Source organism: Rhinolophus sinicus, chromosome 2 (genome assembly GCF_057876585.1).
Source record: "Rhinolophus sinicus isolate RSI-liver-muscle chromosome 2, RSI-T2T, whole genome shotgun sequence".
Taxonomy (NCBI): domain Eukaryota; kingdom Metazoa; phylum Chordata; class Mammalia; order Chiroptera; family Rhinolophidae; genus Rhinolophus; species Rhinolophus sinicus.
Window position 1 is genome coordinate 24,164,710 of NC_142502.1, and position 72,089 is coordinate 24,236,798.

Sequence of the window (72,089 nt, forward strand, 5' to 3'; positions counted from 1 at the left end):
TTGTCAGTCCAATTTATAGGGCTCTACCTGGAGAATCTAAGATGGGTAGAAGTAAAATATTTTTTTTCCTCCCCAACAAAGCTCAGACCCATTTAAATTGATTACAACAGTAAGAAGAGAAGAAGAAAACATGCCTTTTTTTCTACTGACTGTGAAAGGAAGGCAGGGAATAAGAAATACCTATCCAGTGTCTTCCCTGTCAAGGCACCCACTTGCCATGAAGACAGGGCCTAGGCTGCTTAGAGCAGAGAAAGAAAAATGACAAGAACACAATGAACATAAGCTTTATTTAGAATGCCAGGCATGCGGAGATGCCAAAGGAGCCTTCTAACTTGGAGAAGCAGAGTACTGTTTTCGGAGCAGGAGGAGGTAGGCAGGAGTCAGCTAGCCTCATGGCTAGTGGGTCAAGGATGGTTCTCTAAAGAAGAAGGACTTGTTCTTGTGGATTTGCGGCTATTGGGTAATTTGGATTTTATCAAGAGGGATAGAGAAGAACAGTTAGGGGCTACAGTCATGTGCAATAGTAGATGGGAAGAATATCTGTGAAGGACAAAGGACAGCAAAGGCCACTGTGCATGATGTCTAACCCTTCAGAGTCTCTCACAGATCTGTCCTGGGCATTCACAAGTAGCAGATCTAACAGGCCCAGGCAGGTAATTCAACATTTTCAAAGAGTCTCCGATTATAGCCTTATAGCTGGGGGTGGGGGGGGGGTGGGGGGCTCAGGTAGGGTAGTGAATGGATAGCTTAAATTATCTTGGAAAGTTCGAGTTTCCCTTGGGCTGTTATCTGTTGTCTGGAGATCTAATAGCACCATTCACAGCTAAACTGACAGGCAACAAGGGCACTGCCCAGTCACCAGTGCTTACTTCCAGGCCCTGTGCTAGACTGGGGACTAATCTTAGTGGCTTTAACCATGGAGCTTCTGCGGGAAACTCCTGGGCACCCCAGTGACTAATACAGTATGAGCAGTGCTTTGCTGTCTATATCACTTTGCATAGCATGTAGAGAGTTCCACGTGAAGAGGTTTTACAGGTATTGCCCAGCTTTTGTTTTGACACTGTGGGTAAGGCAACAACGTTTAGCCATTCCTTTTATGGATGAAAAGACCAACCCATAGGTGGTTAAGTGGCTTACTCAATACCACTCAGCTGGTTAATGAGAAGACAGGAGACTGAGTTTCCATATTGTCATTCTCCAGTTACTTCTAGGACACCACGTAGTGGAAGAATTTGCAGGTAGGAACACCTCTGACTCTGTAAGACCTCTTCTCTTAAACTGTGTTATGGTACTTTTGTTGCCAAGGTTGTTGGATGACATACCCAAAGCAGGCTGGGAAAAGGCCAGTACTCTGCACCCACCAGCCGGTCTTTATGGGCCAGAGCCCGCAAAAGCTTTCTTTTACTCCTTTCCTTTTATCTTTGTCTCAGGAAAGTATAAACATCTAAGTTATCCCAGGACTGGCCACCAAAATACGTTTCTGGCTGGCCTCTGTGCTCTAATCTTGGTTCTTTCTATATTAGAGAGGAAATGCAATGGAGGAAAATCCGCAGTGTGTCCCAGATAGTACACAAATGTATTCATTAAATGATAAACTATTGTTTGCATGCTAGGGACATCATCATCATTATCATCATCGTCATCACTGGGTGCTGGAATGCCAAGAAAAATACAGATTCTCTGTCTTCAGGGAACTTCATGCAATGGGAAGAGACAGAGGGAGACAGGCTTACAGATAGTCTCTACATTCTGTGATTTCTGAGGGAGGAAACAGGCTCAAGGTGCAATGGGAGCAGAGAGGAAAAGATGCCTCAGCCTCCCTGCTGGTGTAATGAAAAGAAATTCCCTGAATACAGACCCCTCATGAGATGGAGACCACATGTGTATGCGTCTGTTGGGGGGCATTCTGAAGAATGTTCATTCTATGTACATAAATCCTACTTAATATTTTAGAATTATGCTTGGGGCTACAGAGTCACCTACAGTTTGATGGCCAGGATTGACCAGAGAATTGAGTAATCGAATAAGAAATTCGGCAACAATTTTGACATTATTGATGTCCCTGGGGCAGTATTCTGATCTGCTTTATAACCAAGATATTGCTCAAACACAGTTTACTGAGTGCCATCTACATGTCAGCTATTTTGGGCACTAGGGTAATTTCAGTGAACAAAAGAGAAAAATGGGGCTTATATTCTAGTTGTGTGTATTGAATATGCTTCTCAGATGACATCTGTTTCCCTTGAGCAGTGGTTCCCAAACTCTGCCCATTAGAAATACTGGGGGACCTTGTAAAAAATTCCAAAGCTTGGCCCAACCTAAACCAAATTAAGGTGATTCTCATGTGCAAGGGGGTAGAAAACTAGTGCCCTAGAAGTTCTGATGTACTTCCCTAGGGTGGCAGGTCATCCCTTCCCCACCTCCCACCAACATTCTGTAGGTCATTTATATCATTCACAGATGAGGAAACTCCAACTCAAAGGCTCAGAGTGACATGTCCAAGGTAAAGTGCACATTTAGAGAGTCACAGGGCCAGAACTTGAATCTGGGTTTTCTAATCTAAAGTCTAGCAGTTTCTACTATGTTGAAAAAGTGGAGAAAACAAGTGAATGTTGTTACTGCTTACAGCAGAGATCCTAGGGGCTCCCCAGGACATGAGACAATAATCTGCAAGCCTCCTTGTCACTGAAGACTTTACCACTTGGACCAGTATCTGGACCAGTCTTTATACTAAGAAATGTAAATATCCACAGGCCCATTCAACATAGAACCCATTCAACAGGCTCTCTTCTATGACCTCCTCCTTGCCAATACATTTCTCCTGCACTCCACTTCAGCCATCCACTCCTTTTGCTGCCACCTTTATTACTAGTTCAATCGAAAACATCTCCAAGGGGAAAATTGGATCCTTTCAGCAAGTAGACTAAGTTCCCTCAGCCCAACAGTTCTCAATCTCATCAGCTGTGGGCAGATCACCAATGCACCCACTCACTCTCTTCCCTTTTAGCATGTCCCTCTTTCATTTCCTTTGTTCCTGCCTTGAGACCCGTGGGCCATCAATTGCATCATTGTCAGGCAATTATTTGTAACCCCCAAGCTTACTTCTCCAAACACTCCCCTTTAAGCACCAGCCTTCACATCTGCTGTTACCAATGTCTGGTACTCTTCCACCCCATTTTGTCTGAGTCCTAATCATCCTTTAGGTCTCAGTTTAATTACTTAGATAGGACTTTGCTGACCCCTCAGTCTAACAGAGGGACCTCCTTGGTACACCATTCTTTTCCAATCCTTATCGTAAGTTGTATTTCTATACTTATCTGTGTCGTGCTCTGTTTCATGTCTGTTTTCTTACCAGGCGAGGGCAGAGGGCTCTCTGTTGTATCCCTAGCTTTTGACACCCCTTCTGGCACATAACAGGTACTTTATATGTACATGAATAAATGAATGAATTGATCAGTATCCCTAAAGTCATATAGGGTTATTTAGTGACAGAACCACAACTTACCCGTCTGATTACAGTTTGCTCTTTGAAATGACTTTCCACCATAATTGAGTTTTGCAGTTGAACTGCCAAGGTGCCCATTTCCATGGCCCTGTTACACAGGACTCCACCAAAGGCAGTGTTTGCCCAGAGAATCCTAAAGCCCCATCATTGAAGATCATATCTTCTACAGGATAGCGTCATGGGATAGTGAACCCTAGAGGTCATAGTGCATCAGGGACAAGGCTAAGAGTAGCATATTTTAAGCAACTATGCTAGCTGGTTCCACTGCTAGCCTTGAGATGACACCTCCAGTTTTTCCTAGACCAAGCCAAAGGGATCTTGTTTAATATGCAATTTCTCTAATTCAATTTTAAATGAATCTTCTTAAACAAAATTCTAAAACTTTCTTCACATAAAATATTTGTTTATAGAGAAGGACCTCTTAAATTCTGAATGTGCTCAATTTCACCTCTGGGATGGTTTCTCCAGTTTTCATACGTATAAGCTATTATGAGAACTTTTTTCCCACAGGAGATTATTTTTAGATCCCTCAGGAATCTCAAACTTTTGCTGCTTCTCTTAATATTTATTTAGGCTCTGACTAAGACTGAACTAGGGATTTAGAGAATAGAATAATTATCTACTACCTTCATTGGTTAATATAGTAAACACAAACAGGAGGATGACGATATTAATAGCTTTACAGAGAATAAGATATATGACCTGGAAATTTTGAGGCAGTTGACTGTCCAAGGTGAACTAAGGAAGAAAGTCACTGTTTATTCTCTGCTTGGTGTCTTCACCCGGGCCAGGGCATGACATGTGCTTCTGTTACTCATCAAGAGTCCAAATGGAACACTCAGTTGGGTGACCTTCTGTAACTACTGTTTTCACATATTCTAAGTAACCTTAGCTTCCAACCTCAAACTAATGTTGAGCTTGAACTTTACCCCGAGAGTTCTGATGAGGAAGAGCTCGAGCAGAAGTTGGGTGTCCGTAGTATTAAAAAATTCCACAGGTGTTCTGACATTCAGCCAGAGTTGGCTGCTTGCCACCTTCGTGGATATCTCTGAGGAGGAGCCTTTGGTGAGATAGGTGACCTGTGGTGTGTATTTCTTCAGTGTGAGAATCCTGTAGGCCCTGCGCTTTAGAGAGCCCTGTGTTTCGCAAACACACAAAAATAAGTTTATTGAAGAACACATGGGTGGGTGGCTCTGTGGCTTAGGACCTGTCACCTAGTGCTGGCCTAGTATACAGCCCATAACCCTTAAACACTCTTAACAACTAATGTCATTCAAGGCCCACAGAAGCTCTGCCGTGTTAGAGGTGGGCCTGCTGGGCAGCCCAGGAACACATCTTCTCTGAGGGTGTTCCCCATCTCACACATGTTCCTAGCTACCCTCAGCCCACCCTCGCCTTCTCTTTCTCCAAACTAGCTAGAGTATCTTTTGGCTGTGCCAAGAAGTTTTGGTGAAAAAGAATGATTCATTTGAAGTTCCTTCTTAGAAGGCCGATTTTCCTTTGATAATGAATCCGGAGAAACCAAGTGAGGGAAGCACTAGTCCCGTCTGGGCTGTGAGTCTTTATTGAACCGTGAATTCCCCTGGACTGGGGCCTATTGCTGAAATCTCTCATTCTTTACATAAATAAACAAATAAATAAAATCTTTTGGCTGCTACCTAATAAAAACTCATACAGGCAAATCAAGTTTAGCACATCTCCTGGAAACTCCCAGCTTTCAAACTTCAATAAGATAGTCATAGGGTATCCGACCCAATTAAGGTACACACATAAAATCCCCTGTGAGCCTAACAAATAACAAACAACAGGGTCTTTTGCTTTGCTCCAGACCCTTTGATTGAGGTTTAGTGGCTAAGACTGAGATTAGTGAAGAAAAATATTACTAATCTGAAAACTTTTTTTCTTGGGAGGAAAATGCCATGATTTATCCAAATGTCCTAAGCAATTATTTAAACAAAACAAAACAAAACAAAACGAGGCTGAAAGTGATCTTTTGGCAAAGGGATTTGCCACTCTTGGCTCCTGTGCTTATTTCAAAAAGAATGAGGGGGGGAAAGGTGGGCATCATATCCCTACTCTGGCCATATGGTTTTAGTTTTATTTGGATCAGTTTGGACAGAAACTTCCAAAAGCAGAGAATGATTACTCTCCCAGCTTTCAAATACGTAATGCCAAACCGGGATCTGTCACCACCCTATTTTGGTCCCAAGGCCAAAATCATTAAATGAAAAATCCCCAGTAGATATTATTTCTTTCTAGTGGCATACATTTTACGTTTAGACTTTGGAAACTCTTGTCTAATGTGACAGAGGTACAAATTAAGATCTTTGGAGCCCCTTCACTTTCCTTCAAAAGCATTTAGTGCAATGGTTCTGAACTGAGGGCATTTGACACATCAGGAAACATTTTTGCTCCGCACAGAATGGGGATGGGTGTGGGTGTGGGTGTGGGTGGAATGGGTACGTGGGTGGGGGTGGGGAGCAGGGTCTTTGTAGGTAGGAGAGAATAGAGGCTGCTAAAATCCTACAAGACTTAGGACAGCTCTCCAGAATAAAAAAATATCTAGTCCAAAATGACAATAGAACCGAGGTTGAGAAACTCTCACATAATGGGTGCCCTTAGCCAGCTATGGGAGTTATTGTGTCGTGGACATACTCACAAGGAAGGCAATGAATAATAACAGCTTTTATTTATTGAATATTCCCTGTGTTCCAGACACTTCATGCACATTAATTTTTTAAATTAATAGGCTGTCTTTTTAAGAGCAATTTTAGGTTTACAGAAAAATTGAGCAGAAACTACAGAAAGTTCTCATATGCTCCCTCACACACCCTCTAGTTTCTCCTTTCATTAACACTTTGCATTAATGTGGTATATTTGTTACAATTGATGAGCCAATATAGGTACATTATTAACTTAAGTCCATAGTATACATTGGGGTTCACTCTTTATGTTGTACATTCTATGGGTTTTGATAAGTGTGTAATGATGTGCATCCACCGTTATAGTATCATACAGGAAGAATAACTTCACCACCTCAAAAATCCTCTGTGTTCCACCTAATCACCTTTCTCTTCCGCCTCCCATACCTCTGATAACCACTGATCTTTTCACTGCCTCCACAGTTTTGCCTTTTTTAGAACATCATATAGTTGGAATCCTACTATGGGGAGCCTTTTCAGATTGGCTTCTTCCACTTAGTGATAGGAGGTTATGTTTCCTCCATGTTTTTTCATGGCTTGATAGTGTTTATTTTTAGAACTGAATAATACTCCATTGTCTGGATGTACCACAGTTGGTTTATCCATTCACCTACTGAAGGAAATATTGGTTGCTTCCAAGTTTTAGCAATTATAAATAAAGCTGCTACAAACACCTATGTGCAGATTTTGGTGTAGACATAAATTTTCAACTCTTAGGTAAATATCGAGGAGCATGATTGGTAGATTGTATGATAAGAGTATGTTTAGTTTTGTAAGAAACTGCAAAACTGTCTTCCAGAATGGCTGCATCATATTGCATTCCCACCAGCAATGAATGAGAGTTCCTGTTGCTCCACAGTCTTGTCAGCATTTGGTGTTGTCAGTGTTTGGGGTTTTAGCCCTATAACAGGTATATAGTGATATCTTATTGTTTTAATTTGCAATTTCCTGACGAGATATGATGTCGAACATCTTATCATATGCTTGTGTGCTATCAGTATGTCTTCTTTGGTGAGGTATTTGTTCAGATATTTTGCCCATTTTTAAATTGAATTGTTTGTTTTTTTACTATTGCGTTTTAAGTGTTCTTTGTTATTTTGGATACGTCTTTTTTTTTTTTTTTATCAGATATATGCTTTACTAACAGTTTGTCCCAGTATGTGGATTGATTTTTTTTTCATTCTTTTAACAGAATGTTTCACAGAGCAGAAGTTTTTAATATTAATGAAATCCAACTTAGCAATGCTTTTCTTTTCCCCCATGAATCATGCTGCTGGTATTGTATCTAAAAAGTCATTGCCAACCCCAAGCTAACCTGAATTTTCAACCTTATGTTCTAGGAATTTTATAGTTTTGTGTTTTATATTTAGGTCTATGATCCATTTGGAGTTGATTTTTGTGAAAAGTGTAAGATCAGTGTTTAGATTCATTTTATGAGTATTGCTTGTCTACCAGACTGTTCATGGACATTATTTTTAACCCTCATAACTATTTTTCAATATTAGTATTTTTCCCACTCTAAACTTAAGGAAATGGAGGCTCACAGTGTTAAATATCATGCCCAATAACATTATGTACTAAGTGACAGAAGAGATATTTGAATTTTGATGTGTCTTGGGTCTAACTCTCAAAACCATAATCTTTCCATAACACTGCTCCTTTTCAAATTGAAATAAAGATGCTTTTGGAAACATTTTGCAAAGTCTATCTTCCTCTCCAAAATCCATGTTCATTTAGGGGTAGAACTTACTTTGAAATTAAATAACTATCCACAGGAGAATAAAATACGGAGATCCACTATTGTTATAACAGAAATACAGGATCTGACTTTTGCAAGTAGGCTACTAACTCTGCAATTAAGTGAGTGAAGAGGATACCATAAAGACCAATGATGACACTAGAAAAAGTTGTGAATGAGGCACTGTTTTAATAATAAGCATACTTTAAATTATGTCACATAACAAGAGCCTTGAGACATGGAAACATCATCAAAGACATCGTCATCAAAGACACTAGCTCTTTCTGGCTTTGAGTTCCATAATTTTTAGTGGGATACCCTTTGGTCCCCCTACTTGTTGATTCATGATGGATACATGGCCTGGTCAGCCACCACATCTACACTCTAGAAAGAAAGAAGGGAGAGAGTATGGCACTTGCCACTTTATTCCTTTAATATTAGCAAAGGTGCAGAGGCCCTCATACAAACTTTCCTTTACAGCTCATTGGCTAGGGCTATGTTACTTGGCTATTCTTATATGTTCCAGCTTCTACAATGGAGGGCTGACAATGGAGAAGGGGCCTGGGAAAGGGTGTTGACTATATCCATTCAAAAGTTGTCTGTCTTAGGAACCTAATAAAGACATCATCTTATCTTAGCTCCGCCTCTTCCTGTATGTAAGACTTTCAGCATAGAATATTTAACCTCCCATCTCTAACTCTGGCTCTTCTGATCATTAAATACATTTTTCTCAGGACTATATATGTTATAGTCCTGAGAGCACTTAGGAGAGCACTGGAACTGTCCACAGGACTCAAATAAAAAAGCTAGATTGGTGAAATGGGCACTGATACTTTGTAGAAAGAAGCCCTGCCACTTTGCTTTCTCAAATCCTGGTATATTCATTTAGTCCAACAAATTCATAAGCACTGCATTGATGACACATCAAGAACAGAAAAGGGAAGATGGACCCAATTATGACATTAAATCTCAAATAAAGCTTTACATTTCTCTGTGGTCATCCTCAGTACCCAATAGAGTGCACACACAAGAAATTCACTTCACAATTGTCTGACCTGATAGATACGCTTTCTGTATTCTAACAGGCAGTTCATAGCTTTGTTTACGACATGCGTAACATCATATGAGTTCACTAAGAATACAAGTGACTTTACACTGAGCTGAGTGTCGTTACAGGTAAGGATTGGTCTTTGACTGAATCAGGTTAAATCCATTTCAAGGCCATAACTTGCGTGTATGAATAGAATGGTGAGCACATTAGTGGGGGAATGATACTGTCAAGTAGAAGAATTTTGAAAAATTGCAGAACACAACACAGTCCTTTTTTGCCAGAAGCCTATTTTCTAACTAGGGAGACTGCTCACTCACACTAAATAACGAGTTGAAGAGGGACACTGGGAATGTAAATGCTAAAAAGATACATTGCGAGGTGAGCATACAGTTGAGTTGGATTAATTAAATAAGCCTTTTAGCAAGAAGCACATCTTCAATTATACTGACAAACACAAGACTGCTTTTGGATATAGTTCAATTTGATTTCAAAGAGTTTGATTAAGAAAGAATTCAAAATGATAGAGGACAGGTAGGCTGACAGAAAAAGGAAGCAATTGTGCTTGCTGGACAAGTTCGTTAGGCTTCCCTCAGGGCCTGCCCATGAAGATTCTCTAAATAGGAAATGAATTAAAATGAAAAGAATGGCCACCAAAGAAGAAGAACTTAAGGGGCAGGAGAGAGACAATTTGGCTCCAGGATTCTGTTGTTTTCCCAAACATATTCTCTGCCTGTCCTCCTGCCAATGGACCTGTTTTGTAGCATAAAGGTGTTTCCCCAGCACAAATGAGCTGTGAAGATGCCAAAAAGGAGTACAGCTTTAGCGATCAATCCTCACTTTCATTCATTTCCTAAATCTGCTTATTTTTCTCTTTGACTTGACAGGAGGGGAGTTTTTTGATGAAGAGAGACAGTGATGAGAGACTGTGGCTGACTGAACAGACAGAGGGACTGGGCATATCAGCTTCAACCAGATGAAAGTCACATGGCCAGAGGGGGCATTTCAGATTATTTCCCTTCATTTCAATGCAATCAGCATTTGTCCAGTGTCTATGCAGAGGACCCACTCTAATCTGGAGGTTATGCTGGGCTCAGGAGGTTATGAGGTGAATACAGTATGCTTACACTGTGGGGTTCATGACGGCATCTATAATACACATGACTGAGCAATGCAACCACGAGAAACGATGAGAATACAGTGAGGGCCCAGGGCCCAGTTTCCAACTTCAAAGCCTTCCAGCCCTTGGAGGGTCATGGATGACTTCTTAGTGGGCCTTGTGTGCCCATAAAGGGTATTCTTGAAGAATAAAAACAACTGATCTTTTGTTTATTTATAGGAAAACAAAATAGGGATAGAAAAATTCCTTGTTGCTAAAAAGGATAAGATTGTTGGGGTGGATGGCGATTTTGAAGAAATTAGAGAGTTTGTGGATACATCGCTTAACTGATGAAAGCAACAAATAATCCTCAAATGACTTGTTCCTACCTGTTGTAAGAATAGCTACACCATGTTATACTTGAAGCCAGGGGTCTTAAAGGTGGGAGATGCCAAACAAGATGCAAGGGACCTCAAAAATCTATTAGGTAAGAAATACCCCCAGGGAAACATAGTATGGGCATTATTTTAAAAATAATAATATTCAAAAAATACATATAGATGTGCTGGGCTTTATGTTAATCTGTGGAAATTCCATAGGCTTGTGTTTCTATAAAAGGAACATACTTTGGAAATTGTGCTTGAAGGTGAGAAGGAGGAAAGGGGCATAGAAAGGGACCCTAGCGAAAAGAGGGATGAGGGTGTGGAAGTCCCTTTGGTTTGGCTTCTCCAAACCATGCTCAGCCCCCTTCTCCCGTTCTTCTTCCCAAATGGAAGTAGAACAGCCACAGAGTCTCTTTCCCACACTCCTTTGGAACTGAGAGTAGCCATTTGACCCATTTCTGGTGAAGAAGTCATTAAGTAAATTTGCAGAGGGACTTTTGGGAAAGATATTTCACTTTCTGCTTAAAAGGACAGAAAATTTCCCTTGCCCCGATTCCTGTCTGAGATGCTGAACTGACGACAGTATCTTATAACAATGAAACAAAACCAGAAGGACAAAGAGAACACCTTGAGTTTGGCTAAGCAGAAAGACACATGGCTGGGAGCATAATAGTTATCGAGCCATCTAATGAAGAACTCCGGAAGTGCTTACTCCAGACTTCCTGTAAACAATATCATGGAAAACATGGGCTTTTCTGTATATGCCATTACAAGCATTTTTAATTCATGTAGAAGCAAGATTTTCTCACCTTGAACCTGCCTTTAAACACACACTTTTTACCATTTGAATTAAGGTAGATGGAAGCTATATGAAAATTACATAAATATATGTTAATGTTGTATAAAAGGAGATTGATAATTAATGTGTCGAATTTGTGAATGCATAGACATTATTAAAGAAGAGAAGAATGAAGGAACATTGAATGGTGAGATAAATAGATCACTGAAGAAACGTACACCATCTCTAGCTTTGATGCTTAAGTAATTGGTAGTCTTGTTTGAGAGTTGGGGGTTGAAGTACCTTCTCTTTGAGACTCACTTGCACCTACGAGTTGGAGGATATGAGCAAATGAGAAGGCTGTATTCTTGGTCTCCTACATTTGGGCTTATTTTTCAGTCTGAGATAAGCCTCAGGCATTAGTGTTCCATGGGCTGCCTCTTCCCTCTCCTACCAGCGTTTCTCCGCTTTGACCTCCTTCTTTCCCATCACTTTTTACTTGACAAGTGTTTGCTGAGCATCCCTGCCTCGCCCTCACCGGGGGTCTCCTCTCTGCCACTGACGTGCTATTCCTCTGTGTCCTTTCCTGCTCTCCTGCCGGGTTTTACTCCTACTTTCTCTCATTCTCTCATTTGTACCCTTCCCATTTTGTTGTGTTCTCTCTCCTTTCCCTCCCACCTTGTCTCTATTTTTCCCTCATTCCCTCCTTTCTCTGAAGGGAAATGGAAAGTAATAAACTATAAAATTAAACCTGTTGAAGCTACTCATGATTTATTAAGCAGATGACGGAGCTGTAATTGATGTACCAAACATGATGAGGAAAGGATGAAATTCTTACACTATCTAATTTTCATAAACCAATGTGTTTTAACCTTCCTCTCCTTTGAAATCTTGTTTTACTACAAAAAGAGACTTTCACTCCTGCTTCCTGAGTATCCTCCCTCCTGCTCAGTTCCTTTCCCCTTTTCTAGCTTCATTTTTTGGAGAAGTCATTTGAATGATCTAGTACAGTGGAAGATAGAATCCAAATTAGAACACCAATGACTGACCTGACACCTCAGGAAAATTACACCTGAATCTCAGGATAGGGTTCAGATATGGGCATATTACAAACAAACAAACAAACAAACAAACCCAATTCTCTACGTGATTTTAATGTGTAGCCAGAGAAGAGTACCAACATTCTAGAACAGGCATTCTCAATACAGTACTGCCTATTAAAATCGTGTAAGTTAAAGTTGGCCTGGGGATACAAGGAAACCCCCCATTGATTTGAGAATGGTAAAACAAAGCAGAAAAAAATCTCCTCATGAAGGTATCAGAACTTCCCAAAAAGGTAAGAGGAGGCTGAGATGACAATGTGTAGGCGCTGCCCACGTTCAGGGGTATGCCCGAGGTTAAAATTATTTCCAAAAACCCCTGTGTAACCACAGACAGCACTGAGTTGTCATACTTATATTTAGAAACAAAGCAATTTGTACATCAAGGATTCCACCAGACACGATCAAATTAAAATTAAAAGCTTCTCTCTACCTTAGAAAGAAAAATTAAATTTTACACTCTAGTCATCCTGTTGAAAAGTGCCCTGAGAAAACCCTTTTTTTTTCCTTTTTTTTCTTTTTAACTCAGTGGTAGAAAGCATAACAATTTCTAGGGTGGGTAATTTTGCAAAAAGTTTTCCCAGGTAGTTTTAGTGAAACTTTTAGGAAGTTTTTTGTTCCATTTAATGATTCAAGCTTAGACTCCTGGGGCGTGTGTGTGTGTGTGTGTGTGTGTGTGTGTGTGTGTGAGACAGAGACAGAGAGAGAGACAGAGAGAGAAGATTACAGAATGGTGGAAGTTTGTATTAGAACAAAATCTCTGGAAGGCAATTTAGTAATACCATTTTTTTAAAAAACTTAGAATTTTGCATTCCACTAACAGAAATTTTTCCTGAGGAAATCATGGTGGAATGATAGAAAGTTGTAACTATTTAAAGTAGCAAAAAATTGAACACAGTCTGTATGCAACAAAATAATTAATTATAGTCCACATACATCTATAATTCCACAAACAATAGACTGTGCTGTGCATTTATCAAAAATAATGTTGCAGAAGAATTTTTTCAGTAATGTGAAAAAATGTTTGCATAAATTCTTTATGAAAAATATCAAGTTACGTAATTGCATGTATGATAATACCTCATTTGTATTAAAATAAGTGTTTATTATTAGGAAAAAGACTGAATGAGCATAAGATCAAAAAGTTTACCACAGTTATTCACTAGAAAGCAAAATTTTTTAAAATAGGGAATCAATAGCTGCATTTGGATACATAGTAAGTTATTAAATATATATTGTTGAATTGTATTAAATTGTGTGATAAAATTATTGGTGATTTTGATTTTCTTGTTATGCCTATTTTTTAAGTTTCCTGCAACTAATAGCTATTACTTAAAAATGAGAAAACTCACCAAAGTTTACATTATAGAAATTTACATATGTGGACAAAGAATTAACTAAATATACCAAAATCAAATTAATTTTTGTTTAAGTGGTAAAATAGCAGAATAATGGATACCTTTTTAGTCTTTAATGTATCTGTATACACTTGTACATGCACACACACACACATACCTTGAAAATCACACTGCTGATGATATAATTGCGTTCACAGAAAACCCAGAAGAATCTATAGATAATTTGTTAAAATACAAAATTTATACTTATAAGTCAATTTTATTTTTATATAAGAGCATACAAGTTAGAAATAAGTAACCAAATTAACAACAACAAAAAGACCATAGTCACACATACAATTAAGAAAACAAAAGGTACATAGACATACCTTTTCCAGAAGAGGAGTAAGAATGTTGTGGAAAATGTTGTAACATTTTAATTCTCGAACCCAGGTGTTCTGACTTCAGACAATGTGGCTCCCCTGAATTCATGGAAAAAAATAAGATCAAATTTCTCAATATTCTCTACCTTATCTCAAAATCAATTTCTGAGACATTAAATATTTAAATAAGGAAAACAAAACTTAAAAAAATGTTTAGATGAAAATATAGGATAACATTTTTATTATCTCTGGGAAGGAAAATTTTTTTAAGATAAGATTCTGCTTATAAAGGGAAAAAATTAAATTTGAGAACACAATCTACACATAAAAGTCAATTTTAAGTTAATGTTTAAAGTCAAAATTAAGACTTTCTGTTTGTGAAAATCCAGCCAAAGTTAGAGAAGGTATTTGCAACATACATGTCTAACGAAAACATAATAATAATACTATATAAAAGCAGCCTACAAATTAGTAAGAATATGGCAAACAGAACAACAGAAAAACAATGGGAAAATGAGCAAAATATATGAGAAGACTTGTCACAGAAAAGCAAATTCAAATGATCAACAGTATATGAAAAAATTTTTAAACTCTTTAGAAACCAGAGAAACTTATACTGAATTCAGAATGAGATACACTTTCATACCAGATTGGCAAAAATCAATAGCTTTTTTAACAACATCAAATGTTGGTGAGAATGTTGGACAATGCAACATCTAAAATACTACTATAAATCTAAGTGAAAAACTTCTTTCAAAAGATTAAAAACAATGATTGTCATCATCATGTAAGATTGAATAGTCGCATAGCTTTTGACCTGTCAATTTTACTTATGGATATATACCCAGGGTAAATCTCAGCATATGTATCCAGGAGACCTGGACAAAAATGTTCATTTCCTTTTGAACAGCAAAACCCAGAAACAACACAGATGCAGATAAACGAGGGAATGGATAAACAAATGTGGTATATTTGTACCACTAAATACTATGTTGTAGTAAAAATGAAGAACTACATTCTACCCTCATCAGCGTTGAATGACAAGAGTTAGTCACAGAAAAATAATTATGCCAAGTTCAACCCCAAGCAGAATAAAGCAACACATCATTCAGGGATAAATATCTATGTGATAAAGCTAGGAAGAAAACAAAAGAATCATAAACCCATAACAAAAAACACTATCCTTTTCTCAAGAAATCAACTATCTAACCGAGGAGATCCTGCACACCCATGTACTAAATCGCAGGTCTTTGGAATGATGAAGAAGAATGGGGTTGGGGGACGGTACATGGGACTTCAAAATCGTTGCTAAGCTCTAATTTCTTAAACCCAGTGGCAGGTATACGAGTACGCATTTAATTATTATTCTTTAGAACTTACACAGATGCTATTACTCTTTAGACCTGATACAGACCTTATAAATATGCTTTTTTACATTAAATATTTATTTAAAGTTTTTTGTTAAAGAATAAAAACATTGAAAATGAGAGAAAATGTTATTAAAACTACTTTGAGCAGTCTAAACATTTCTCTTAGATACTGTGGCATAGGCTTTAAGGATGGATAAGTCGCATTTTTAAACTTGGCTGTGTGACATTTCTGACCCTCGGTTTTCTCGTGTGTCAAATTGGGATAACAATTCGTTTATATTGTTAGGATTAAATGGGAGTTTGGGTTTTTGTTTTTGTTTTTTTTTAAAGCCCAGCTCATGTACTGCCGTAGAGTAAGTATGCAATATATGTGGTTTTCTTCTTATTAAAATATCGTACTAAAATAGTGAAGATTTCTTTAAAACTAAACATAATATGAATTACAGTCTTCTGAAATGAGATATACCGAGGTTATATTAAATTAGTGCTACATGACTTATGATACTGCTCCCAAATTTAAGGAATATGTTTTAATAAAATACTCAAAATAATTGCTGCACGTCATCTAAACTTTCTCACAGCTCATTTTATAGGAGACATTTACATGTCACTTGCATTTTGTCCATCACATTAGGCTTGATTACTATGGGTCTTCAGGCGGCAAGCACTGAAAATCAGTCATATTAATGTTCATTTCCCATCAAAAGAAGATAAAGGAGAAAACGGAGGTCAAGTTCAAAGACGAGACTGTTAGGCGACAGGTCTGAGCAGAGTTGGCTGAAGCGCTGCCTTAAATTACACAAGGATTTAGAGACAAGCAGGGACCTTTCTCCTCCGGAGGTTAAGGTTTTATGTGGGCACTCCATCTGGATGATATCATTTGATAAAATTTTACCAAAGAGAATTGGTTTAACAGCCCAAGAGAAGTGGACTTGGGGTAGCTATCATTGACAGAAGTCAAACCACTTTAAAAAATATATATATCATTGCTGAAACTTCTGAACCAAAAGAAGACAGAATTTCCTCCAATCACAAGGAACCAAGACAAATATCACATTTCCTGGCTGCCCACTCAACTTACCACACCCCTCCCCCAGCTCCCCTTTAGCAACAGAGAAAGAAATCACAGTAGTGAATTAATAATTCTGTGAGGCAGACTTTCCTGTGTGATTCAGCCAGGCAGCTGGAGGAGGGGTAGGCAGCAAGTTCTTTAACTCTGTGTGCTCTGGACTGGCTTTCAATATTAGACATCCGGAGTTTTTGAAAATTAACACTGGAACAAAAGTGACTATCATACTCCATGTCCTCTTCACCCGCCCTCAGTCAAAACTTTATTTCAGATTTCTTGGGGGCACTTAAAAAAAAATGGGAAACACCATCTAGAAATGTAGAAATCAAACCAATACTAAAAGCGTATTATAGCAATTAACCACCACCTATGATTGATTTTACTACAAACTGAAGGAAAAATGTGTTTTACCATAAGTGACACGCCTTCGACTCTGTACTCAGCCCCTTCCTCTCTCTTTCCAGCATATCTATTTAATCATGCATGACTGCAGCAAGGTGATGCAACAGTTTCAATGTAACTACCTTATCTAAGCCTGGAATGAGAAACCTGTGTGACTGAGGAGTTGTAGACAGCACGCCCCTTGGGCATAAGAATATCAGTGAGAGTTTTTCCACTGTGGTCTTGCAGGTGTATGTGTATCACCTGAACCCCCTGGGAAGTGCCCCCCAATAATCCACAGACCATATGGGAACTCCAGGGCACTGTGCTGACTTTCCTGCCATACACGTTTCTAAGATAAGGGTCTAGTAATAAATTCAATTTCCATTCCCCTTGTCTGCTTCCTGGATTTTCAAAACTGGAAAGATTTACCTAAGGCAACAAACACAGAGGAAATCCTGTTCACCTGTAGTGGGATGGAGGACTCTGAGATGTCCTATTGACTCAATTTTCAGTGCTTCACTGACATTCTAAGGATAACATCCATTGAAGATATGTTTCCAGTAGGTGGGCTTCCCATGAACAGGCGGTGTGAATTTTTCCAAACCATTAGAGCAAAATCAATACCTTACCTTAAAAACCTCACAGGACTCCCTAAACTGGGATGAGTGAATTATTGTACAGACAATGCAGCTGTATCAACAATTACATAAGATTGTTGTCTACCCAAGCAGAGATGGAGAGAATCCCCAAAACGTGACTCTCTGGGATCACTCGAAATTCACTATTATTGTTCTCCAGCACATGATAGAGAACATTCTAGAAAGTGCCCAAAGGCTGCCCACTCACAATGAAATAAGGAACCCGAGATATGACTTTGGGCTAAAAGTTGTTTAGACAACTGCTCTTCTCTGAGGAGGAGCGCTTGGACCTTGTTGCCCAGACCAGCAATGAGAGGACATCTCACTTGCTTCCTACCTCCTCTGGGAAACTTCCACCTTGGATTTTTGACATCACAAATCAATATGATCCTATCCATTAAATGCATTTCACAGAAGCTACATGTAAAATACTTGAATGCAGACTCTGTTTTTCAGTTACAAGTATGTTCCCACTGTGAAAAAAACACACAAGTGGCCTCAACATTTTTAACAATGCTAACATTTACCTGAAGAAGAAACTGAGATTTAACCTTCGTGCATTTGATTCTTTCCCGCAGCCTTCCCTGAAACTGGGGTAGATGGACAAAAATTCTTATGATTTAATACTGTATTTAAAAATAGGTATTCTACTGGACTTTGTTATTTATAACTTCAATGGGTTTATGAAGGATGTAAGCTGGTAGCAAGGTATTTTTATTTCGTTGAACATGATGATGGAGTCTGGGTTTAGGACTTTGGAAGAAAGAGCTGGAAGAGAGTGTAATTGTTTATTAAATTTATCAATCTTTGTTTTTCCTTTTGGATAGCATATTTGGTCTTGTTTAAGAAATTCTTTTCTATCCTCAAGTTAAAAAAATATTCAACCTTGTTTTCTTCTCAGAGATTCAAAGATTTGCTTCAGACACATGAAAACTTGCTCTATCTAGACTTGATTTTTGTGTGTCGTGTGAACTAAGACACCAGCTTTAATTTGGTCCATAATTATATCCAACTTCATTTATTAAAGGTTCCTTCCTTTCCATACTACTCAGCTATGTCACCCCCCATTATGTAAATAAATGTCCATGTGTGCATGTGTCGTCTGATGTGATACTCAACCTCACTGGTGATCAAGGAAATGCTGATCAATACTATTGAGACACACTTTCATACCCATTTAATTGGTCTCTCTATTCTATTCCACTGAAAATCTGTTTCTGTGCCAATATCAAACTATTACTTACTATCAATTGTTCTTCTAGGATAAATCCAGCTAGCTCATGGTATATTATCTTTCTATACACAGTTAGATAGGGTTTTCTAACAGTTTGTTTCACATTTGTGTGTCTGTATTGATGGCTGTATTGGGCCTCTAATTTTCCTTTCTCATTCTATTGTTGTCTAACTTTGGTAGCAATGTCATACTGAATTCATAGAATAGGGTCTGGAGTGTTTTTTCTCTATGAATTGTAGGGCTAATATAAGGGATAAGTGTTAAGAAAACTTTATTTTCTTTAAGATTACAAAAGGTATACGAGTTCTGACAATTAGGCTCACGAACTCATCCTAGGAAAAGTGCTACGTACCTCATTGTTGAATATCACTACAGTCACCTTCAAAGTACTCCCCTTGGGAAGTGATTCATCAACACCAGCACCTAGTCCACCCTTCAAAGAAATTTTGGAACTCTTTTTCTGGAATGGCCATCAGAGCTGTTGTCAAAATACCACCCTTGATGTCCTGAATGTCATGAAAATATCTTCCTTTCAATATTTCCTTTATCTTCGGATAAAGAAAGAAGTCACTGGGGGCCAGATCAGTGAGTAGGGAGGGTGTTCCAATACAGTGACTTGTTTACTGGCTAAAAACTTCCTCACAGACAGTGCCGTGTGAGCTGGTGCATTGTCGTGATGCAAGAGCCATGAATTGTTGGCGAAAAGTTCACGTTGTCTAACTTTTTCATGGAGCCTTGTCAGCAGTTCCAAATAATAAACTTGGTTCATTGTCCAGTTGGTACAAGTTCATAATGAATAATCCTTCTGATGTCAAAAAAGGTTAGCAACATCGTTCGAAGGTTAAGTTCGTTGCGAACTTAATTGTCCATCCTCGTATACATCCATTATCAGAAATTCTAAAAATAACCAAAATTGTAATTTATAGCATTACTGTCCAGGAACTACTATGTTGGTACTTCTAGAACTTTTTGTCACTTTCTGCAGGCTATGTTCAATTCACTCATCGATCTCTTTGTATATCTATAGATAAACACATACACAGAATTATGATGGTAGCAGCATGTATTATTTTATTTACTTCTTTCACTATTCATTGGCATTTCCCCCATGCCATTACTCTTCAAAAACAGGAATTTTAGTAGATAAATACTAAAGCTAATCATTAAAAGGAATCCATATTAACCTCCTTCTGGGTCCCAAAGCAATTTTTTTTGTTTTTCAGGTGAGTAGTTAATGTTTAAAAACTCAGTACAGTCATATAGTGGTGTATATTTTCACTTCCTGTTAAGCTTCAGGCACCTGTCACCTTCATTCTTAGCTTTATCCGAGTCCAGACCCAGCTATCCTGATCAAGCCTTGCTCTACGTGAGGTGCCCCAACCCTACTCATAGGTGTCAACTTGCATTTGTGTTGGAGCCAAGCCATTGTGCCTAGGGTGAGCTCCAATATCCTCAGCCCACTGAGATCCATCCTCTTTCTTCCTCCTGGCCTGCAGTGAGCTTGCTCAGCCCATGTCACTGGGCAGTTTATCCTGATAAATACCAAAATAGTCCATATGGGCCTGGATAAAGTTCAGGTCATGACCTTTACTCAGCTTTCCTGGGGCCTTGATAACATGTTGTCCTATTGCCGGATATTTCTTCATTTATTTTGTTAGTCAGTTAGTCAAGTCAACAAAAATATATTGATGGCCTGCTCTATGCCATGCTACTATGTGGTGAATGCTACTGCCTGGACTTTGATCTGCTGCTGAGATATCATTGCAAAACAGACAGGCTCCAGGCAACTCTGCCAAGTGTCTGATTCTGAAAATCACCTCTTCCTGGACAGTCCTGTTTTGCCCCAAATTGTACCTCTCAAGTAGGTCCAAACAGACTTTCCAGGTGAGGTTTCTTGGGTTATCTTACAATATTTATAGTTTACCAAAATGACTTAATCATTTTGGTTTTAAATCTTAAAATAATTCCGAGATAAGCAGGGAGGTTTGTTAAGTTTCTATGTCACTAAAGGGGAAATTGGCTTTAAAACGTCAAATGACTTACTTATATTTATATAGTTAATAATTGGCCTCTTTAGGACTTGAACACAAACCTTTTGTCTCTTATTTCAGTGTTCTTTCCACTTAATGGGGGCTGGAGATGACTAATCTTCATTTTGAATTGACTAATTCATCTCAGGAGGCAGCCAACTTTCCAGCATAAAAGATTAATGTATTAGGCGTCCCAAGACAACACATTAACCTTCAAATAATTACCCAAAAGGTATAAATATCAGCTACTGTTACAGTTAGCGGGATAAAAACCAGTGGATGTGAAGGACCTTTGAGAAACATTCCTTAAATGTCTCCTCGTCTGTTGTATATAGAGCCAGCACCCATGTGAGAATATGGTTCCTGCTAGGCACAGATCTATCAGGGGGAAAGCTCTGTATAGCATGTTGGCAGATTGAAACTGACTTGGCTACTTCAGAGGAGAGAAGCTATCCTACTTATACACAGTGATGGGCCACTTAATGTTTCAGTTAATGATGAACTGCATATGCGACAGTGGTCCCATACGATTATAATGGAGCTGAAAAATTCCTATCTCCTAGTGACGTAGCACAACACATTTCTCAGAGAGGGCTGACCCTGGGCAAGACATGAAATTCTTATCTTAATAAATATGTTAGACCTCAAACATTGTCTTAACATTTGCTTCCAGAGAAAGTCCAAACTATGTCAAACATTGGGTTAAGCATTTGGGACACACAAAAAGAGTTTCTCTACTTTAAGAAATTGACATTGGTGGTAAACAAATGAACCAATAATTACAAAATAGTGACAGAAAGTGCACAGAGCTTAATGGGAACACCTAAGAAAAGAAGCTAACTCAGACTGGAGAGTGTGAGACAGGAGTTGCTCGGATTAAAGGACTCTTGAGTTGAGTCCTGAAGGCTGCATAGGAGTTGGCTAGGGAATAATGGTGGTGTAGGTGGTGGGAATGGCAGAGGCAGGCTCTGGGCTGTGGGCTCATGACATACCTGGATTCTACGTGGGTCTGCATGTATGCAGAGAGCCACAGACCCCCATAACAAAGGGCCTTGTGGGCCATGCTAAGGAGCTTGGCTCAGCTGAAAGTCCATGGAGGGCCATTAAATCCCAATCCTATGGTTCAGTGAAATTCTGCAGAGTTCAGGGACCCCAAGCTTCATTCAAGTCCTTGTTCCTGAAATCCTCCAGGTCTAGGGTTTTCCATGGGTTCCCAGGGGAGAATATGATTAGATGGTCCTTTGAAAAGATCCCACTGGCTGCAATGTACAGGATGGTTTGCAGGGGTCATAATTAAGAACAAGAAGACCAGTGGTGGTCCAGGGGAGAAGCAATGTGGCTGATGAGCATGAGAGTCGAGAAGAGCTGATAGATTCCAAATGGATAGACTTTAATCATTCTTTTTTTTTTTTTTTTTTAATGAAAGAAAACTTTGTTCCAAATTCTGGCTCATTTTGTTTTATTTTATTTTGTATTAAATAATATTTTATAGTATAGTTCTCTATTTGCCTGATAGTTTCTAACAGATGCCTATGATATTATTTATAACATCTGTTAGCAAATTCTCTCACAATCAGGTATTTAATGTATTTTGGGGATGGAAGAGACATTAGTGTATTTACTCAGACATGGGATACCAAGTTGTCCTTTCCTCCAAAATACAAAATCCTACCTAGACAATAAGAGAAGCATAAAGTCAGTTTAAGTAATATGTTTCTAAATTCTGTGGTTAAATAATTGTGGTATATTTTCCACAGACCCACAAACTACTCTGCTGCCTCTAAGGGCTGTGTGTAGCCTATACTAAGCCAAATGGGGCTGATCCTTTGCCGATCCAGAAGCTTCTGTGTCAACAATTTCCTTTCCACTCTTCCAAACGACTTTTTTTTCCACAGTGAAAAAGACCATTCTTTTTAAATGTCAATTTATTAAATGCATTTTCTGTTCATTTGTTTGTTTACCAGCAGTCATTTTGCATACTTTCCTTTCCAGTCAGTTTATGGCTATTGGAAGGCTGGAGGTTTCAGGCTCAGATAAAATTTAAAAAAAAATGTCAGTTTCCTATTTTGAAAATATTCTCTATTTTGAATATGGTGTTTTAAATAAAAAATAACTCATACATGAGCTAATAAGCACAATACTTTGAAACTTGAGGAAAAGATAGCTAGGAATATGACAATTATTTTTAGTTCAAAGTGTCTTGCTTTAAAAACCACAAGCCTGATGATGTCTTTAAATCTTCTCGAAGGCTTACAACAACCACCAGGCTTCTAGCTAGTTATTTAAAAATTTTTCTAAACATAAGTTTAAGTCATTTTTAGTTTAAGTTTTCTAAAGATGATCATCCAAAGTGTGAAGGGTTAGTTCTTTCCTGTTTTCTGACTCAATATTCTATTGGAAAATCTAACTATAAAATTGGAATTCATAGAAAAATATTATATAATTATGAAACAAATTCAACATTTAACCAACATGTTAATTAGTTTCACCTTTATAAAACTGTTGGTGGGAGGGGATGTGGGACCTGGATGATTTCAAGAGTAAGGATTTGAGTGAAGTCAGATCCCTAAAAGCTGAGCAGAATTTCATTGACTGATAGGATGAGAAGATGTTACAATAAACAGATGAGTATTGTTTTAAAGGCAGGGTGTGGGGTGGGGGAAGACAGTGACAAAAGGACTGATTCCACTTCTTTCCTTAGTCATTTCAGGATTCCATGTTTCTTATATTAGGAAATTCATGCTTGTGCTTGCTATGATTCCTCATGTTGTAAAAAATGTTTTCTCGGTTTGATTCCTGTGTAGTCTGACAGCTGCATGTCATTTTTAATATAATAAAGTATTATAGTAATATTTGAAAATATCACATTAAATTTTACCCTAAGAAACCCTAAGGATTTCCCAAATTACTATCTTTTAGCTTAAGATTCTTAGGGAATTTGTAGCTTGGAAATAGGATTTTCCCCTGGGAGTTAAATAATAGACCAGCTCAGAAATGGACCAAGTTGCCAGAAGAGACAGTCTGTGGCCTAATTGAAAGGGTTGACATGATTAGAGGAAAAGTGGGCCAGTCAGAAGGAGGGGATGGTGACACAAAGACCAGGCAGAGTCTCAAAGGCAGACACAGTCCATCCAAGCACCACGTCCAGCAGACAGCACCCTGGAGGATTCCTGCTGTACACAGAATGAAGACTCCACCTTTTTTGGAGCCTGAGATTGGCCTATCCCAATATGCAGAAGAACGCATCCACCACAAGAATCAGTCACTAGCTCCCTGAGATCTGCTTCTGAGCTCAGCAGGCATCCTGATAATAGGGATTCCCATGGAGCGAGCCTCTGAGGAAGGTGGTACACTGAGCAGAGGGTGCAAGTGTTTGTACCTTTCGGGTAGTAAGTTGTTTTCACGTCAGTTATCGATACAGTAGCATATATTTTATCTCGCTCAATATATTGCCTGTGGAATATGGAGCTTTTACGCTACTTTTACACCAAGAAAAGACTCACAATGACAATAAATGTCACCTATTGAGGGTGCGGATGAGACACTAGTCACTTGCAGAAGGAACCACCTGAAAGAAGGTGCCTGCCTTCTTCAAATGCCCTAGGTGTATTTGTGTAATTGTGTTCCTTTTCCCTTTGTTGCTTCTGTGAAAAGCACAGAATACCTTTGTGATTTCTGTGAAATCTTTTGGTTACTAGTGATTCCAAACCCAGGCAGCATATTGGATTCATCTCAACTTAAAAAACAAAAATCAGTACCTGAGAGCGCCATCCCAGGCCAATTAAAGGTGGACTCGGATCATTGGCTGCGTTTAAAAGCCATCTAGGTGATTCTAATATGTCCCCAGGATTGAGAACCATTAACTTGGTTATTAATAGAAAAGAACATTTTCTGGTAAGAGGAGGGGGAGAAGTTCCCTAATATATTTTTAAATTCATTTAATGAGCATTTTACAGATGAGGAAACTGAGACTCAGGCATGAGGCAACTTACTCAAGTCTGAATAACAAGCTATGGGGCCAGGGTTTAAACCTATCATTTCTTTTACAAAATATCAAGTTCTTTTCATGATATCTGGGAGCATGCAGAACAGAAGGCAGGAATTCTGCCAGACTTGGGTGAAGGGAGAAAAGAGAGGGGAGTGGAAGGCAGAAGGGGCATCCAGAAGACTTGCTGAGAAAAGGCAAAGAGGGAGAGAAATTTCCAGAACGTTCTCCATCAGCTGTCTCCCAAGTGTGCACAGAGGACTCACTGGGGCATGGCAGGAAAATGATAGCATTTCTTTCATTTAGTTTTAATGTCTTAATTTTTTGCGTGTTTGCGAAGCACAGCCTACATTGATATGGTAATATATGTATATAATTTGTAAAGAAATAAACACACATATATTGGGAGTGCTCAAAAACTTTTTACTGGTAGGGACACACGGTCCAACAAGCACAGAGCCCACTGTTTAGAGAAGATCTTCTCAGCCAGGGCCTGGTGTGATGGAATCTACCCAGGCCTCTGACCGCCATCTTCACTGATACCCTGGCCAGACGCAGGGCATGGACATGGGTGTTCCTAAAACATTCTGCTGGTGTTACTGGTGTGGTGATGGGCAGCCTGGGTGAGAAGCATTGTTCTAAAGCAGAGGTTCTGAAAGTGTGGTCTGGAGACTTTTGGGGGTCCTTGAGACCGCCAGGGACTCCATGAGGTCAAACAACATGCTCATAACAACACTGAGGGCGTTATTTGCCTTTCTTGCTCTCAGTCTCTCATGAATATACAGTGGAGTTTTCCAGAAGCTCCATTAAATGGGGTGATGTCATCATTCTGGAAGCTAAGGAAACGTTTGCTTGTGTGTTCTGTGCTTTGAATTTTAGTTTTAATTTCTAAAATGATAAATAGATACAACACACGTAAACAAAAGCTTTCTGGGGTCCTTCATAATTTTTAAGAATGTGAAGGGGTCCTGAGACCAAAAAGGTGTCCAGTTCTAGAGAACACAGAAGAATATAGAAGAGAGTCTTGGAGGCCATGAGACAGATGTAAGACAGCGGCAGGAGATGAGAATGAAGATTTAAGTTGGTTTGAATTGTAAAGAGCATTGCATAACATGTTAGAAATTGAACTCCAAAGGCTTTTGACCTCATATCATCTTTAAAAATATTTTTGAGCATGCATTCACAACATATGTATTATTTAAAATTAATTAAAATATAATCATATTATATAAAACATTAGAAATCACAAAGTACAGGAATTTTAAAACACTGAGGTAAAGATGAATTAAGCAATATTTTAAAGTCATTATTTTTATTAATGGTAAAAATACGTTTTGCTTTCAATAAGAAATAATAAAATTAGTAAGCATGCTTCACTATATAAAAAAAATCATCTGTCACTTTGTGATAAAGCCATCTCAAAGTCTGATTCTCAGTTCACTTTGTGATCCTTGTGAAAGACTGTCAGAGCTGAAAGACACCTGCAGAAGACAGAAAAACAATGGAAGATGGATAGAAAAAAAATCGTTGTGCCTCCTTCTTCATGATTAATTACATTTCATTTCCAGCTATCAAATTATTCAAAGCTTTTGTTGAAACTCAGCTAGTAAATTCTAATCTTCTTTGATGTCCATTAGTTGGGAAGGTATAGATACTGTTGATATTTCCAATAAATGGGTTCAAAACCCCCTAAAACTCTTTATTTGGATAATGTTTAAACATTAGAACGTTTGGTTTCCAAGTTCAAGTGTGCAAATATGAGCATTTATAGGTGGCACAACTACATTGGTTTTGGCAATGGAATCACATAATAAGGGATAAGTCAAATGTAATTTGTGTCAATATGCAGGAAGTGACTGAATGAAGGTGTCGCTGCTATTCCCCTTGAGCTGAGCAACTCAGTTACTCCAGGACTGCTCAGGAGACTGTGACCCTCTGAGGCTGACAAAGGGAGAACACCAGCATAACTCATGTATCAAATATTAGCTAAATGAACTCAGAGGTTTCCTATTTTCTTTGTGCATCTCCTGGCTGCATGTACCCAGCTTGGGAAGCAGTAGGAAGCCATCAAGGAGTTTTAGTTAGAGGAGGAGAATCACCAGGTCTATGATTTACAGGCACAGGTAACTAATAAAGGTACAGCAAAAGAGTGGGCCAGAAAGAAGAGACTAGAGGCAAAAAGACAGGAGGCCAATCTAGAGCAGAAAGACAGAGGGGAAGAAATGGATATGAGAGACAGTTTTTGCAATACACTTTATTGAAAAGTTTGGGTGTGGGATGAGGGAGAAAAAAATCTAGAGGTAGCTAGGAAGATGATAATATCCTTTCCTGAGCATGGAAAGAAGAGGGCAGGGGTAATATGAGTTCAATTTTGGATGATACTGAGCTTCCACCCTGGTGTGGTAAGAAGGTGACATTCTGCAGCATTGGGAGTAAAGATTTAGACAAGTCGAAGCAAAGCCAGTGTTTTACTAAGTCTTATTTTTCAGTCCTCTTATGCCTACAGTGTTTCCCCCAGAAAAAGACCTAACCGGAAAATAAGCCCTAGCATGATTTTTTCAGGATGACATCCCTTGAACATAAGCCCTGACATGTCTTTTGGAGCAAAAATTCATATAAGACCCGGTCTTATTTTAGGGGAAACACAGTAGGTTCTTTGCCTTTTTGGAAAGTCATCAATTTCTTTGCGATTCTGAAGAAAGCCACTGATTAGCTCCACTTCTGAAAAACAATTTACATATCCCAATATAAAATTGTGTATATGATTTATAGGGTCCCCAAACCCCAGAAGTCCATCCAGGACTTCAGATTGGAGCCCTGCCCTAATTGGTTCCAATCCTGCACTAGTTCCCCGTCTAGGAGTCATTCTTCTGAGTCAGAGATAGTTTGCTAATTATAAATCACTTCCTATTTTAGAAATCCTGATGACTTATGGTCAAATGCTTATGTCCGTCATGCTGATTGAAGAATGGTAATGTTTAATGCTAGGTTAAAGATGGAAGGAAGAATGGAGAAAAAGAGGTCAATTTGCAGCTTTGTGAGTCCTCAGAGCAAGCATTCGTACAGCACATACAGGACAGGACGCAGTGGGACACCTGCAAATGATGCTTGCCTCATTGAACCAGAATCTAGTAAGAAGCATAGAAAAACAAGATAAATGACACCATAAAAAGGCTATCAGCCAAATCCAGAATGTGGGCTATTCTACAGAACAAATGACCTGGTTGCCCTAACAAACTAATAGCACAAAAAATTAAAAGGCAATGCTACAGAATAAAAGAACCTTAAGAAATGGTAGCGATCAAAAGCAATAGGACTCTGTTTGTATAGCGGATAATCTGAGACATTAGAACACATACATAGTGCCATGCAGGGTGTCATACGGGGTCTCTGGTCCCGCTCCCCACATAAGAACACAGGACATGGTGAGGCCAAAAGAAACACCCATGGAGCCATAGATAGGGGAGTCATACCACTATAGTCTCGCTGGCGGCTGGGTTGGAGACACAGGAAGCAGGAGCCACACTATCCGCAACCCGCCATCCACTTCTCTCTGCCAACGAACCCCACTTGCTAGCTGCAATCCGCTCTTGCTAGCTCAGCCACCATCTTCTTGCTAGCCCCCATTTGCTGCTAGCACAGCCACAGCAGTTATATTAGTGGCCAATGGCTCACTGGTTACAGCTGACGGCCAACTAGCCACAGCTGATGGCCATCCAATCACAGTTGATGGCCATTTACTACCTGAGTGAGCACCTTTCCACGTGAGGAAGAGAGCCTGGAAACTGCACTCCTGGCTCTGTCCCCACACTTAGTATTGAATGATATTAAAAATAATTTAGCGAGGCGTAATAATGGTAATACTATAAAAAGAATATATTCTTCAAATAGCCATGCACACTGACGTATTTGTGTGTGTGAGGACACAATATCTGGGATTTGCTTTGAAATAATCCAGAAAAAAATTAAAAGAGGTGAGACATGAAATAAATTTGGCAAAATTGTTGAAACTGAATGATGGACATATGGAGGTTCATTGTACTCTACTTTCTTGTATTTTAAAATTTCCCACAAGTGGAAAAAAAATTGTAAATCATTTTTTAAAAGTGTGGTTCTCAAATCTGGCTGATGATCAGACTCTCCTGGGGAAATTAATAAGAAAGAAAGAAAAAGATTCCAGAAACTTGACAGTCCTGAATCAATCCTCTGTGGGTACATTTGTATTGGGTAGGAAATGTGTCATTTTGCAATTTCCCAGGACATAGGTCACCTCTTCTAAGGTCTGACCTGGGAAGTCTTACACCAGTCTACCTTCCTCCCCATCTCTTTCTCTTTCTTTCCTTTCTCTCTGCTCTTGCCTATCGTTTTCTCTTTCGGTACTTTATGGAGGGTGAGCGCAGGAATCTTCAGAGGAGCACAGGGCCCTCGATCTCACGGGAACGGGCACGGGCAGGCTTTCCCACTCTTCTGCGGGCCTCGGTGTCCTCACTGTTAAACTGATGTCTTACCCTCCCGCAGTGACTGGTTTCACAGAGCCCTCTTCCTGCCCCTGGGTAAGAGACGTGGCTCCTGCTGCCCAGGTACCTTGAAGTTGTTTGGGAGGCGCGGTCTTAGTAGTTGGGCCTTTTCCTTTCATCATTCGTAAATAGTCAACATCAAAATTTGTTCTTCAATAATTTATTTTTTAATATTGGTTTTTTTGAAATTTACAATTACTGAGGAAAACTTGAAGAAATCCAACAGAGTAAACAGAATACTACTAGGGACGACTAAATGTGCAAATTTCAAATGTTTTTTTATAATAAGTATAAATAACTCCATTTTTTTCACATTAAAAATGAGAATATTGATACACACCAACTATTACAATATCAACTTAAAAGAATTACATGAAAACACTGAAGTTTATTTGAAATCTTTAGAAAAAAATTATAAAGATTTATGTCAAGGAAAAGACTTACGATGCCCCAAGTGGAAACCATGTCAAGTAAAGATCATGTAGAATTATAGGTTGCCAATATTTTCTGGTGTTACGTCCAGACCAAAAAAATAAATAAAATGGTAGCCTTTACGTCTGGGGACGTGTTTCCCCTCCTTTTTTTTTTTTTTTCTAGAACAAGTACGACAGTAACACACAGAGAAACTGCAGACCAAGGATAGAAAGACATATCCTCATGGTTATAGGGTTTTGCTGTCCCAATGCTCAGGTGTCACTGGACGCGAGGCCACTGCCCAGCACCGGGACACAGCATGAACACAGCAAATCAAACCATCATCACAGGCCACATCTTTACCTTCTCCAATCTCACCCCTGCTGCTTTCCAACTCATCTCTAAGGAGGTAGGATACTGAGAGGCAAGTATATATTGTGGCTGGGGAGTGGCTCTGGCCAAAGTTTCATTAAGCAGCAGCATGAGATTTTAACACACTGACTACTGACGCCATTCCTTCTCTCCTAGGGAAGGCAATGGAAGTGCGTCAGAGATGCCGACTCCCCCACTGCAGTCAGGAACTTGCCTGGCTCCACATGACCCAAAGCAAATACGTTTTCTCCAGAAGACACTACAGTGTTCTCCACAGAGCAAAAAAAACATCTTCATTTAAATAACCTTTACATTTGTAATAAAATAAATAAAGTGGACTCGACAGACATGAGCCTTTAACAAAGCAGCAGGTTGAGTTCATGAAAGCTGCTGCGTATACAGATGGTGCCCTAACAACAACCAGAAAACAGGTTATTGATATTCTTCTTCTTATATCTCTAGGGCAGCATTTCAACATTAAAGAAAACAAAAAATCCCTCATACCTAAGGGCACATTATATATGTACATATTTTGATGCACACCTCAGTTGAAGTTCACCTCTTTAGAAGTGAAGATGGTGATAACCAAGAGTTGCACATCTTCCCACTAAAATATTCTGATGTTTGCAAGTGCATACGGTAAAGAGCAGCTGGTTTGCTTTTCAGTATGAACTCAGTCTCAGCAGCTTCAGAATCAGTCCATGGGAAAAGAACGAGTCAGGGAAAAACCACTAACTACTGAAAATCTCTGTTTTCCCTGAGCCTCCTGAGCTTCTTGCGAGGGCCTGTGGGCCACACGAATTCAGCTCCCCGTCTCTGAGCAATGCCAATGGAGGGCAGGTGGAGTGGCTCTGACTGTGTGTCTTTTCCCTCTTCTCGAAGGATGATGACGCAGTCCTGGCACGCATCCCAAGTCCATAAAGTTCTGGGCCTTCCCCTCAGAGAGGAGCAACGGCCCGGGGCTGAATCCAACACCATTTGCTGCCAGTCACAGCTTTGCTTGAAGGCCACCTGGGAATGTCCCCTGGTTACCAAATTCAAGGCCATGACCCAGAGCTTATCTTTCCTCTCCTGCTCAAAGACACCGTCCAGCCTACTGTTGCTGGGACTGAGCCTCCAGTGGCATCCAGAGGGTTTTGAGCATAGCACCATGTTGGCGACCGGCTGCAGCTGGCTCACCTGTCTCCGGTTAGCCGTACATCTGCTTGAACTGAAAGCACTCATTGCAGTAGCCGTTGCACTTGATGTTGCCAAAGTGATCGCAGGCGGGGGCCCGGCAGCGCTGCTTGGGGGGCTCTTCGGGAGCCGGCTCGGCCCGGTGCCGGCACTCCATGCAGAGCTCCTCACTGCGGCAGGCCAGGATGTTCTTGCAGGAGGCCCGGGCGCACTTGGGCCTGGAGGCGCTCTGCGTGGTTCGAGGCATGTCTCTGCGCTGGCTCATTCTCTGAGGGGAGAGAGCAGAGAGAATTATGGCTCACAGGTCTCAGGGGGTGCACAATGTGGATGCTCCAAAGAGCTCTGTGGGGTGAAGAGCAGCGGCCTGACCAAGGGAACCGCAATTGATGAACAGGAGTTCTCCGAGGACTTCCCTTCCAATCCCACAAAAGGAGACCTGGCCCCAGGGAGGCCAACGGAACCCCCAATTCTAACACGGAAGCTACCAATGCTGGCCCAGCTCGCTTCCCTTTGGACTGATAAGCAGCCCTTATTTATTTAGACAGATTCCCCACTGTTCTGTAAACAACAGGAGAGGCGTCCATCAATCAGATGGCATTAAGTGGCAGCTCTGGACGCTCTGTCCCCTCCTCCTGTCTTCTCTTGATAAAGGATCAGTAAGAAAGTCTGCTGGCCACTTAGGTGTCTGTGCTACTACTACAAATCCAAGCAGTCTCTGGTCGCCATCTGGCTTTGGGAGGCTTCTGAAAAAGTGTGACTCTACAGCTTATTTTATTGGCTTTTTAAAATGAATTCTAAAGTATACTTAGGCCATTTAAATCAACAGTAGTTGCTACACTTCCAACCCCAGCACCACAGGTGCTTCTTCCCCAGGTTCTTCCCTGGAACTCAGCAAGGAGGAAAGGATGCTGATCACAGTCGGTCGGAAGAAACTGCTCCAGCGAGGAGGAGTGCCTCCCAGGAGAGGGCAGAGTACCTCGAAATGTCTTACCAGTTGCTCTTCAGTCCTTTTTGCTTCACGAAGTCTCTGATTTTGAGCTTCAATGAAACACTTCTGACAGTATCCTTCAAACGCGGTGCTTCCCAGGGTGCCACATTCCCTTCCTAGGCAGGGGACCGCATTCTGGAACCTGGAGGCTGTGGGACTGGCTTTCCCCGAGGCAGCAACAAAATCTAGAAGAGAGATGATGCTAATCAGTACCACATATGGGTCACCGAGCAGAGTGACAATGACATGAGAGACATACAGGTTCCAAATACCAGCCTTCTCTCTTCTCTTCTCTCTCTCTCTCTCTCTCTCTCTCTCTCTCTATATATATATATATATATATATATGTATATATATATATATATATATATACACACACACACACACACACACACACACACACACACACACGACGCCAAAAAATGTATAAAAAAGTATATATAAGAAAGGAAAACTGTATTGAAATTGTAATACTCAATATATACTGATAACAAAAGATGAATACAAGTCTTGTTTGAGTTCTGCAATTACAAGAGGTGCTCAGAGGGGTTACCATCAGCGTCCAGACACTTTTGATTATGGTCAACTACTGCTTGAGCAACATTGACCAAAGTGTCCAATTGTATATGTTTTTTTGGTACCCCTGGGGTGTGTGTGTGTGTGTGTGTGTGTGTGTGTGTGTGTCCTTTTATAATTTTCAATTGAAAATTGGAACATCTCTCACTTTTGAACATGCCACACTGGTCAGTCACAGGAACAGAACAGAGACACATTAACTGCCCATCCATCTTTCAGATTAGAGATTTCTAAAACCACAAATGTTTCCTTACAATGTCAGTGGAGACTTCCTCTCTCCAACTGCTGCTCTTCAGATTTTGAGTTTTCTCTATTACACCAAAGTTTCAAAAGAAGTCTAAACTCTATAAAGGCAACAGCAAATGACTTATGGAAACAAATTCTATGAACTCTATCTACAGGGAACTTTCGGGGTTTGGAACATGGTATTCTGTGCCTTTTGCTTCTATGTTCGGCTGGCAGAGCCGCTGTGACTGTCCCTCTGATATTTTACCCCACTGCCCAGAGGGGATCCTTTCTGGAAGTTCAAGGAAGAAAACCTGTTCTAGACAGGGATTTCGAAACAAGTTAGGAAATCCATCATTTCACTCACATTTATTTTCTCTGTACTCGAAGAAACACAGCGTGCAAAAGCCCTGGTTTTCTGGAGTCCCAAAAAACGTGCAGCCAGCTTTTCTGCAATTGTTTGTCCCTATCCTGTCCCCGGGAGTCCTTGCGGCCTGAGAGAGGCAGCCAGAGGGGACCTCACTCCCAGCTCTGTGACAAGAATGTGGGGAGAGACTCTGGAAGAGCTGCGACGGGTCCGACTTGGACCTCTGATGGCAGGAAGGAGGGATGCTGGAGCTGAGGTTCGAGGAGGACTCTGTCGTAGTCCTTTTGAAGCAAGTACTGCAGATCCCATTAAATGTCCTGGTGACATCCTGGAGGCAGGCTCGGCACTTACCAGGATCTAAATGCCTCTTGTCCGAGATGTGGCCCACATTCAGTTGCCGGGCATTGTGGCAACGCTCACAGAATCCATTGTGCTGCACGTTCAATGTGAAAGGGCAGTTAGGGCTCCTGCACTTCATAGCGGTGGTCTCGCTGAACAGGAAAAGGCTGGGCGCTGTTGGAGGGGCCGAATGAGGCCCCCCAGCAGGCTCCTCTGGGCCCCAGGCCATGGGCTCGTAGGCCTCGCCTCTAGAGGCGCCAAGCATCACGTCAGGGCCCTGCTTGCAGTTCAGCTTGGGGGATTTGTTTGGCTTCTTTTGCCGCCTCTCTGCGCATTCATGGCACCAGGGCTGGGTGTTCACGGACATGAAGAAAGGGCAGTTGGGTGTTTCACATTTTACATCCATGAGAGAAAGCTGGGGAACAGAAGGTTCCAAAGGATTCTGAGCGTGCAGCTCTCTCCGCCCCTGCTCTTTGTTCTCCTGCCACTTCTTGTATTCGTGCTGGACAAGTTCAAAGTAATCATCTACCAGGTTGATTTCTTTTGGTAAGTTAGCTTCATCCAACCTGAAGAATAAAAAAAACAATATGAGATCAGACACACACACAGTTCTCCATCATTAGCTCACAGAGCAAACTGGCACCGTGTGGATTCAGGCAGTAACTTTATAACCAGTCATTGAAATGCAGGCCTATCACGAAGAGTTTGCACCTCCCACAAAACATGGTCTAGTACTTCATGATTTCAAAAATCCCGGTCTTCTCTAATCAATCTTGGTCCACCCAAAGTTATGGATAATTCTAAAGAAAGGGCTACTCTGGGGCTGCCTCTACACTTAATGACTCTATTCTGCTTTTAAAAAGTCACTTCTACTTTCTAACTCCTCAGAGATAACTGTGTAGTTCTTTTGGGACTAGTCTACTCTATGGTACAAACTACTTTGGAACTTTGTGTTCTGCATTTTGCTGTTATTTTAAACTGATGCCTGGTCTGTGTTAGAGTTAACTGTCATGAGCAGTAACTAAGAGGCAGACACACCCTCAGGTATTATTTATTTCTGACTCTGTAAGTTGTTGCTCTCCACTTTGGGAAACTGATTCTCTTACGCCTTCATGGTCATCTCTTTGTGCATTTCAAGTTCTAAGACCTAGGCATCTGTTTGACATAAAGCAAGTGTTTAAAATCTGGACACCTGTGCACTGTGCACTCTGGGTGATTCCTCCCCTTTCCTTGTGGTGAAATCATACGGCTACCACATAAACACATTCTGCAACCCAGTCTGTGTCTGGGGTGTCCGTCCTTACCAAGAAGCCAAGGAAAGAAGACTTTTGTTTCTAAGAATTCTCCCTTGCTAGTCTAGTACTAGGACAATTAAGAAAAACAACTGTCCTTAACATAAAGACATTTTTAAAAGCCACAATTCTGATTCTCAGCATTCCAGATGTGCAAGAAAATCATGATGGATAAATTACGTGCTCCCATTTGAAACCAAAGACTGTGATCCTCTTTGACTTGTACACAAACCTCTGAATCTGTTTCACATTGGAAGAAACTGGCTTTAAATGACTTTACTGTTGAGCTTTGGGGTGGCAGCAGCGTATGTGACTGAATTAAAAACAGCTGAATTCAAGACAAAGGCTAGAGCTCAAATTAAAGTGCTTACTTTGCAGCATTAATCAAATGGGTGGTGCCGTGGTCCCAGCCTTGGACTGGGATTTCTATCACCATCAAGTACTCTTTCAAGAGCTTCTCCTTCATCTCATGTTCAGGATTTGTCAAAAAGTGAACTTTTAAGTCTTCAAATTTTCCTCGCTCTCTGTTAACAAGTGGAACAGCTCGGATTTCTGAGGGGGAAAAAATAACACATAAGCCAAATATGATTCTACTAAATGAGACTGTGTGTGAGGCTGCATAGGTATATAATGATTAAAATTTGAATATGCAGAAAGGATACAATAGAGTGGAAAAGTATTATCTAGCCACAAACTCAAATGCGGAAACAAACTGCACAAAACTCTAATATAAAATGCATTGTTTCCAGGAAGCTCGCAGAATATTAAGCAGCCTGGAGGCAGTGGATCTTATAGGTTAAATTCCCACACTTCAGACTCAGGCTGATCTGATTCGAACGCTGACTTTGCCACTTTCAAATCTGTGACATTAGGCAAGTTGTTTAACCTCTCTGAGTTTCAGGAGCCTTATCTGTAAAATAAGGCTACCAATGCTTGCAGCTCATAGGGATGCTGTGAGGATGAAATAAAACAATGTATCTACAACACTTACAAAGTGCCTATTGCACATTAAGCCATTACAGTAAGAGCTAATCTGACAGACATCTACCTGCTTCGTGCCAGGCACTGTAGTAAGGGCTCTGTGTGCCTTAGTTTTCATGTATTAACAGAAATGGTAGTAGCAAGATGTATACATATAGCTTCTATTTGCAAGTAACATGCTGAAAGTACTTTGCAAGCCATACACAAAAAGGTAGGGGGTATCATGACTACTTCTATTGCATTACTGTTACCAACCAAGCAAATAACAGATTACTGCTTTTAAAGACAAATAATACACGTCAACGAGACAATTTCAATGAGGACCAAAAGAGCAAACGCTGACGTTTGGTGGGAACAGGGTGTGCCGCTATCTACCAGCAGTTACAAATGTGCATTGATGCTCAGTTTTCTCACCAGGCCCACTGTCCTTCAGGGTTACCAGGGGTACAAAGTGTTGGCTGTCATAGCCGAGAACGATGGGGTATCTGTAGCATTCCTGGGCAGGCCAATGGAGAGGCAAGTAAATTCCGCCCACCTTCAAAGGAGCGAAATTGGAACCCGATTCCAAACTTCTCAGCATTTTGTCTGTTGAAGGAAAGAGACAGAAAAAAATAAGGCCCTCAGGTGACTTTCATCCAATCCCACGGAGCTACTGTTGCCTGTAACTTTGGCAGCTGGGTTTTTCCTAAGAGCTGAAGCATGAGAGCTGAAAGGCACTTCAATACAGATAAACGATCTGTGGGAATCTCACCTGCAACGACAATGATCGGCCTTCTGAGGATGTTGCAAAGGACAAATATGTGTATTTCTTCCAGTGAATTATACTGAAGGCCACTTCGGGCTCCTGGGGTGTCTGTGGATGCCATTTTGATAAGGTTGTCCCACTCATCAGTCCAATTCTAAAGGGGGAGGGGTAAAGAGGAATAAAAATCGTGGAATGTACTTTGCATTAAAAAAAAAATCATTCTGAGTTCATGCTAGAGTTATTCATTTATATAACTCAGCCTACTTTTCCCCTTCCTGGAAATCATCATTCAAATGATCACCCTTTTTTCCCCATTTTGGTTTTCTTCCTTTACTTTTTTCCACTACAAGGCCAAAGTGGGGGAGGACGGGGACAGCACCTGCTTTCAAAAAAATCCCTGATGAGGCATAACATTGAAGCCCCTCATCCAAATGTACACAAAAATCCCAAACTTGTGACTGAGAATGGTGAGGTCTGAATTTGACTGGCTGGCTCAGTACAGCATGCAAAGGACAATCAAACTGAAAACCAACCAACACGTCACAGGGAAGGCCATGAACAGAATGATCAAGCTAAAATAAAGACATACACAGCTGGGACTCTGCTGCCCTGAAGCCTCCCAGGAGGGATAAAAGCCTCCAGTTCATCCTGCAGGAGGTTTCTGGTGTTTTCCGTTGACTACGCTTTGCTTAGCCAAGTTCATGTGACTTAGTACATCATACACTGCTGAGAGCAGGGGCTGGCCTGAGGTACCCTCCCCCCACCATGATGCCGTGTCCATAGATGCTTAATGGGGGAGCAAAACATACCCGAGTGTCATAGCAAAGCCCCGTTTCCACAAATTCCTGAGATTTAACAGACTCCAGCTGCCAGCGGAATTCAAAGTTGCGTGTGTCCGTCTCCTTGAGAGTGCTGAAGAGCGCCTTCCTCAGGACCAGGTCTGTGTCCTGAACCCCCCACATGTACTGAGAAGCAGCATGCATCAGGCAGTTTCCATCACCTGAGGACACAAGGGAAGCAAATTCAAGCAATCCACATCCAAGGCCTAGCACAGGATCTCAGAATAAATGAGCCCTACTGCTATCATGGGAGACACAAGAAAGCTCGCAGCAATGCAAATGGTTGAATTTCTCAGTCAAAGGGCCCACTGATACCATTTCACAAGGTGATTGCAGCTTTAAGGGAAAAAAAAATCATTCTTGTCACTCTTATTTTTAGTGACTGAGACCAACAGAGCACAGGAACCAGGGACAGACAATCATGGGACATTGGTTCCAACCCAGCTCTGCCCTGACTCGTTTAGGTGACCTTGGGGGAAATTCCTCCACCTCTCTGATTATTTTTCCTCTTTGTGAAATGAGGGCATTGGATTATGATCTGTGAAGTCTGTCCCTTTCCAACATGCCTTGATGCTCTGGCTAAGACACTGACACGATTGCTCTCTGACTCGAAGAGAGAACACACAGGGAACATGCACAAACCAGGAAGCCGGCTTGGCTCCATTGCTAGACAAGCACGGTCTGGCTATGACTCAGTGGTAAATGACCTGACCATTCCACTGCAGCCTTCGGGGCCTGGGAGTTTCCTCTACTGGTTTGTAAGTGGGATTGAGAACACAGAATTACCACCTGCCTGCCCGCCCATCACTGCCTCCTCGCCCTCCCACAAATGCTGTATGTGAACCTGTTTGTTAGAAATCACAGAGTCCTTCTTAAAAGTTCAAGAGTGACTGGATGTCTATATTTGAAAATAACTCAGTGTTTAGAGCTGGCATTTAAGAATTTTGAGCCTTTTGAACAAAACACAGTTCTAATTTTATTCCATTCATTTGTTACTTTGATAGGTTAAAATCCACAATTTAAGGGACTGCACGTATTCCAACCTGCAAACAATTAACATTTTGGTGGAATGTTTAATAAACCCAAAAAACTGAATTTCTTAATCTCTTTTGGCAAGTGCACAATTGTTATTTATTTATTTATTTTTTTGCTGTTTCCATCTATTTTTATTATGGCAGGAGCTTGCACAATTGTTTCTAAAAAGAAAAGTTCAACTGTTTTCTTTCTTATAAGTAAGTCAATAAAGCTATTTGAAATTTTACCAAATTTTAATTATAGTCAAACTGTAATAAAACAACAAAAACCCTCAAAAACACATCCATAGCCAGTATCCCTTCAATGTACACCTACAAAAACTAGCTAAATAAGTACTCAAACAAATGAACGAAAAAGATCACCCAAGCAGTGTGTCTTGGCAGAAGTGTAGCAACGACTGCATTCTGTTGAAATTTCCCCTTTGCAAAATCTAGAGCAAAGATAAGGCTTTTTTTCTTCTTCTTGTGCTTACTTTCAGTTCTTTATTGAGATGCACCAGTATAAAATTCCCTAAGTAACATCTGGAATTCCCCAGTGCTAAGTTATTTGACTAGCAATTGAGCAACAGCTATTGTACTTTTTGTTCTGGTGTGTAGACATTTAAACTGCGAAGTGCACCCTGGACTTTCCAAGTGGGTGTGGTCAGGGTGAGCTGGAATAGGGCTACTCATTATACAAGTGAAATCGCTGCAGCCAATAGATGCTGGAATTTTTCACACGAAGTTTCAATTTTATGCCACCTACTCCCTTCCTCATTCACCGCAGTCTCATATCCTCAAATGCAAACTTGTGAATCACCCCCTCCCCAGACCACTGACTTTGTAGAATCCTCCTATAGGTGGAAGGCTTAAAAAGAAACGGTGCCAATAAAAATCTGAGGAAAAGTCATTAGTTTCCCCCCACCCCGCCCCTAAATATCTTTCTTCCTTTTCCAGAATTTTAAGAAATTTTCTGGCAAGTGGGAAAGGAAAAGGATTCTGAGCCTAAATATCCCTATTTCCAGAAACTGTTATCAAAATGCACTGGCCTTTGTAGTTTTCTTTGTAGGGTGAATCCTTGTTGATTTAAATGACAAATCTTTGCAAAACAAGTATTTACTCTTTATATTCCATTTGTTTCTTAAGGAAATAAAGCAAGTGAAACTTAAAATGTCAGTTAATGCTGTTCGGAATAATAAGGTTTTTCCCCTTTCTACCACTTTTCTAATTTGGCAGAATCTCTTTGTTTCCAACTCTCCCGAAGTTGACTCCATCCCTTTTTTGTAACAAAAAGGGAGAGAGTGAAAACCACAAACTGTCAGGAATATAAACCCCTTGATGATGACTTCACATAATTATCTACTTCTATGTATCACTTGATTTAGTGCCAAGAACAATGGAAACACTAGCTATCCCCATTTCTTTTTTTTTTTCCTATCTGCATCTAAGCATCAATACTTCAAAAAATATAAGCAAGACGTAGAGCTGATGCACAAGAACCCCAGGCCCAAAGCAAGAAAACACGTCCCTCAAACACACCAAGTTACCCAAGTCAAAAATGGCCACAGTTACTGTACCAATGAAGTTACTTCAGTTCATGCTCCTATCATGTCATTGTCAGGCAGGACTTTCTGCACCTGGATGTAGGTATTATTTCAATTGGGATGGTTTAGGATTGTCACTGATCTAAGGACCTGATATTTCTGCCCTTACCTAGACTCCAAGCATTCAACTGATCTCGAACAGTCTACTCGCTTCTTGTGATAATTAGCTGTATCTATAAAGCAGAATTTTGTATCTGCCTGAAACAGTATGCTCGGATGTTTCTGTGATGTGCATACTCTTGCTCAAAGGAAATAATTAAAAAACAAAACAGTAAAGCTTAGAACAGGAAACAACTACTAGTGGTAACGGGCCATTGGGCAGATAGGCACAGACATCAGCAAGAAATGCAGTACTAGCCCTAAAAATAACAAAGTACAGGGCTAAAATCAGTGCTAAAAATCTCAACTATCTTGCTAGTTCATATCATGGGACCATAAACAACAGAACCTAGATAAGGGAGGAGTAGACAACAGGAGCCCCTCTTTTTTCCAACAGCCGTCCACTGGTTAACCCATAAAATGCCATCAATTTAATAAGTTCAAGGCCATGGTCACAAGCATCTTCTAATGATAGTGGGAAACAACAGTAATACCAGTTTTCACACCAGGCTTTCCTTTTGAACTTAAAGCCTTTTAGCATTTCCGTTACTGGCCAGGGAAGGGTATTTTACAGATGATTAAACAGTCCCAAGAAATACTTACATAAATCACCTAACAGGGGCATGGTGTTTAGAAATGCATTCCCAAAGCCTTGATGCTCTCTGCTTTCTAATATATACAATTCGAAAATATCCTTAATGAGAATATTCACAGAACAAGCTTGCTTTCATCAAATGCCCCCAAAGATTTTCTATACTAAGATGTCTATGGCCTCAAGAGATCTGAGTTTGGGCTAGTTCTATTCAAATTAAATGAATGGAGACCCAGCAGTGTGGAAGCCACCCCACCCCAACCCACCCACCCCCAACCCCCTAGACAAAAGCTTGTCTTACCATTTGTTTTCAGGGCCACAAGCTTCCTGACTTCTCGACACCAGTTGAGCTTCTTCTTGTTTTCCAGGGAGCCCTGGATGTTTCTGTCAATGAGGGCTTTTTGGATGATCTCCCGAAATTGTGGACAAAACTGGCAAGTTCTGAACATTTCCAGTGTGTATCGGTGCATGGATTTAAAATGATAAATGATCCCATTGGTAGGTTTAAAAATATCTTCTGGAGTCCTCTCTCTGATCTTCACAGCTTTCCGCATATTGCTCAAATACAAAGCCAGAGGAAGGAGTTGTTCAGCCATCCTGCCCCACAACACCTGAAGAGAAGGGGAAAAAGCCATTCCGTTAGCTTGACTTTGGTACTACTCCTATATACCTGCCTGCAGGAAACCCCAGTGTTTGATCTTCTCATTACCCTAATCTGTAGGCAAAAGATCTTAGTCACCTCTACTCCCAGGATACTAGCTGGCCCCAAAGATTAACTCACACTGGACTGTTTTAAGTTACATCACTCTTAAAGATTAGTCTAAACAAGAGAAGGAAGGCGGAGAGTGGGTATTGAGGAGGAGGGGAATAACCCTGTACTGGAAAGACAGTAAATATTTTGTGAAAAATCCTGCAATTTTATGCTGTCCCACAGGCATCTGATTATAGAGTTTCCTCGTTAGCCCCAAAGAGAAATATTTATAAGGCGTTTATTTAGAAAATGTATACTATTTATAAAGTTATAACTGAATGTTTTATAACCAACGCAAAAGCCTATTTCCAGCAAGATGCTTTGCAATTTTAAGAGCAAACAATCAGCAGTTTTCGAACCTCTCCACTGAATTTTACAACATCAGAATAAGAAGTAGAATAATAACAGTAATAGAATAATTACTACACGTCTAAGAGCAGACATTGGAGCTCAATTACTTTGATGCAACTGCCAACCAAATTTTATCATGCGTGGTACCAATACTCAGATATATTTCCCACCCTGTCTTCACCCTGAAATCTTCAAACATAATCAACTGGTGGAAGGAAATGAAAGTCTGGAAACAAAAGAGGAAAGAAATTTCAGCAAGGGACACATGTAGGGGAGGGGGACAAAACCAGCATCCACAACCCATGCCAACAGTGTGGAATGATGTGAACGGACGTAACGTGGGATCTTTGCAGTGGGAAGCTGTGTGGAGAGCCAGCTGTCTCAATCATTGGCCATTAGTAGGGTGCATCGCTATATATCCTAATTTCTAAGATAAAGATGGTTTCAGAGTATGAAGATACTCCCTAGAAGTTTCCTGCATCATGCTATTTGCCAGGGCCAAGCCTCTAGTTGAGAAAGAAGTTAAACCAATATAAATGAGAGAAGAAACCTAGATATTAGGGAAGCCACTCCTAAGTGGGTCTAGGTTCTCTTAAAACCATTGATAAGGCGATCTGGATTCTTGTGGCCCACTCAATGGCGAGAGTTGGACTAGATGACCCCAAGAATGCTCCTGAGGAATTTTCTGGTAGTAGCTTTGGGTCAGGATCCCTAATCTGATTGCCAGTGCAGGTCTGGAGAAGTCATTCTCTGGGTAAGATATTAATCTCTCCTTTGATGTCAACCATTGCCTGCAGGTAGAATTAGGCCAAATTATAGCAGGACCACAAACACAATGAAGGGACAAAAATACCACACATACTTCCCCTTTGTGGCATAGCAAAAGTCTCTCTTATGATGTCATCCATTTGTCCATCCGTCACTTAACAAGCACTGTCTGGCCATCTATTGAAGGTTGTGCTTGACTCGGGGGCTAAAAATCCAAGACAACCTTCCTTACTCCCCAACTTGAAGTCACCCAAGCATCTTAGTCTGCAGCTCAGGTAACAGAAGTACAGGTCATGCTCCGGTCCCACAATCTCCAGGAGCAGAGCTTTGCCTTGAAACCAGGTCTTCCAACACCTGCCCCTTGCTATTCTCACAGCACCATACCTGTGGTTGCAATGCCTGCCTTTCCAGATGGAAAAGGACGGGCAATAGGAAGATTTTAAACAAGCTAGGTGCAGGAGTTTTGCTTTTCTAACTCTTCTATTATTTTCTTTTGCACCTAAAGATCTTTCAAATAGTGAGAGCTGTAAACCATGCAAGACATGCGAAGGTCAATATTCAACAGCCCGGTGTCATCTCATTCACAGGTTTAGCCTCGCACTGCCTGCAGAATTGCCTCCTTAAAAGAAATCAAAACCCACTGTCCAAAGTACCCCTTACTTAGATTTCTCCACACTTAAGATTCAAGAATAAATTTGACTGACCTATGATTGCGATGTCCTTATACGCAACGGCATACAAGATGGCCCTTCACTTTTAAGTTTCTTTTACCTCACTAACTTTTTATCAACAAATACCTCATGGAATCTTTGGAAAATATTCAAAAATTGTACAGAGAATTGCAAGAATGAAAGAAGCACCTTAGACAATGAGAATGGAGCCATGACTGGATGCTCAATAACCTGGGCCATTAGGGCTGTGGTCCAGAAGACTCTTTAATGAACAAGCGTGCTCCCAAAATGCTGCCTTGAGACACTTGACCAGACCGGCTTTCCCAGGAAAGATCAGAGGCACGGAGAACTGAAAACAAAGCCGTCTCCAAGAGAGCTGAGCTCCTTCCTTACTTAATACCACTGCTTTCCTGAGAGGCCAGGTGGCAGGATGTGGGACGACCCGAGCTGACAAAGACTGTCTGCCTGTGAGGTAGGGGCTGGGGCAGGGGCGTGCAGACCGCTCTACACTGGAGCCCCCAAAAGGCAGGCCAACGACTCACTTCTACATGCACTCTTCTGTTACACTGCTGCAACTGAAAACTATGGACCTCCTCCCCTGACTCCCCAGCCAACCCCTGCATAGAACTCTTTGGAGTGTCTGCAAGCTGTCCCTGGAAAGGTTGGCTGAGTGAGCCCTCCAGCCTCACCGGGATTTGTTGCCCAAGCCACACCGCTGTTGCACTGGTCGTGCACAATCTGGGAAGAAGCCACAGCATTCTGCAAGGTCTACGTGGCTATGAGCTTGCAGCTCTTGGTTCCAAAAAAGACACGAAAAGGAGTAGAACACCAACGACCCCCCGACCAAACAGCCACGGGGGCGACTCTCCACCAGTCAGCTGCAGTGTAAATGCTCTGCAGAATCTGAAAGGAATAGCTGGCTGGAGGAAACCACGGCTGTCACCTTAACATCTGGCGCGGCAACCTCAACTCCCAGCATTCCAAAACCTACCCAATGAGCATAAACGGCCAACACACTGCCCTCCAGGACCGCTGCAAAACCAATGCCAAGTCGACGGGTCCAGCCCACAAGTCACTGCCAAAAGCGCATCCGCAACCCGTGCCCCGAGGAGCCCCGGGCAGACTGCACCGGGATGCAGCGGTTACCTCTCCCGGCGCCCGATCCTCTCTCGAAGTCCCAAGTGCCAGGTCAGCACAGGCGAACGCCGCAGGCCGTGGTTGTGGTCGGGGTCGGAGCCGGGTGGAAGCGGAGCCCCATGGACGCCCGGGCTCCGGACTCGCTCGCGGGCTGGGCCGGCCGGGGGTGTGGATCGCGCCGGTGCCGCCGCTGCCGCAGGTCTCCCGCGGCCTCTCTTGCCGCTCCGCCCCCGCGGGCTCTGAGCACTCAGCACTTGGCCCGCCGCGAAGGCTGCAGACTGCCAGTTCTCTTTTTTCCCTTTCTGTTTTACCGCCGCGGCCAGGCCAGCCGGGGATTTCCGAAACCCAGGGACTTTCCACGCGGCGGGTCACGTGACCTGCAATGTCGCGGGTTGGCTCGCAGCCGCGCAGCGGTCCCGCCGCAGAGGGGCGCCGTGCACCGCCCGCCGCGCCGCCCCGCCCCGCCCCGCCCCGCCCGCCGCCCGAGAAACTCCTGCGCCCCCCCCCCCCCCGGGGTGTCCCCGCGTGAGTCACCTGGGCATTTCGGAAGCTGAACCCAACGTCACATCCATGTGGAAATCGCGGTGATGGGAACTGTACATGAAGTAGGTTTTTTTTCAGTCGTTCTGAAGAAAAGCAGCTGTGGAGAACGAGGGAAAAATAAAAAAAGAAAACCCTAAAAACCACCCCGGTGTCCGGGACCTCAGGCCTCGGGCGGGTTTGAACAGCTTGGGCTGTGTACGTGATGAATTCGTAGGGGAGCGCCGGACTCTAGGCCCCCGCGGGGATTTCGAGAAAAAGAAACAGTCACGCTTGCTCCCTTACCACCTGCGTCCCTGTCAGCCAGGGTCCCCAGGCTGATGGCATGCAAGTCTGAGGTGACAGACCTCCTGGCCCTGCAGCCTTAAAATTCGCAGGAACCAGGCAGGTCTTAGATAAAATTAGGAATCTGAACAACTACCAACCAACCCCATCCCGCACTTGATTGATTTCGCCTTGTCCATTTCTACACACCACGTGTACAGGTGGCCTCACATTCAGGTGGCTTTTCACTTCTAGTCCATTACTGTTCCTGCTATGTCCCCCTAAAACCTTAGTAGGAGTCTTTTTAGATGTCCTGATAAGCACGTCCAAGGTGCCAGTGGGGTAATTACTCCCCCTCCCCTCCCTTATTAAATAGTGTGATAACCCATGGTCTTAATCCAGAGCGTGTCCTGTGGAAATAGGTGTGAGCCCCCTGGGCAGTGGAAGTGCATGAGGGAGGGTATTAGGCCCTTTACCACCCTGTTGGCCCATTTCCTAGAATGGCTAGACTAGACCTAGATTGAAATATTCTGTACCGTTGTCCCCTTACAGACTTCAGCATACTTCACGGGCATGTTTCGCACTATTTGAATTAGAAAAACCTGCTCCTTTCTCCAGTAAGGACCATTCCCATCTGCAGAGACTGGGAATGAGGCTGGGTGGAGGCTGGTACTGTTTTGGCAAAGGGAGACTTAGAGCAGAGCCTCAGTAATGGTCAGGGTCCCAAACCTGGTGCTGGTCATTTGATGGCTGGAATTTTTTTCAAATCCAAATCTTCTGGTATTTGCTCTCTTCTTGGTTCACAAATGTTTTTAGCTGCCAACACTCAAAACAATGGATTGTCAAGCTAGTATCATCATCATCATCATCGTCATCATGTTTGTCAAGTCCTTACTATATGGCAATCTTTAGACTAGGCATTTGAAAGACATTCTGCCATTTAAACCTCACAACAACTCCGCTTTGCAGCTTAGAAATTGACGTTAAAGAAGCTTGAGCCATTTGCCCAAAGTCTACACAATCAGTACAGGGCAGAGCCGCAACTGGCACTGGGCCTGTCTTACTCCAAAGTCCATACTGTTAAGTCTTAACTATTAAAGCATTACTCTCAGAAAGGATCCTACAAGGTTGAGTCTCAGGGCCCCCGTTTTTATCCTGGCCACTAACCTCACAACACGAGGGTCACTTAGCCAAACGTGGACCCTGGGCAGCAGCAGAATGTGGGTTTGGAAGCCAGACAGGCCTTGATTCCTTCCTCAGGAAACTTTGCCGGGCTCCTTAAGGTGATAAAAGATGAGGTCATCCTTAATCCTCAGACTGCTCTCTTCTTGTGCTGTCTTTCATCTCTTGGCTCTGGTCTCTCACCTCCTCCTGTAGCCTCCCTTTTCTGGTTGCCGTCTGCTCCCTGACTTGATGAGCTAGGAATGCAATAGCGAGAGTAACAAGCCTGAAAGACCATGCCCATATCTGCTGCTCTCTATTGTCCTGAGATAGATGCTACGCCACCTTGCCTAGCAGGACTCATGACAAAGTAATAGCAGTTAGATGCAGGAATAGTCTATAGCCCTCAATTTTGCTCTACCCCAATTTCCTGTAATTCTACTATTGGAGTGATGGTCTCCCTGAGGAGGCATACTTCGTTCTGTTCTTCTCTGGTTTTTACTGTCCTTTCCACCTTCTAAATCAGGACTCAGGCCCTACACTTTTCCCTTTCTAATACTTAACACATGGGCAAGACCAATAAGAATTTTCTTAGTGGTGAATCAGAAGGAAAGAGTGGAAGAGGAGAGTGTAGAAGAGACTCCTTAAGAGAAAGGAGATACAAAATTTGGGGAGATTTGTGGATTCAATTGAAGCCAAAGAGATAGAGTACCCAAAAGCCTGTAAGGGAATTTAATTTCTGTAATAGATCTTATCAAAATGAACAGAACTCTGCAAAGAGGAAGGAATATTCATTAACACCTAGCAGACACATGGGAGGAAAAGAAATGTGTCTCATTAGAAGGAAGAGGAAATCTGGTTGTGTGGAGCATTTTGGAGCTTTCCTGAGATGTGTGCCATTTTGACCATGGTGACAGCATTCGCATATCGTGAACTGCATACAGTGAGCATACGTGACCTCTTAGAATTAGTCTGTGGGCCTGTGCCTGAGCCTGTGTGCTTACACCACGTAATGAAGAAAATGGGCACCCCAAGAAAGTGGGAGGCAGGAGAAATCGGGTTGAAAAGAGACAGATATGGCAATTAGAAAGGTGATCCAAATCTAGCTCAGCTCAAACCACAGTTCATGAGCCTTGAAATCAAGAAATAGTCATAGGTATTTCTGGGAGTGTATGGAATGTCAGGGTATGGCAGTCATAGGTCAAATAAAATTGAACATTTTGTGTCCATTGTACAATTGTTCCCCTTTCCCAGCATTGTGCTCTGTTGAAAAGGAAGATCCTTGTTAAGCATATTTTGAAACAGCCCTTATGTAAGTGTGACAATTTAGTTATTACATGGTCCTTCAGATCCTGCTTCAAATTTGAATAACATTTGGCTGAGCTTTGATATTACTAAAGAGTAATGTTTGCACTTTGAAGGCTGCTATAAGAGCTAGCTCTGAGAAGACAGTAGAAGGTCTTTGTGGGCTATAACTACGAGGAGAACTGGGATAATATTGTCATAGATTTTATCATCATAGGAATGCCAAAGTCTCCTAAAATGCTACTTATCTAGGGACCTCAGATTATTTACAGGTATTACCTGGGATGAATGGAGAAACCAAGACTCACCTTGGGGAAAGGACTGAACTGAAGTAACCCAATGAGTCACTAGTAACAGGAACAAAGACCCTCCAGTGGAAGGGAGGAAGTGGGTTTAACACCAAGTACAGCTTCTATTATTCCACTTAGCCTGAAAACATGGGATGCTGAAATCTAAAACCTGTCAGAAAATTCATTCCCCCAAGAATTCTGGCTTAATTTTCTGTCAACACTTGGCTGAAACACTTGGCAAAGTAATTTTATGTTACGTCATGAATATAAATATTCAATTCTTGGTTTCATTTCTCTTTCTGTGGAGACTGCTATTAATGACCTAACATGAGCAATGATGAAAGATCTGAAATGGGTGTTATTAGGAACCAACTGGTGTGCAGTGTTGAGTTTAACAGTAAACTGGGTGTTCACAGGAATAAATTAGTTCCTGTTAGCTGGAATATTGCAGGCCATTGTGAAAATTTGCCTTTGATGCACGCTCCCTTTCTCTTCGTTTGTCCTTCAATTCCCTCAGTCCAGTTTGGGGTGCCCATAATCCTGCCTCCTCGCCCTCTTTCCCTCCCATCTCCACAAAAAAGGATTTTAGCTTTCATTCTCTCAGAAGCCTGTTTTCTGGAACTGGCTAATAGGGAAATTTATATTCATTTTCAAAAACAGACTGCAATGTATTATTGTGTTAACATTTCTTGAGAAACATTCCTATTGAAACCAGAACTTCCTAGAGTTTAAAGGTAGAAATTCCAAGAACATTAGCAGGCTGGAGAAAAAGCTGCTATAGTTCCATGATTCTGAGAATACATGATTTTTAAGACGTAGCATGGATTTAAAAACAATGTGGCAGGTGGAGAAAACAACCTCATTATATTATATGTACCACACGCTCCTTCTTTGACTCACTGTCAATCGCCTACATTTTTTGATGTACGTAATTACATTCCTCTTTCTTCACTGTGTAGGGGAGGAAAGACTTTCCCTCTACCCTCCTAGATTCAATAGCTAGGTCTACGAAATAGACTCACATCAGGCAGATTAACAGGAGAAAAAGTATACAAATGTATTCATTTTTAATATTCCCTGCTTGGGGGCACCACAGGAAAAAAGTGAACAATCAAAAAATTGGTAATATTTGACCGTTTACTAGTATATATTGTCCTAATAGAGGAAAAGGAGGAGGGATTAGGCAATTTATCGGGGAGTAAATGATTTTTAGGAAAGACGAAGGAGCCCTTGGAAGAATAGGTGGAAGGCATGATAGTTTGTGACAAACTTCTAGCCTGTCCTGTGATAAGAGTTAATCTTCCCCTGAAACTTCAGGGGAGGGGACTCATGGCAAGTGAGCTCCTTTCGGAGGATCTGTCTTGAGACAGATAAAGAAGGTGAGAGAAAACCCTTCTTTTTGCTCAGCATTCTGCTTTCTGCTCTAATGTCATTTAATCGGAGAGCCGCCTCTCTGACTACCCCCTTTTCTTCTTTTTCTGTCTTATTTCCTCGATTGATTATTTCCAGCATTGATTACAATTGGAAATTCTTTATTTATTGGTCAAATTATCTTTTTCCCCACTTGAATGAAGCTTCCCAGGAGTAGGATGGTTGCCTATCGTTGCTCACCGCGGTATCCCTTGTGCCCCAGAAGTGTTCCTGGCAGAAACAGGCACTCAATAAGTAAGACTTCATCAGCTGCATGCAACAATTGTACGAATGAAGAGAGGACTTTTCTAGCTAAATTCTAAGCTCCCAAAGTCACAGGCAATGACAACTGGAGAACTTCACCCCCGGTATTCAAGTCTTTTTACATGAATTTTTAAACTAATCACCATGTCAGAAATTCTTAAATGTGACAAACAACAGTGTGTCATAAAATTAAGGAAATACAGTATTTGGGGAGTACGAACATATCTATATTCAGTTTACAGAGCCTGCTCTTTCAATTTGGTTCAACTCTTTCCGTTCAATTTACTGAGTCTGTTGCATTAATCCTATTAAGTGATTGATCTTCTTATGTAGGTTCGGGAATAAAGACCAGGAAAGAAGAAGTGCCCCTTTTTAATCTTAAGTCCCCAAATATACTGCTAAGTCTCTCTAACTCACTGAAGAAGAAAACAAACAGCCTGGCTCTAAAAAAGAGTGTGTGTCTCTGAGAGGACCAGCCAGTCATTTTTCTCTTTCTTATTTGAACAAATAAACATCAGCCGGGCAGAGAACCACTGACCCTCTGCCAGGTGTATATATTAGGTATGTTTATGCACGACTATTCGTCTCTTGCTTACACTGAGGTTGAGTATTTTCCCATGTCAATGTTTAGAAGTTGAAAAATGTTTATGTGCTTTTAGTTTTTAAAAATTCATTTGTAAATGAGCTTATCATATGCAAAAATATTATTATTTTTTGTTTATGTTACTGAAAAAAGCTCTTATTTTCTGAACTGGTTCTGTTCTCATAAAATCCTAAGGATTTAGCCTTGTTCATTCTAGTTTTCATTAGAGAGCATTTAGAAACTGAGAAGCAAGTTTTGCAATTGCGTTATTTGAAATATATGCTTTGGGGGGCTGCCTGGGGATTTTTCATACTTGAAATAAATCTGCCGAATCTGTCTTGAAACATGTTCAGCTCTAGAGAAAACAACTAAGTAGGCATCATGCTTCATCTCTAGAATGAAATACAGTTTTCTCCTGAAATAAGTGACTTTCGTGGTACCTTAAGAGGTACCCTGCAAACTCAACTTGTTACATTTCGGCTCTGAAATAAACCCTTACGAAGAAATGCCTTGATTCTTGAGGCTTTCATAGTTGGTTCTTGGCTTCTCTGGTTGACCCAAACAATCATCCTTTGGTTGGTTCTCAAACATGATATCAAACATTCAAACTTGAGCAAATGTAGGATTTCAGATTTAAAAAAAATTAAACAAAAGAACTTAATTCATATATACATTCCTGGCTTTGAACTTCAGGAAAATTGTTGTACTGCTTGGGTGGCTGAAAAAATTGTTGGCCCTGGGCATTTTAACTATAATCACTCAGAAATGTACAACCTGTTATGTCTTATTCTCTAACTAGATTTCTTTATAATAACTGAACTATCTATGCAGAACTCTGGATGCTGCCATGTTTTTACTGTATCTTTCTAGAGTTAAGTCAGATGATTTGAATGGAAAACTCACCACAAGAAAATGTAAAGAAGCTATTGTAATCATCATTTCCTCTAAGCTTTTAAAGTGTCTGTCTGATGTTTTCTGAGTTAATACTTATTTTAGTGTTTTTTTAATACAATTCTTTAAATTGCAAATGTTGATAGAAATCATTTCGAGAAACTTTAGAAAAATGGTAGAACATCAGCTGAGCCAAAAGATTATTTTTTTCCCTTCTTAAATTGGTCTCACTTACAAATTGAAAAATTTGGATACACTGGTCCCTAAGACTCATTCCACCTTCAACATTTTGCCCTTCTATTGTTCCATTAAGAAAATTATACATGAGTTAATAGTCCAGTGGGTTACATTTAACTCAGAAGTCTGAGTAAAGGACCACACTACTGAGTTCAAAGCTCAGCTCTGCCACTTACTAGCTAAACAACTTTGGACAAGTTACTTGACTTCTCTGCCTTTAGTTCCACATCTGAAAAGTGGATGTAATAGGACCCACGGTTATTAGGAAGATTAAATAAACTAATACATGTGATGGGTTGAGAGCAGTGACTGGCACATAGTAATACTAGTTACTATTATTTGTTCATTTTAGTGACAGGACAAATCTTTTTATTCCAAGGTTTGCTTGGAATTAATCATATTAAAAGGTACAACAAGGCTTTTCATGGTTGTTTTTCATATTATTGGGGAAGAGTACTACCTTTATTTTGCAAGGGAATTCTAGAGTTTATTCACTTATTTATTTATTTTTTACAAATATAGAATTATAGAGCTATCAAATGTTAGCATGTGATGGTACTTTAGAAACCATCAAGACTGATGATATTCTTTTCTTTTTCTTCTTTTTGAGAATGGTTTAATTTTTGTAGTAAACATTTTCCTCCAGCTTTATTCTGGTATAATTGGCAAAAATTGTATATACCTAAGGTATACATGATTATTTGATATATGTATACATTGTGACATGATTACCACACCAAGCTAGTTAACACATACATTATCTCACATAGCTACAGTTTTTTTGTATGTGTGGTGAGAACACTTAAGATATACTCTCTTAAATATCCAATACAGTACTATTATTCTTCAATAAGACATTTTAATTTTTGATTCATTTGAGAAAATAGCACACTAATCCAATTTTATAAACCAAGAGTAAATATACTCTTATTCTTAATTCACGGAATGTATTTTTATCAGGGTCAATTATTTTTAGGTAAATGACTTGATTTCTTGTCCACATCACAATTTACTGTTTTAAAAGGTAAAAAAAAATTGTATGTATTTAAGGTGTGCGACATGAGGTTTATACATGTGCCTAATGAAATGATCACCACAGTCAAGCTAATTAACATACCTATCTCCTCACATTTTGTGCGTGTCTATGTGGTGAGAGCACGTGAAATTTACTCTTTTAACGAATTTCCAGCACACAGTATAGTTTTATTAGCTATAGTCATCATGCTGTACACTAGATCTCTAGATGTATTTATCCTATATAATTGCAACTTTGTACCCTTCATCAAGATCTCCTTATTTTCCCCACCTCCCCATCTCTGTATAATTACCATGCTGTACATTAGATCCCCAGAACTTATCCATCTTACAACTGAAAGTTTGTATCCCTTTGACCATTACTTCCCCCTACATAGGCATTCTAGGGTCCCTTGAAGATGATGTGAAGGTCATTCTCAAGGCTGTGCAGGATGGCTTAGGAAGGAGAAGCCACTATGGTCTCTTGTCTCACTTCACCAAAATGGCTTTGCTCTTTTATATATCGATTGCATTTCTTGATAAGAATTTAACACAAATTTTCTCATTTTGCAGATGAAGAATCTGAGCCCTGGTGAGGTGAATTGATATGCTCAGCGACACCTAGCAGGTGAATAGCAGACCAGAAATAAAACCCAGGTTTCCTGATGACCCAATAGACCACATTCTATACCATGCTACCAGGGAAACTTTCAAACAGATGAAAATAAAAACAAACAAACTCACAAACAACAACAGCCAAAAATCCCCATAGTATCTCTAGGAAATACCACTGCATTTTTATGTCAAGCCCAGTTTCTTCCCCTTGATAAAAGTAGTAAAGACTGAGCCAAAGGAATTAGAATTTAGAAGTTAAATAAGATAACCGGAGATTGGGCCTTTAGATTGTTTTGTAAAATCTTCAGAACCTTAATCAAATTTAACTTCCCTATCTATAGAAAAATGAATAATTGCTTTTTTAAGGAAGCATCTCAAGGGCCAAATAATTCACATGTGTCAAGTACCATGGGATTCGGGGTTGAAAAATTCCCTGCGGCTCTAAAACAAGCACTATAATTTGAGGTTTCCTGACAGTTTTTTGCCAGAAAAGAAATACTAACCTTTCTTTTCTGGGCCAAATGCCAAGTTAGGTAATTACCCTTTGCCCACTTTCTTTTTCCAAGCTGTTTTAATTAGATAAGAACTCTGCCTTCATTTCCTTTTGTGAACTGAATTGTGATGTTGCCACATGCCTACCAGCAACTGTTAAAGCCCTCGTTTGCTGAATGTCTTTCCCTTCAGAAGGGAAAAGATTTTGCCCTAAGAACTTGGCTTTCTTCAGGGTACAAAATGCTTTCCAAGGAGCAGAGGGGGCAAATTTTCATGTCTCCCAACACTAGATCTCTCAGCTTCATGTCGGCACCAGAGAATCAACAAGCCATACCTTCCCTGCTAGTCCCAGAAATGTCTGACAGATGTTAAGGGGAAAGCTTTAATAAAATGCTCAAGAAACAACTAAGTAGATCAAAGTCTTGTAGTCAATCCTCTATCCTGTCCCTGAACTCCTTGAAAAACTGCCCAAGGAAACAATGGATCCATAAAGTCAGAGAAGACATGCAATCCATTGACCTTCCCCATGTCATCAACGTGACTTTCACAGCAGCCCAAATGCCAGTGCCCAGTGCCCGCTGGAGCAGGGCTTTGTACTCAGACAGAGCTGAGTTCTGGTAGCAACTACTCTACTTAATAGCAACATTATTTTAAGCAAGTTCCTCAACGTTTTGAAGCCTCTTTTCTCAGGCTTACATAGTTTTACACTTAAATGATTTTTGAGCCCTCCCGTATCAGCACATGTGATCTACTTTATTATTATTATTTTTTTTATGGCTACACAGCATTCCATTATAGAACTGTACCATTATTTAACTACTGGTCATCATTTAGGCTTGCTTATGGGAGACAATGCTGCAGTTGAATCATTGCACACATGGGAATAAGTCTGCGAGATACACTCTTATAAGTGGAATTGCTGGGTAAAAAGATCTTTGTATTGGAAAATTGGATAGAATAGTGTCAAATTGTTCTCCATGGTGGTTGTCCTTTTATACCCTCACCCTCGAGTGCTGTTTCCTCCTGGAAATCTTTGTTAAACCGTTAAGTGCAAATAGCACCTTATTGCTGTTTAATGTGAATTGCTCTGCTCCCTGCTAAAGGTGAGCATCATTTTGTATTTTAAAGACCTGTTTTTATTTCCCTTTCTGTAACTGCTCAAGTCTTTTGTGCATTTTCTTTTGGGTGTTGGACTTCTTATCAAAGTGTAAGAACTGTTTATGTACATGGAAATTAGTCCCCATCGTCTGTATGATTGGCAAATCACAAACACACACACACACACACACACACACACACACACACACACACATATTTCTTTCTTTTAACTTTGTTTAGTTTCCCAGGCAGAAGTTTTAAACAATTTTTATGGCTTCTGGGTTTTTATCATATTTAGAAAAGTTTTTCTCCCTCTGAAATTAAAAAAATAAAATCTTCCAATTTTCTTCTGAATATTTTGTGACTTCATTTTTCACATTTACATATTTGATCAATCTGAACTTTATTTTATTTATTTTAAGCTGTGAAGTAAGGATCTAATTTTATTTTATTTTTCCAGAGGGCCACCTGGTTGTTCCAATACCGTTTATTGAATAATACATCAATCTCCAACTAAATTTATCATATCCTAAATTTCTGTACATATTTTAATATACTGTTGAACTTAATACATTATTCTGTTGATTTTTTTGGTCTGTTCTTATGCAAAGAAAACATTGTTCTAATAATTATAATGTTATAATGTACTTTAATATCTAACAGAGTATCTATCTTTTAATTTTTTCAAGAATTTTCCTGACTAATCTTGCTTGTTTACTTTTTCATATGAGAAATCCACTTATCTAGTCCCCCCCTTCAAAATATTTAATTAATTTTGGGGGGAGAAGAGTGCATTAAACTTATAATTTTTTTTAAGAAGACTACATATTTATAATATTGAACATTTTTACTTAAGAATATGATATGTCTTTCCACGTCACTACTTTTGTGTCCCTTAGTAGAAGTTTGTACATATAGATATTATTAAGTGGAAATTATATGAAGAAGGATAATAACGGTACCTACCTCAAAGAGTTACTGTAAGGATTAAATAAAGATAACGTACTATGCCTGGCCCTTAACCATGCTCAAATAATATAACGTATGAGAAATGCACACTTTATTACCATATCCTGAAGTATGTGTGACTACTCCAAAAAGGTAAATCATTCTCTCAATAATCTGAAATTTCCATGACTATGACTCATTCTTGGCTCTACCCTTTTCAAATACCATTTCAAATAGAAACTATTTTCTTACCTTTGCCATTCTACTCTATGTCCTACTCACCTCTGTGACAGGTGTAGCAAGGTGACCAGAAGTGCCATGGAAGGCATCTGTGGCATCCTTGTTGGACATAAGTGTTAAACAAGTTCCTGCTGCCTTGCTTATCCACAGGAAGCACCCAAGAAGAGGTGACTGGATAGGACTCACATTTCACACCTCTCGTGGCAGCTGTGGACAGAGTGAAGAAAATATTGCCAGATACATCACAGATTTCAAATGTATTTTATTTCTGTTTTGAAGGTAGAGTTGCCCTCCATAAGCTAGTAAAGGGGTTGATTAAGATTGCCTAGCTGGCAATCAAATGGAGTCTGGGTTATCGTTTCCTGACACTCAGCACTCCGTATCTATATATTTTGCACATCCTTTATGGCAACTTACTGTATGCTCAGTATTGAGCTTCATGTTTCATTTGCTTTATCGTATTTAGTCTTCGCAAATAGGTATCATTATCCCATTTTACAGAGAAAATAACAGAGGTCAAGGTCACAGATCTAGAGACTGACAAAACTGCTACTAGAGATTTGCTTGTCTCCGAAGTTTGTCCCATTAACCATAATGCTTAATTTAGCAGATTTTAAACAAGTTAAACAAAACCAACTGGAAAAAAGAAAAATACTGTTTGACTGCATTCAGCACACTCCTTTCTCTGGAATGGCAGCATTGCTATGCTAGGCATTATTAGTGTGAGTATTCTTTTTGTTAATAAAATCACACCTTGACTCAGGCTACGGTTCCCAGGCCTTCTTGAAAATCAGCGTGAAAAAGTCCTGGGGAAATTAACTATCTTTTCAGCTGCATTTGCTTTCAGGAAATAAGATTTACATTTTCATGTGATCTGAACTTGCCATAGTAACAATATCAGAAGAGGACTCTATTCAAGTATTTGTCTTAATTTTTTAATGACTTCATTTGATAGAAAACTTTTGTGTGCCCCACCTCCTTTTGGCCTCCCAGATAATCTATCCAACCTCTCAGGAATATTTCACCAAATATGAAAGGTGATACAGCAAATTAATTACTCCCCAAGGGAAAAAGCATGTGGCCAGTGAATCAGGGGAAACTGACTGTCCAGGAAAGAGCACACTCAAAGCATTTCAGCATGACTCACAGAACATAAGGACGATCTCATGATCAAGAAAGGTGAATGAACAGAGCTAGAGTTCCTTTTATAGTTTCCATTGATGTGATCAACTGGGGTTTATTTTCACACAGGCTGGTGGGGAGGCTTGTTGTTACAAGGAATGAGCGATTGTCATTAAAACACCGAAAGGGATGCTCTATCAGAGAGGAGGCCCCAACCAAGTGTGAGGGGCACAGGGCCTGGGAACCATCACTGGGTAAGTGGGGCACACAGTTGGAAGGTCAGCATCGATGAGGTCCAACAGGGGGAAAGGCCTAGAGTCCGGGAGCAGAGTTATGTGGACACCCACAGTTATAGCACTGGCAGGAGATGCTGGCTGGACTAGGTGTCAGAATAGCTCACTTTTAGAACTGGGAAGAGCAAGTCTGGGACTGAGTTTTGGAGGAAGTGGAGTGTTTGGCACTTTAGCAAGGCAGATTCAGGGAAAGGACCAACTCACTGGGGTACAAGGGGAAGGCTGGTTTCTAGGAACTATTTGTCTTGTCATTGCCATATTGTCTTCAGGGGGCCCTCTGTTTAGCACAAAGGGAGACATTTAATTAATTATTTGTTGAGTGAATCTATGAGGCATAAGGCAGGCATCCAGTTTCTCTGTATAGGACACATGGTGCAAGCAGGTTTCTGAGTGGTGTTGACTTGATGTTGAGTCACCTGAACGCTGACTAAGGACACAGGTATCCCAGAGCCTAGGGTGGGGCTGAACATGCAGGTCATGGTCAAGGGCCTGGGGAAGAATTTAGGAGGATGAAGACTATGCAGGAAGTTCCTTACTTATTCTTTGATAGCTTTACATTATTGTTACGTCCTCATTTTTCAATCAAGCACACTGTCTTAGCCAGTTCAGGCTGCTATAATGACAAGACCAAAGACTGATGTCTTACAAACAACAGAAATTTATTTCTTACAGTTCTGGAGGCTGGGAAGTGCAAGATAAAGCTGCTGGTGGATTCGATGTCTGGTGAGAACATGCTTCCTTGTTCATAGATGGCCATCTTTTTGCTGTGTCCTCATATGGTGGAAGGGACAAGGCAGCTCTTTATTAAGGCACTAATCCCATTCATGAAAGCTCCACTCTCATGACCTAATCACCTCCTAAAATTCCCACCTCCAAATAGCAACACATTGGGAATTAGGTTTCAACACATGAATTTGGTGAGGACACAAACATTCAGTGTATGGTACACACTGAAGTGATCTTCACTTTTGATCAAACACACTCAAAATTTTGCCAGTTCCTTCCGTTTCCATGGAGCCAAGGTGGTAGACTTTTTATTAGGGAAGTCACATGCCCCAAATATCTGGGGTCCACAATCTTTGGAGCTACCATTGTTTCAATTTGTTAAATGCATGCTGTGGGGACAGAGTCCCAGATTGGTTTCCAAGCTCTCAGCCTCACGTCGAAAGGTGCTGGCTCGGTTGTTAGATGGCCATCAGCTGTAATCAGATGGCCATCCGCTGTGGCTGGGTGGCCATCAGCTGTTACCGGTTAGCCATTAGCCACAAATATAACTGCCGTGGCTACGCTAGGGGGTGGGTGGGTTGGTTGGTTGTTAGGCAGGCAGGCAGGCAGGCAGGCAGAGAAGCGGACAGCAGATTGTGGATCATGTGGCTCCTGCTTCTTGTGACAGCAGAGAATATAGTGGTATGACTCCCCTATCTATGGCTCCATGGCTGTTCCTTTTTGGCTTCACCATATTCTGTGTCCACCCACCGGGAGCAGGAGCTGAGACCCTGCATGACAAGCTATGCGGCTGTCACTGTGATGGGTCCACTACAGACAGCATCTCTATTCTTCCAAGTAATCCTTAAAGGTAGATGTTATTGGATCCACTTTACAGATGAGAAACCTGAGGATCAAGTTCAGGGTTACACCCAAGGCTACATAGATAGGAAGTGTTGGAGCAAGAATGTCAGGCCCAGAATCCATCTTTCTCCAAAGCTCTGTGACATGACCCTCTGCCTGGACCAGGGCTGTTCAAACATCAATGGGTTACGTTGTTAAAATGCAGATTCTGGTTCTGATTCTGAAATAGACCCTGAGGCTCCACTTTTCTAATGAACTTCCAGGTGATGCTGAAGCTGTTGGTCTCTTAACCAGATGGTGAGTAGTAAGCATCTAGAGCAGGCTTGGCCAGATAATAAATATTTTCAACTCTGTGGGCCAGATGGTCTCTGTCACATCTACTTAACTCTGCCATTATAGTGTGAAAGCAGTCATAGAAAATATGTAAATAAACGAGTGTGGCTACGTCCAATAAAATTTATTTATAAACACTGAAACTTGAATTTCGTCTAATTTTCAAGTGTCACAAAGTATTATTTTTCTTTTGATTCGTTTCTACCCCTTTAAAAATGCAAAAACCATTATCAGCTCATGGGCCAAAATTTCCTGACACCAGTAAGCCTAAACCTTCAGTGGCCTTGATATTGATGGGTTGAAGAATTTTAGAAAAAGGCTACCGCAGGGTGAGACCACTACGAACCAGGACAGTTAGCAGACAGGTGGCTGAGATGGGCGCACACAGGCCTGGGAGTCAGATCCGCCTCTGTGACTGGCCCTGCCTCTTTCAGCAAGATGACATAGGAAAGCCTTTTCATCTCTTCATGTCTTAGTTTCCTCAAGTGTAAAATTGGGACTAAAAAGAGTACCTACCTCATAGGGTTATTGTGAAGACAAAAAGAAACCTTTGTGACACCAGGCCAGGCAGAGGTGAATTATACTGTTGGAACTATGTGTGCATCAACGACTGAAGCAGGATGTGAGGACAGGAGCCCACCTCAAAGATTCCTTTAGAGGGAATTTGCTGATTCCCACACTGTGGATGTAAACAACCATCCAACTTTGAGGAAAACACTTTGAGGAAGTGAGAACTCTGTGCAGCGATATAAAGTGGGGACGAGGCCGCTGCAGAGCACTGACCTCGTGGAGATGTCTATTTGGGGCAGCAAAGGGACGCCTGCCTCTCCAGAACTGTTGGCATGGTTGGTATTGATTTAATAATAACAATGAACCGCTGACACAGCCCTTACCACCTGCTTGGTAATGTTCTAGTGTTTTATAAGCAGTAATCTATTTAATTCTCACAATCACTGTATATAGGATGCACTGTTGTTATCCCCATTTGGCAGATAAGGAAACTGTGACAAGGGAGGGTAAGTAACACGCCCAAGGCCACCCATTCTTTAAGTAGCAGCGTAGTCTTGCTCCAGGGAACTTGTTAGTCACCCCACTGGAAGTTTTCACCTCAGCTTTTTTAAGTTTTCTGGATAAATTAGCTTGGCAGGGCATGGGGACCGCAGGGTCGGGAGGCTTCTCCCAGGGAGCTAATAGGACCCTGAGCTTTTTAAATTTTTTTATGCCACTTGGTGATGACAGACGGCAAATCTGATTCATATGGAAATGGATATCGTGTTTTTTTTTTTGTCTTTGTATTTCGCATTCACTAACCGCTCAAGTCAGAGTCCTGCTCTAGTCACACAGCACACAGTGGAAGTTCAGACTCTACTCTGTATCTTGATGTAGATTCATTTTCAGAAGCAGGTGGGGGTGGCACACATATTTTTTTCTCCTTTCTGTGTGGGAGATGACCCTGGCCTCATACATGGACTGTGCACAGGCAACGTGAAACAGAAAGATGCCCGTTATGGATCAGAAGGAAATGCCACTTGAACCAGGGCTCCCGAAATTAGTGCCTCTGATGACTTGGAGCCTATGAGTCTATGGAAAACTTTGTGTGATTCCCCACATCATGACGATTGTTTCCCATCAGTTATATTCTAACAATTTATCAGATCTTTTCAAATTGAATTTGGAAAAGGAATTTCTAATAAGGGTATTCACAACTCTATAGACCTCAGGGAATTTGTGCTGGAAAACTATGTCACTATGTGTGTCCGTATTTATTTGACAGCTTCCTCATTAATGAGATCAGGTTTCCTGGATCTTCCAGAATTGCCTTTATCACATTTTTTTTATTTGTAAGAGAAACACTGAACCTAGAAATGTTATGTTCGTTTTTCTCAAAAGATAAAGAATAGTATATGAACCTCATATCTTTATGGCATATAAAAAACTGTATTCATAAGCTTTGGCCATGATCCAGTGTCAGCTTTCACAGGTTAAAGCAAAAACAATCTCAAATTCTCTAAAGAATTCTTTCAGCTGATCAGGGACTGTGTGCTTCTGCATTATTTCCAAAAGAATGATACATATATCGTGAATTTGGGCCCCGCACATATTTGATAAATTTAATATAATTTTATATATTACGATAATATTTTTATTAACATGACAGTCATTAATATAATGACTTCACACAGACACATAACTAACTGCATTGTGAATGTAGACTTCCTTTCAGTTTTCTTTTTTAACTGATATAATACTCAGAGATTTCTTGGAATGGAATCTATTTGTTTTGTGGCTCACAAGGAGGGCTTGCCTAATTTCTATGGAATACACAGCCATGGAATCATCGGAAAGAGTTGTTTAGTTAAATGGGAGTCATAGAAAAAGTCCTGAATTACTTTAAAAATACTTTGTAGCAATTTCTTAACATGTTATGAGAGTCTGTGCAATCAATTAGAAAAATACAGGGAATGAAGGAATTTCTATCCCCAGTCCAGCTTCAGTCATAAATACTATATGAACTTTAGTAAGTGATTGGGGACAGGTCCCTAAGGAAGTATTGATTTTGTGTTCTAGAAAGAGACTGTTCATAATTCAACCCTCAAATACTCCGTTAACTAATATTTGCTTGCACAAGATTAGGAAATAAACAAAACAGAAAAAGGATTGCTAAAATACATTTTCTTCAAAATTTAAAATTTGACAAAAAATTCTTGAGGCCCAATGATTTTTATAGGTGTTTCAACATTTAGTAAATAGATAATCTAACCAACATCATAGTCTGGGGGAATACAAAGGTGATATAGGTTATTTTTACCTTTGATTCTCTTTGGGTAGGTAAAAATTTATGATCTATTAAGAAATACTGAGATATGTGTAACTCCTAAGAAAGAATACTATTTTGTGGTTCAGATTATCAAATACTATAGGAATTCAAAGGAGGATAAATCAACAAGGCAAGAACCGGTCAGAGCTTTAAGGTCCATGAAGGGACTGCGAGTGGAGCCAAGTCTCAAATGACAGGGATAATGGAGAAATGACAGGGGTCTGCAGAGAGGTAAGGGCGTTCCAGGAGAGGAAAGTTAAGTGGGCCAAGTCACTGAGGTGGGAAATGAGCCTGACTTGAGTCGGAAAATAGACTGGGTTTGGTCACATCGCAGAGGCCACCAGCCAGTCACCAAAGGACTTGAGGTTTGTTAGGGAAGGGGAAAAGGAGGCTCCCACTTTAGCAGGGAAGTGTTATGATGAAAATGGTGTTTAAAGGAGATAGATTTGGCAGTGGGGAATCCGGGGAGAGACTGAAAGGCCATTGTTTGGGTGGAAGCTTCTTATAATTTTACATACTGTATTTTCTTAATGTGGGCATTAGTTTTTTTTACTAATCAATGAACCGTTAACCTTTATATTCACTTAGACATTTTATCTATTTTCAATTGATTTAATGCAACATTGTTTTGATATTTTATTGAAATACTCCATACAGTTGCATTGTGCCACTTTCAGTCCTTTGGACCAAGAACAGGTAAAAATACTCAAATGGGTACTTTAATGGGGACAGAGTTGTATTGGTAAACAAGGCAGATGTGGTGTTTGCCCTCAGAAAGCTTATCCATTGAGAGGGATTGGCGGTAAGCAAATCATTACAAAAATAATTAGTTACCATTGTGGTAAGAGCTAAGAGGTACTAGGTAATATGGGGAAGTCTAACAGGATTTTAACGCAGACTTGTGGCCTGAGGATTTGGGGAAAGTGTCTCTGGGGAAGTGACATTCAAAAGGAGATCTGATTGGAGTGGAGGAAAGGACAGCAGAAGCTGAAGGGTGTTAGAAATTCTAAGAAGAGGAAATTACACTTGTGAGGGCCCTGAGGTGAAACAGAGTCCAGAGCATTCAAGGAACTGAAAGAAGGCCAGCTGGGCTGGCATGGCGGGGTGGGGTGAGGCCTGAGCAGTGTGGAGGGAGACTGGGGGAGGCAGATGGCGCAGAGCCTTGTAAGCCACAATAAGCTTTCATGACACTTTCCCATCTTCCTCAAAGTGTGCCCTCCCCCTTCCCCTGCCAAGAGTGACAGCGACTTCTCCACACATACTTAACAACAAATCCTCATACTAAATGCCTCACTTCAGTGTAAATAAGCTTCCGCTGAGTTTGGCCACACCTTAGAATTTAGTCAAGTGAAAGAAAGTGTGCCATCTGTTTTTTGCTAAATGCTGAAATTCTCCATGTGACCAAGATATTTGCACCTTCATCTGCCACTGAACTGCCCTTTGACCTCAGAGCCTGCCTGCCCCTTTCACTGTTTCTGACCTCTTAGGCCGCTCACTAAGCTCTTCTCTGACTTTCATGTGATACGCCAGCACCGAGCTCAAGTTCTTTTAACTAAACCCTTATGTGTATCTGACAGCTCTCTTTCTGCTTGGACTGTTATCACTGTCACATTCCCATACTTCACTACTGAGTAGAGGTGAGACTGTTTTTTCTGCTCCTGTCTTAAACTTTGGTGGGAAGTTCAGGTCACTTCCAGGTGACTTTGCTACTGATTCATGCTGCTAACTTCTATTGACCCACATACCACTTGATAACCATTTTTTTTTTTTTTTTACTTGATAACCATTTTTGGTTGATGGCTTATTTGATTTTTCCTAACTGATTTTAAACTTTATTGCCCTAACTTTCAAGCCTACTCTTCCGCCATGTTTGCTTCCTGTCTCCGGGATTGGCAACCCCACACATGAGTTACCCATGCCAGGGATGCAGAAGTCCTCTGAACTCCTTTCTCAGTCTCACATTCAGACGGTGGACAAATCCCATTAGTTGTGCTAACTCAGCCTTTCTTTTTCCATTTCCTTCTCTCTATCCCAATAGCCGTTTCCCAATTTCAAACTCTCACTTTCCTTGCCTTAATTTGTTTCCTTGCCTCTCACCTAGAATTCTTCCAATCATTCTTCCACATGGCCTCGGACGTGAAATCTAACTTTGCCATTGCGTTTTTAACTAGCACCCCAATGGCTCCCATTACCTATAGGAGGAAAGTCCAACCTCCTTATATACAGAGCAGAGCCCTCTGTGGCCTGGCTTCTGCCCACCTCTCTGACTTTTCTGTTCAGGCGTGCCACCTTCTTCTCCTGCCCCATGCCACGCTTGAACCTGATATTTATTCTGTATATGGAAACTTGCCCTTCTTCCTCTCACCCGCCATGCTACTGCAGGCCACTGCTGCTGTGCTCCTCTTTCCAGAGTCTTTCCCCACCCAGGTTACTTCTCAGATACTTGATATCTTTTTAGATTCAGGTGACAAGTTACAGAAAGCCTTTTCTAAACCCCTTTCTTTCTCTCCTCCACTAGTGCTTCTCTCCTTCCTCCATGGCCCCACTTCACCTAGTATATCTTTCTACGAAAGCACTTATTATCCTTAGTTGTAATGATTTGTTTTCAGACCTCTGTTCTTCAAAATGGTGACAGGCATGCCTTTTAGCTATTGCGGGCTCAGTTCCAGACCATCCCAGTAAAGAGCATATTGCAATAAAGTGACTCACACAAATTTTTTGATTTCCCAATGCATATAAAAGTTATGTTTACACTATACTGTAGTCTGCGAAGTGTGCAATAGCATTACGTCAAAAAATATATACATACCTTAAGTGAAAAATACTTTATTACTAAAAAATGCTAATCACCTTCAGCCTTCACAGAGTGGCCATCTTCTGGCTGGTGGAGAGTCTTGCTTCAATATTCACGGCTGCTGACTGATTAGTGTGGTGGTTGCCAAAGATTAGGGTGGCTGCGGCAGTTTCTTAAAATAAGACCACAATGAAGTTTGCTGCCATTGATTGACTCTACCTTTCACAAATGCTTTCTCTGTAGCATGCCATGCTGTTTGACAGCATTTTACCCACAGTAGAACTTCTTTCAAAATTGGTGTCAATCCGCTCAGGCCCTGCCACTGCTTTATCAACGAACTACATAATAGTCTAAATCTTTTGCTGTCATTCCAATAATCTTCACAGCATCTTCACCAGGAAAAATGGTGCTGGTAGACTTGTTCGACACAGGGTTGCCACAAACCTTCAATTTGTAAAAAGCATAATAGTGACGTACGATAAAAGGAGATATGCCTGCAGAAGCTGTTAGGAAGACAGGAACTACGGATTACTTGACTTTGCAAGCTTGGGGCCCAGCACAGTTCCTGACCTGCAATGGCAACTCAGAAGAGGTCACCACATCAAAGAACAATCTCTCTGTCTTGGCAAATGACCTTACGGTCTACCTTACTGAGATGAACTTCTCATGAGGGACCCTCAGTGCCTTCCTCTTCCTTCGTTCCAGAGAAAAATCTTTATGCCCCCTCACTTTCCTCCATTCTGTTTGGAGGAAAAAGTATCCCTCATCCTTTCCAGTGTTCATTTCAACTCCAGTGCCCTGGATCTAACATGATTCCATTTCTCCAGTACTTTGCTCTATAAATGATTGCTTCTCTGTCTTCCATTTGTAGTTTCTTTTTCAGCTTTGACTTTTCCTTACAGCCTCCAAATGGACTCTGTCTCTCCAAGTAAAACAAAACAAACCCACCTCTCTCAACCCATCCCTGATCATCCTGTCTATGGTCGTTTTCCCCTCCATACCCACCCCTGACTTCACTGTCTTATACTTAATTATTTTCTTAGTTACAGCTACCAAAATAGTATTGTTTTATTTTTTTATTAACTTTTTTGTATTCACTAGAATGTAAGCTGCATGAAGGGTGAGATCTATCCTCAGTGTTTATAGCACAGTGCCTTGTGCAGAGGCAAAAATTATTTAATTTACCAATTGAATAAATTAATGCATGAGTGAATAAGTGAATTAATAAGTGAATAAATGAAACTGCTGTCTTCACTGCCAAAGCCCTTTGAATTCTGTCCTTCTTATGTCTTTCCAACCCTTTATGGTTTATAGCCCATCGATCTGTTGAAATTGCTCTTTCAAAGTCTGCCAGTAACCCCTTTATTACCAAACCCAATCGGCTTGATATTTCTGTGGCATTTGAAAATAAATTTTTTTGAAATTCTATTATTGGTTTCTGGAAGAATGCACTAACCTGGTTTTCCCCTGTATCTCTGGTCCCTCCATTTATATCTCTTTCTCTGACTCCTCTTACTTCACTCAACTTATTTGTTTGCTGGGAAGTAGTTTCTTTGACTGCTACGCAACCCACCCAGAGATGTCAACTGTAATCTCTAGGTGAAGGAGTTGCAAACGTGTATCCATATCCTCAGCTTCTTCCTGAGCTCTAGGTTGGCCTGCTATGTTTCCAAATGAGGATTTTACTGGTAACCCCAAATTCACCATTGATACAACAACAAATCTATAAACTTTCCTCTTCCTGGGTTCCATATTTCAGCCAATGAGAGCATGGTCCCCCCAATAACATAGACTTACATCTTAAGAATCAGCTCTGTTCACTCTCTGTGGCACGTCCCACTAATCCTTCCCCAAGTCCTGTCAATTTTTCTATTGCAAGATCTCTGCCTTTAATCTCCATCCTTTCTTTTCCTTTGTAACCCAGCCTTTACATTACCTCTAAATCAATCTTCCTGAAATACCAGCTGTGATCACCTCAAGCCTCTGCTCAAAAAAATTATGATTGTATAGAAAACTTTTCAAAGAGTTAAGAAGAATGGGTACTACTTGAGTTTTGTACTCTGACTAAGTATGATGATTTTATGAAAGTGTAATTTGAAATTCCTTTTGTTGCCTATCAAATCAATTTATAAGCTTCTTTACTAAACCTTGTGTCCATCCATAATATAATTCCAACCTAACTTTTCACCTGTATTCTTCACTTACTCTATGTTCTAGCCAATGGGATTATTCATTATATATCTCATGTATATATATTTTTTGATTCACGATTGAACTGGCTTTCAGATCTCTGTTCTTCAAAATGGTAAGTAGAAAATTTGTGGAATAAACAGATGCCTTTTAATTTAATTACCTTAAAGCTCTGGTCTTCAATGAAGTTTATTTACACATATGTAGCTCATGAAAATAAACCCAAAGTACACATCTATAGATATAAACTGTATTGGAAACATCAAATTTTAAACTGTCCCACAGCACAACTGTCCCATAGCACAACTTAAGTTCCTTAAGATATATATATATACACAACTCTGAGATGGGAAGACTGGCAGCCCCTCAGGGCCTCCATGCATGCCATTCTTCAGATGCCTGGGAGCAGCCACAGCAATGATGCTTCCTATCCAGCCAATTTGCTGCTGGGCTTATTTTCAAAAATCATTAGATTCCACGGTTTGGGATCCAGGATCCAGAGTACGAGGGACGCCTTGCAGTCAGTCATTGTAATTTTTCTTGTTATATGTGCCAAGTCTCAAGCAGGCAGAGCACACAACACTTTGTACCAGCCAACCATCTGGAATGTGGACCTGATCACTTGCTTTGCTTTTTCTCCTCCCACTCTGCTATACCCATGCCCTACTTTTTCAGGATGCTAGTTTTCCCAGTTAGCCAGAGGCCAACCTTGATCCACATTTGCTCAGCTTTGCCCTTATCACAGAGAGAGCATTCATCTCCAAATTAGAAAAACAATCTGTGTTCCTTCTTTTTCCTATGGCCCTGGGTTTCAGCTGCTTATACCCTCTAACTGTAATGGTATCAACAGACACAGAGCTGCCCATCCCATTAGCATCCGGTTGACATCTCTCCCTTCCTCGGCCATGGGCTATCATGTTCCCACCACAAGGATGAGCATTTAGAATGCATGTTTAAAATATCTTAAAATAATTTTATTATTTTCTTTTTTACTAGAGAGATTTATTAGAAAAGCATTATTTTTTCTAACTACTACACAGTTATTTTATCACTGTACAACTGTAATAGTATAACAATGGAGTGTTGTGTATTAACTAGATGATTCTGGGAAAGCAAACAACCTTTAATAATTTTGTTTTTATAGGAAAACATATTTCAAGTTTCAAACAGCCAAATGTATGCAAACTTTTGGAACACACAATTATAGATGTTATGATTTCAACTTGCTATATATATTCTAATATGTGTATATTATGTACACATAAATATATATTTTACTTACATATTAGATATTCTAATAAATATGTATACATAAATATATATAAATATATATTTACATATGGACAAAGGCTGGATGGGAACGTAGGAAAAGGAAAATTGTTCATGTGCAAAGTGGAAAAAAAAAAGTTCTCCTTAATAACATTATATTATTTGCACAATTAAAAATAGCCTTAGCAATAAAAAAAACTGCAAAAAAGAAAAAGATCTCTCTAAACGTGACCTCTACCCATACTCACAATATATTTTTTATTTTGTCATAGCATTTGACATACATACCTTAGTATAGTGGTCATGTTGTAGCATAATTAATTGCTTATATGTCTATTTTTCTAATTAACTGTGAGTTAGTTAAAGGTAAAGATTATATCTTACTAGTTTTTGTATACTAACTCAAAGAATAGCACGTGGCAGAGTAGGCCTTTGCAGTTTGTAAATTATTGAATGAATGAACAAGTAAATTTCTTCATGTGGTCCCCCCATGGTGGAAGTAACACATTCATATATCTAATATATCCAGCCAGTTATGATCAGAATACATGAATATCATCGACAACATCTGAAAACTTTGGTCAAAGCAGAAACTAACATCCTTTGAAGTAGAAACGTGTAAATATTTTATAAGTGAGTCTAGAGGAAGTGTAAACAAGAGATTTGGGGGGGTTGTTCCTTTGGTATATTCCCTGACTACAGGCCTCAGACATTTTCAGTTCCTCAAGGTTTTTTTTTTTTTTTTCCAAATTTTCTTGAAGTCTATTATGATGATAAAATTGTTTCTTCTTGCCAAGGTTTTAAATGTTCTTGAAATGAAGACATATTACTATGACCATTAGCATTCTAATGGGACTATTATCAATGAGGACTGCTTAAGTGGGAATGGACTAAAGATTGACGCTATGGATAGAGACTGGAACAGGTCTGCATGGCCATCATTTAAGGGAATGGATGTAGGGAAGCAGGAGTGGGGCTAAAGAAAGGACCATTGGGAATGCTCACCATAAAAACCAAATCAAACCAAAAAACCCTCAATTAAACAAATGAAATACTATAGACAGAGCAGTGTGAATTAATTAGTTCAGTATGTCCCACACCTGCTTGACAACAAGAATCACTAGGAGCTACCTGTTAACAAGAGATATTTCTAGCTTTCTCTCAAGTCAGAATCTCCAGGACAGAGTACCTTTAACACATGGCCCCTGGAAATTCTTATAAGCAGGCAAGTTTAAAAAGCATTGAACTGGTTCATTGGAATTTCCTGATGGGGAGTTTAGAAGGTAAAATTCACAAATCCTCATATCCATATAACCACACTTACATCTGTGCCTATAGAGGCATTTATTTACTTATTTATTTATTCATTCATTCATTCGTTCGTTCGTTCATTCATTCATTCTTTTTTTCTTTCATTGAAAAGGCATCTTAACTAAATGTGAATGAATGTCTGTGATGGGAATAAGCCTTTGCTCATCTCTGTGGTGGTAAAGGAAATGGAAAATTCAGTATCAAACTCTACATGCCAATACTTGGTATAATTTACAAATTTACAAACTTTTGTGGGTGTTTTGAGTATGTTCCCTAGCTACATAATCAGGCAGGTTTCGTGTGTGCGTGTGTGTTTTGTTTTGTTTGTTTGCTTTTTAAACACTCATTGAAAGAATTCAGGTAGTCAATTGAGTCATTTAGTCCCTTTAAAAAGTCCCTAATCACCTTCCACTTGGCAATTTTGAATCTGAAAAGTTCAAGTATTTTATGTATGATCTACGCTTTCTAAAAAAACTATTTGCACAAACCCTTACACTATTTCAATCTATGCCTTCAATGTATTGACAACTGGGAAAATCTTCCACTTGAATTAACAAACTTTGGCCCTCTGATGATTTTCTAACCAGCACCTTTTAACTTTTAAACACTCGTAGGCTCCTTTTTTTTATCCCAATCTGTCTTTTACTCTTTGAGAGTTAAGTTCCTGGGTTGAAAGTATGTTGTATTTTCCGGGACGCACACATTCTATTTATAGTAGTATTAATAAATGAATAGGTCTCCATCTGAAATGGATTAACAAAAATAAGTATAAAATCACAAATGGAAGTCTACGAGCCAGGAAGTACCTTGAACTTGGATTGTGTGATGCCTTCACAGGTCGCTGGGTCCGCTCATTAATTTTTTTGAGGACAGAGCAAAGTGCTTAATAACTCTGATAATAAGTATTAAAAAGTTTGTGAGTATAGTATGAACTCCTGAACTGGATAGTGAGCCTCTTGAAGGAAAGACCTTGCGTTACTAACTCCCCAATACCTCTTAACACAAGGTAGCACGTAGTAGATATTTGTAAATGTTGATAAGACTTGAATTTGATTAAGCAATTCCTAGTGGTGTGATTGCTTTCTCTTGTGTTTGATCCCCAAAATGGGGTAATCAGTTCTTATGCAGGTTATAACTGAATCCTCTCTTTCTTCCTCTCCATTATATTTTATTGGTAAAAAGGACTAAGAATTTTCTTTGGTTAATAAACTCTTCATAAAATTAATCCAGTTTATTTCCTATGTAGCTTTTGTCTATCTCCCTTGCAACTTTTCCTAATATGGTAAATAGCGGGTTTCAGAGAGAGTTTTCTTGACTTGGTTTTACTATTAGTTACTACTTCTAAAATGTCCCATTTTCACTACCAGAAGTTGCTCATTTCTTGTTGGGAACCGTGGTTATTGAGGAAGGGGAGTTCCTTTCAGGGGAGTCACACTTTGGAATCCCCAGGGATGGTCCATGACAAAAGCGATTAGACTTCTGAAGAGATACCATTCAAACCACAACTAGTCAGTCTATCGTCTGAGTCATAAGCATCAGCCAGGTCAGCCTGAGCACAAGAAGGGAAAAAAGGATGAAATCCTCATAAAAGTACAGTGTGCCCAGTAGAAAATTATGCAGTCATGCTTTAGAGTTTTGAGATGCAACCCATCAAAATATTTGCAAAGCTAAAATTCCAAAGAGGCTGCGATATCAAGTGTCTGCCATAAACCTTCCTACACTGTACTAAGTATTATTATTTCTGCATATTTTGTGGAACACATATTCTTTACGTTGGCTTATAACATCTTCTTTAGTGTTTTTCTCTGAGAGAAGTTTTTTGCCAACATCCTAAGCTTCAAATTAATTAAGGTACTTTTTAAAGACGTCTACAGGTCCATTGTAATACAAAGAATTGAATTTATTTGAAAAACATAAACTGTCGAATCATTTGTCAGAGGCTGTGGGAGTAACAGGTCTGAGTGGACATAGAGTCACTACCATGAACCTTAGTTATTGAAGAGTTTCTAGGAGGGGATCTCATATTATCATAGAGCAATAAAAACTAAGGGATAGTTGAATTCAATAATTTTTCCTTTCAGAAATAACTTAGGAATTAGTGTTTATGCAAATAGCTGAGTACTTCTGGCCATTACTGAGGAAGACCTTCTCTTCATCTGCGCTGTGGCCGTCTTGGCATAAACTAGTTGCCTAACCAGGGTATGTCCATTTTTGGTTGTTGTCACTATCACCTGTGTTAAACTTAGCTTTTTTTTTTTTTTTTTTGTATTATCTTTTGCTTTCACAAGCAAAAGTCATTAACATATAAGGAACATAGCGTAATACATAGAATGCCGGTTTTGTGGGCCTCGATTTATATGCCAACTCTTAGCCCCCTCGCAGTGGGATTGGAGGCAATTAGCTAACAGGCTCCCTTATTCCCCAACCCCTCTTCACAA

At 40.4% G+C, this 72,089-nt stretch overlaps 1 protein-coding gene across 2 annotated transcripts; it reads right to left on the reverse strand.

Moving 5' to 3' along the window:
• Positions 1–29,444: 29,444 nt before the first annotated feature.
• Positions 29,445–45,064, reverse strand: TNFAIP3 (TNF alpha induced protein 3). Of its 2 annotated transcripts, none has more exons than XM_019732785.3 (9): positions 44,610–45,064; positions 41,224–41,533; positions 37,585–37,775; positions 36,782–36,929; positions 36,445–36,615; positions 35,421–35,601; positions 33,419–34,323; positions 32,254–32,435; positions 29,445–31,530 (listed from the first exon to the last, which is right to left on the reverse strand). In XM_019732785.3, the coding sequence occupies exons 2-9, from the start codon at positions 41,516–41,518 to the stop codon at positions 31,276–31,278; spliced, it is 2,328 nt and encodes a 775-aa protein (XP_019588344.1). In that variant the 5' UTR covers positions 41,519–41,533; positions 44,610–45,064; the 3' UTR covers positions 29,445–31,275. The 2 variants fall into 2 exon arrangements, with proteins under 2 accessions (XP_019588344.1, XP_019588345.1); XM_019732786.3 differs by having other exon boundaries at positions 29,879–31,530; positions 33,770–34,323.
• Positions 45,065–72,089: the final 27,025 nt, after the last annotated feature.

Excerpts from the sequence above, each read along its gene's own strand:
- TNFAIP3 (XM_019732785.3), bottom strand. The coding sequence starts at position 41,518 with ATGGCTGAACAACTCCTTCCTCTGGCTTTGTATTTGAGCAATATGCGG. Across the intron at positions 37,776-41,223 it reads TGTGGCCCTGAAAACAAATG|GTGATGGAAACTGCCTGATG; the intron begins GTAAGACAAGCT and ends TTGTGTCCTCAG. Across the intron at positions 31,531-32,253 it reads AAAGGACTGAAGAGCAACTG|AGAATGAGCCAGCGCAGAGA; the intron begins GTAAGACATTTC and ends CTCTCCCCTCAG.